Source organism: Ylistrum balloti, unplaced genomic scaffold (assembly GCF_031769215.1).
Source record: "Ylistrum balloti isolate Yb309-2 unplaced genomic scaffold, AGI_CSIRO_Ybal_v1 Utg369936, whole genome shotgun sequence".
NCBI classification, from domain to species: Eukaryota; Metazoa; Mollusca; class Bivalvia; order Pectinida; family Pectinidae; genus Ylistrum; species Ylistrum balloti.
Window position 1 is genome coordinate 112609 of NW_026782046.1, and position 72089 is coordinate 184697.

Genomic DNA, 72089 nt, shown 5'->3' on the forward strand with positions numbered 1-72089 from the left:
TTCCTATGTATTGTGTTTCGTGATTTAGAGAGTAAACTGTGAATTGTTTCGGTTTACGACGTACAGAACTACATATGTAAATCTAAACAATGCCCGATGTGGTGTATATAATTGTCATTGATTTTTTACATTCCTGAGTACCTAAGCATTGTTACCCTATCAAGGTATTTCAGTCGGAGAGTATAATGGTAAATTGTTAATCAATGAAATATTGGACAACAGAAAATATTTTGCATACTTTATCACGGACGAATCCATCAAAACAATGGCAAGACACATCTGTTTTCTAATGAAGTCCAATATACATTATTGATCAATGCACAAATTATAAAGTGACGTCCGCTTTTATCGATTTCTTACCCAAGAACATCTCGATTTACTGTCTGGATGGCCGACAGCAGTGGGTGTTGGTGTATATTTTTATAGTTGGAGATCCATTTTCATTGTTTGGATTTAAAGGGCCTTATAACGACACCACAAATTTGCATTCTGTTCGTTTCTTTTTACAACCTGGTTTTATTTTCAACCAAAATATAAAGGTATTTCTGTATAGGAGATACCGAATACAGTGCGAAATGAATGTTTTTTCTTTGTACCACATGGCTTCGTAATATTAGGACAAGTTATGCCGATGTAAATCAGCTAAATATGATACTGTATGATTAAATATAGAAACGTATGTGAAAAGTATTGGATGACTCCTTCCTGGTTATGGAGGCACTGAAGCCGTTATCATACGTTGTGTAACGCAATTTACAACATTTGAAAAAACCCATGTAATATAATATAACCGCCTGTAGAAGACATTATGATTGTCTAGTGGTGTTTCTGGAAAGAGCAGGACTTCCTTTAACAATGTATAACACAAGTATCATGAATAAAAGATATTCTAGTATATATCTAAAAAAAAACAACGTCAGCATAGGATAGAACAGGTTCGTCCTTCCGTCTGTACATAAGTAATATATGGTTGGAGTCAGGATTGTTCCTTTGAATGAATGTCTGTTATAAATGATGGGATTCGTGGTATTTAGACTTCGCAATGAAGGACGACCCCATCAATATACAGGAAAGATGACTTATTTCGTCAAAAAGACATGACACTTGAACTTTAATGCATTACTGTCAGATTTAAATGCTTTACAAATTTCGAAACATGGGTCACATCCGACATTGGTTTAGAAATTCCATATTCATGCGCAATTGTTTCGTCCACATTAGCGCTACATAATTCAAAGAGGTATTGATTTGATAATTTGAAGGGGCGAGACGGGGTGGGGAAGGGGTGTTGGGTGGAAATGGAGAGGGGGTTAGTTGAAAAATATTAAGCATTAAAAAGAGGAATCGATGAAAAGCAAGTGCTGTGAAACATCAAAAACATCAAAGTGACGATCGAGCGATGCAAAAACAAATCGATGTAGGTGTGCGTGAGAGCAACTGTTGAAGTAACTAACATGCAAGATCATTTATAATATATGTATCTAGGACCCTAGACCTAGGATATTCGTGTATGTATCACAACCTAGGTAGAATTACCTGAGTATGGCCAATGAACTATGGGTTGTTTCTTGTCTGGTCAACAACCTCCAAATAACCGTTTTAAATGATTTCTCATTCACTTTCTCCTAATGTAAATGAATGATTCAATTACTTCAGTCTTTTGAAAAAAATAACAAATAAGTTTTTCAGTTCTTAGATTTTCCGTATTTATTGCAAAAAAGAGGCAAAATAGTAGTCAGCCACACTGGACAGGTTGTGACCATTTTCTCATCAATCATAATTTACAAAATATTGGAATTTCTCTGACGCTTAACGCACAAATATTTATCCACACTTAACTTATGGAAACACATTAATCAAGTTCCTCCATCACACACACACACACATCCGTTGCACTTCTCCATTCATCAAACGATCTTCTGAACTATTGATAGCATACCAACATATCACATCTGCAGATACAAATCAGGATCAAATGCGGATTCCTGGCTCCGTTGATTACCTGATAACGAATACACATTTACTCAAGAAGGGGTATTTTTATCCAAGTATTCGATTTCGTGCAGTCTTCTCAAGTCACTTAATTCCTCATACTATCTCGTACAGCCTTACATGTCATATTACGTCATGACTATGTCATCAAACTGAAGGTCATGACCATGCCAAGTTGAAAAAATATATTTCATTGAATTCATATAAACAGTATAGTTCATCAATAAAATGTCAAACACTCATCAAAACAAACTCAATATTCACAAGCAACAAAGACATCAACAAATTCGCTTTTGCACATTTAAAGTAGAAATTAAATTGGAAACCCTTGTTACATTATCTATAATGTGCGGAATTTCGAACGTATTTTCTCATCCCTGACAGTCGTACATCTTCACTACATTTTCAATGTTCTAAGTGTATACGTCGCTACCATACTTTTGTACATAAAGTTAAATTTTGCATATTAATGAGATCATTTAAAATCATGGTCCATTTTTCAGGGAGACAAATAGTATCACATTTACAGGAGTAGTGGATATCACACGTGGCTTTCAACCTCACATATTTTTGAAATTTATACGATCCACGTGATGGCCACACAACAAGCACTTATAGCATATACACTGTATACAAGCTCGAAAGCAGAATACCAAATGCATGCCAGAATAAAGCTGAACAGATGTAAAAGTTTATCAAATTCTTCACCATTAATTGTTGGAATGATCAATATTATTCCCAAGTAAATTTTGACTAGCAAATTTTCCCAACACAAATTATCACAAATGGAAAAGTTTTCAATACATTCTGTCAGAATACTACTGGACAGTTTGGTCCTTGCACGAAAGGAGATTTAGTCTTTCTCGTATACACTATTTATCTCTTTACTTAACAACTAATTCATCTATTGCCAAAATACCAGCAAAGGTTCAAGACTTTGTGACAACTTTACCGGAACCGGAAGTAGACACAGACATACTGATATCACAATGACCATTCTCTTTCTGCCTCTGATATGTTTGACATACTTTTATATTTAGAGGAGACATTTTGGTCAAACACCATTTATAAATGATGTAAAAATATTGCAACAAGTTTATTATTTGTTTTCATTGCTAAACTCATTTTTTGATTTTGGCAAATGAGATCGCTACAAATCATACAAAGGTGATATACTTCCCTTAGAACTAATTGCTAGGGGATTGGAGCACGTGTCAGAAACACAACAAAGATCAAGGTCTTAACAATCTTCACTTGATTTCTGGCAAGAAAGTTTCGGAAGATCAACACATATCTCTTGACAATAGTGTATATAATTGTTATAATCTCCGAAAAATCTTTTTCTCGTAGTTTACAACGTAAGGGAAATACTGTTGTAGTGAAAGTTATTCAATAGGAATACAATATAAGGTACACACTATCTTCAACACAGAAAAAAATGTTTCTGTCGGTTTCCCTTATCCCAGTGATCCTCATGATTTTCACAGCAAAATGACAGATGACCGATTGATGTTTTTTCTCTTAGTTGCTTTGTCCACATAAATAATGAAAGACTTTCAAAGTCAACAGCTTCTCCAACATTTCTGATCTAACTCCACAATCATTCCTGAATTCTGTTCGAAAGAGAGGTAATATTCCATAAGCACAAGCAGAGTCATTCTATGCTTAAACAAAAGGAAATATGTTTTATCACAATTTCACGTCACATGGACGTCATATGGCCTAGCAGGCATTTAATGGCAGCCTTTGACGTCACAGTGACACTATACGTCACGGATGGAAATAGAAAGACACGTGGGTGATGTCGGACGCTTGCACTGAATAAATACTGTGTTATATCACATTTAAATGTCGGCCCCTTCAATATCGACCAGGTTTTTTAACATGGACTTAGCAAAAGCCATTCGTTCCACGATATCTCTACGGCAGCCATCCTGGATGATGTGAACCATGGGATAAGTGTTGGCAGTTCTGTCCTCGTCAATGTAAGTCACAAAGTAGTCGTTCTTCATATAGCTCATGATAATCTTCGTGTGGTCGTCGAAGAAATTCACCTGTGTACGGAAAATAAGATGATTTTGAAATGTGTGCGGTATCACAAGGATGCAAGATGAACAGAGGATTGTATGACAGACATACAACACTACGTTTACCATAGATCGATCATTTAAATGGGTCAACAATATGTGATACAAACTCTGATCTTAACCATTGAATAATCATTGCAAGATGTGAAGGTTGTTTGAAATGTTAAAACATCATAATTGAATATATCAATGCTAATAACTTGTGAGTACACGAGAAAGAAAATATTTTTTATTTGATGGCAAATTTTCTTATAGTTCTTGCTTAAAATTTCTGCCTTAATCAGATACAAGTTTCAATTAATGTACGATCGTGTTAAAATGGGACTTACCTGAAGGGTACCATCACTAAGATATAGCACAATAGCTTTTCCGGTCCGGAACCACTTTTTCAGGTAGGCAGTCCCTCCCCACACGTAATCATCCGAGTCTCTCGATGTCTCCACGTTACCACCCTGCAAAACGAGAAATTGGTATTATTTGAGATTTAAAAAAAGACCTTAATAATTTTCGCACAGCATTACTTCTCTAAGTGTTAGTGACAGTGTATTCAATCCAAAAAAGTAATATCCAAAAACGGATCGCTCCGGAATTAAGGTTGAATTAAATGCGAAATCATATAACCGTTGACTTGTCCAATTTGATGAAAACGTGAACTTTCATAGCCGCGAACACGATTTGTTTTACAGTAATTTCAAGCTCACTTATCAGAAACATAATGCTTATTATACATCTCTTACCTTCCAACAGGAAAGAGTGATGTAAAGATATCGACAAGTAACGATAAAGAAATGACATCAATGATTTTCCGACATGAATGTCTCTTTTTAGCTATTTTTGTATTCATTACTCTGTTTTATGGCGATGATGCAAGTAAGATATTTCCGAAAGCTAGTAAACAACTGCAAAATATGTCTGTAGTTTCATAACTGACCAAGGCATTTTCCTTTCCGCTTACCTGTATAAGATGCTCGTCCATGTACCTCGCAAAGTACAGTAACAGGGTAGTCTTTTTCTCCAGTTCCTCTGGCACGCACTCCACAGTGAATGTAGACAGTTTCCCAGTCATGTCGTAGTACTGGATTGCTCTGTAACATACAGAGGGATTCAAATCAGTCGCAGGTCGAAATGATTTTTATATTGCTTACATCTATCTACATCAACATTACCACATATTGATGTGGAAGACGTAGACACAATTTCAGTATCAACGATACTAGATGAGTTTTTGTTGAATTATTGGGCCAGTGCACCTCCCTGTCTAGATTTAGACATTTATTTCGATCACTAAGGAATTTATTCAGTCGCCTTTAATGTTTCGAGATTTAGGCTCTTAGCACTCAGAGGAGAACAGTTGTTTGATGCTGTTAACTTCATTGTTTGGCTCTACTGTATCTAATGCTAAGTAAGTATTAAATGTGCTATTTACTTGTGTGTCTATTGATTTATCAAATAAAATGCAAAACCTGCATAAATGTAGCAGAGTAACTCAATATAAAATATACATCCAAAGATCAAAATGACATAGTATATTTCAAAAATAGAGATGAGTAAATTTACTTCCGGTTTATTTTACTGCTGTTTAAGTGACATATAACTTTAATGATTTCATTACATCATTCGTTGTACACAGTTTGACTTGCTTTCTCGAAATTCAATATACACAAGTACCTCTTCATTGATTAATAATTTTAAAGGCCATTGCCTATTGTCCATAACTATATCTCAAGCTTAAAATTACACAATGTTTGCTTTTAATGTTTACAAAATATTTGTACCCAGTCAATAATGATCTCAAATACGTGTGGAAAACGACAGGTTTTATCGCTCGTTCATTCTAAAGCATGACTTTTACTACTGGTCTGAGTGACCGGTCAGGAAGAGACAGTCCGGTCATGTTTACACGGACCTTGTGTTGTCCAAGTGGCTTAAGTTGTTTGGTGATTGCGACAAGGGTCTTATATGTAATTACGTCCGCCATCTTGACTTGATAACCGGTACTTGTACTGTCGCGATAGGAGGTACGGAAAGAAGAGGGAACATTGTGGGCGGAAAACACTTCTTAATAACTGATGACAGTTTATCTATATAAGTTCCCACGACCATGCATGCTATCAAGTGTATGAAGAGGCACACATCGGGAACCCCATGACATAATATCTCGTAAGAGCAGATTTAGAAGGAAGTCACGGATAGAGACATATTGATATGATATCTGAGTCTGATTCAGGGTGCTAAGTATCATGCCTAGTCTTGTCTTGTTTGTGAGAGTATAATATCCGAGGTGTGTATAAACTACCGCAGGTAGGTCTGGGAATGTTGACAATGTTATTGGACGTTCATTGTTTGGGGTAGAGATAACATTATAGTACATAGTCCTCTCATGTCTACTAAGACGGGCTATTACATTGCATGCAATATCGTGGACGCCATACTCTAAGATTGACGCGAGGTCATATCGGTTCACAAGATTAGACGGAGTTTCGTGCATTGCATAATACAAACCATTCAAAGAATGCTTTTTGTAGTGTATATGCACGTAAAGATAATAAAATCTTAACTGTGCACTTCATGACGAAATCAGTTCGAACACCTACGAAGCATTTTTGAGGAGATTGTATGTGTAGTCGCCTTTCCTACTTAAAAGAAATATCTAATATTCCCAGACACAATCTGATCAGTGTAATCATCCATTTTATCACTTGAAGAACAATGGTCAAACAGGAATTCGGTGGCAAAGTAGAAATAAAAGCAAGCATCAGACAGACTAAGGATCATTGGGCTATCCCGATATTAAACTCTCGTAAAACCGCCAGCTTACAGCACACGTGTAGCAGAACAGTCGAGTACAATGCACTTTCGTAAAAGCACGGCTATGAAGTGTGTTTTAATTCCATGTATTATGGTTCAACTCTGTAAAAGTACAAACCTATTGTCCGATGCTGATAGTGTTGTGAGAATTATGAGATAAATGAATACCTTTCCTTAAATCTCTGGCTTCAATTAAAGTGCGAAATATTTGTTAGATTTTCGACACGAAGCACGTGCGTAAATGTCAGTGTACACCGCGGTAAGTTCAGTTGGAAGTATGCATTCCACACGGTTGAAAACGACAAAAGCTAATTACATTTTGTCACTCTCGATTAAAAAACTAATTAGGATCCAAATTCATATTTCACTTCGATATCAACATAAAGGAAACTTGGTAATTACCTTCCGTCTGGTGACATGACGATTCGTGACGTATCGTTGAAGAGCACGCCAATAGCATCGTTGGAAAGTTGGAATCCAAATCCATATTTATTGGAATAATCCACCCATTTTGTCACCCAGATGATGGTGGAGTCTCCTACGGCAAGGGGATTGTTTGTCACATCTACGAAGTATAACAATTCGAGTTATTTAAAAGTATCAACCAAGAGAAAAAATCTACAGAATAAGTTGAAAAGTTATTCAGCATTTCCTATATGAAAATATTCAACGTAACTTGTTAATATGATTGTTAGATGAGAAATGATAGGAGTGAGGTACCATCAGCAAATCACTAGATACACCAGACTTTTGTTATTGAACAGCAATTCAGAAACAACGGTAGTTCATGAATATTTTTAGAGAGCAGGTACCTTTTGGCATGTGTTCGAGGCATGTGTGGAGAACGTCCAGCAAATTAGCTGCCGTGCGAGGTTTTGGAGAAAGATCTGAAAATACGAACATGAAACATTGATGAAATAGAGAATGCCAATAAATTGCCACTGCAAGGTTACCTATGCAAAACAGGTGATGCACATAATTTGATATAAATATAACTCAACATTGACCCATCACCTACCTCGTTGTGGTGGTGAATCAGATCTGTCAGATCTATTCGACCTTTCTGAGACGAGTTCTCTGATTGGTGATTTGATTGGCGGGAAAGCAGCTGGAGAACCTCTATCACTACCCTGTTAACACAAGAACATTGATCATATGATTAATATGTCATATCAATGGAGAAAATGATTACTTCACAGTAAGCTGTAAGGTTTATTTTTTCATTTACTAGGCTTCGTGTTGAAATGGACAATGCTACTTGTGACAACAAATACAGCTAAAACGGTTAATTACCTCTGATGTTTTATCACTCTTGTCGGATCTTGCAGTGATTTCCACTTTTCTAAATGGAGACGTGACTCTTTCTATAGGATCTTGTTTATCTGGAACTGCATAGGATTTTGGTCTGAAAAAGTAATGGAATAGATCAATAGTCTGGTATTTAAAATGTATGATTCATACTTATATGACATAATATTGTAAAGAAACTCCAAAACCAATTAAAGATGGGCTATGAACACATATTTAAATGTAAGAAAAGAAATAAGAATTTGCGAAGATATACGGTTTTGATAAAGAATCAGTCATTAACAGCTGATGATTCTAGTTTATTGGAAATTCTAAAAGTCTGACATAATTTATTTAATTTTTCACGGGGATGCAAATGCTATGATTTTTTAAAGCTCAGGTCTTCTTGATTGTGCCGAGTATACATTAATATTCGTGTCTCAAGCCATTGTGAGGAAAGTGTATCTTACATATTGTTAAGTATAGACTCATGAAAATCGGTAAAGTTTCTGGGTTGACTTATATCAAATTGATTTTCCTAGTTCAACAGGAAGAAGATCGAAGATCGAACATGTATCTTTTATCTCCTGTTTATTGTTCCCGACATAAACCCCAACATACGATATTGTTAGGCGTCAATTGCAATCTCTATCAATCGGTCACGCGTGCTTATACAGGTAAAACCGTCCAGGTAGGTACTTTGTTTGGAACAAAGAAAACAAAGCCGACCATAAGGAATGTGCGGTGTTCACAGCAGATATATACAGCATATATCTCCCCGGTCTGGACACCTGCCGATAATGACATGTATGTTGTTATAATGTCTGAATATTTCATTAACTGAAGTGGTTTTGGTATTGACGAATAAATTCTTTCCCGGTGAAGAGAGCGAAAAGTCATTCAAGTGATATTAAGGTAAAAGAGGCAAACGGCTCTGGTCGATTATAAATACATTAATTGATATAAAACTACATATGTGATGGACTAAATTGCGATTTCTGTCACGTATCAATAGTTAGTTGTAGATACGTCACGTGATCTTTAACGGGTGTCAATCACAGGACAAAACAAAAACAAAGAAATGTAGATATGTCCACTAAACGTTAATCTAAATATAAAATTAATACAACGAAGGCATACACCAGTAATTAATTTCTGTTCATTTATATCCCAAATCCAATTGTTTTCTCCCTCGGTGATGTTAACAGTATATTTTGTACTAATGATATCCTTATGTCTGATTTTGAGAATACAACCCTATTTTTTCCACCATCCAATATCCTTCCACATAGCTGTTTTTCTTTACAATATACATTCGGGATAAATATCTAGCCATTAATCGAAGTTTATATCTACTAGTCATAATGACAAAGCAACTACATTGTGATGTCTACCCTCTCTACACAATTAGTAAGACTTTTTTATTCACTCAATACATAATCTTTTCTAAATATGGAGAAATCTGTTGCAGTGGAAAGAATCAAATTCATTAATGCATAAATCCAACACAAATTGATAATTATGAGTTTTGTCGCGTCATTCAACCAAAAGTCCATCTCATCATACGAAAACGGAAAATCAGTAATATTCCGATGTGATTGTATCGAGAAAGGACTAAATTAAAACATCTATATAAGTCTCACAAATTAGCAACGTTTCTGTAAAGACATTTTCATTGACAAGGGATTGAAACCCATTAGCCAACAGTGTAAAAGGGGAGTTATAATCAGATATAATTACAGAACCTTTTCACGTCTTACTCCTAAACAAATAGCAAAGTATAGTTGTATGACTAATAAAGATATATTTTACATTTATCAATCCGTGAAAGAAAGGAGTGGGTGCAAAAATGAATCAACAAATCTAAAACTGAGCCAAAGTATGTAGTAACAGACAAAACGTATAATTATTTACCTGTATAACGAATACACTAAATTCTAAAGCTAATGATATGTGTGTGTTTAGTATTAACCTAGGCGTTTTATGTACCTGTACAGGTATCAAGGTATATTCACAATCTGAGTTAGGATCCCACGCTTCATAAATACCTGGCATACTTCTAGCCACCCTGATTTATCGCTGTATATCAACTGTGGTACAATAATCTCCAAAACGTGCTATTTTTATATAGATATACATGTATATTATTTCTATCAAACAATTGGGTGTATGATAATGGGAATCTATCATATATACTAACTACATACCTGCTGATAATTCAGATAAAATTAGATCGAGTTAATATTTGATACCGTAATTTACATGTAGATGTGTATTCAAACTTCAATGCCAAATAGCTTTTAAGAATTAAATATGGTTTTAACCAAGTATGCTGGACCACCCTGCGCATTTCTCCACACGTCGTCAAAATTGTACCGACAGCTTTATTTTCTTTTCAACTTTGAAATTTGACCTGGTATTTAGTAAAACACCTTGACATAATGACATTAGCTCTCGGAGAATATCAAACAGGAACGATTAGAAACATTCCAATGCTATTTAAAATCATACAGACATATGCATATAGATATAATCACTATTGAAAACTATAACATTATTAGTGTTATAGTGAATATTTTCGACATTGCCTGAGGAAAGAAACGACTTTCGGTTTTATTTGTGCAAGGTAAATTCGTATATTCAAACATTTAATTCCTTTGACGGTTAAGGTGGCCAAATTTTATCCGATTACGCTTACCAGTTCAGAAACGATTATTCTATTGTGTGTTCACCGCAGTGCTCAAATATTCCAAATATGCTGACATTAACTCACTGCATTAACTTTCACATTATGACTGTCTCCGTGTGTTTTGTTTAAAGCTGTTTTTGAGTCACGAAGTAAGTGCCTAAATGTATGCAAACAACTATATTTGGTGCTTTATATGAACTTCAGCCCATCTAGCAGTCATGACCCGAGTTTAAATTATTTAAAATAAGTTAAATTTGAGTCAATTCTTCCTGAAAAAAATGACAAACGTGGGACTGTCACCGTAATCTCGCCTAACTTATCACTAAGTATTAACATATTAATGTTTAATAACGATGTCATTTACATTTATGACGTGCGTTCATTAATGTGTTTGATAAATTGATTACAATAATCATCTTAAGGAAATATTATGCTATCACAATCTATTTGGGATTTTCTTCCCGAAATGTTTTGGATATGTACACAATACCACGATTTCTTTTGATAGAAATTTTCTTTCAGAGGCGAATGTACAAACTTTCGCATGAAAATTAAATAAATAATTATAAGGAAAAATTCACAGACGTTATGATTTTATCATTACAGTATCAAAACGACTTCCTCTTGATAAGAATTGACATCGTGCTTTGATAACTTGTTCCCTGAAAACATTTTTTAAAAAAGTAACATTCCAAACATTTTCAAAATGTCAAGAAATAATTACCTGTTAAATTTTGTGTACACTGGGAATTTCGGTACAGAATTGCAACAAGAGGAAGGCAACGTCTTTGGCATGTAACCGGAAGTGAAGAAGTCGTCTGCTAGAAACTGGTCTAGACTGGGACGTAGCTCTGGTTCTGGTGTGAGACACTTTTGGATAAGATTTTTGGCAGGCCCGGATATTGTGCTGGGCAATACGTAAGAATTTCCGGTTATTCTCACGTAGGTTTCCTTTAGTGTTGATGTCTCAAATGGTGGACGTCCTACCAATAAGGCGTACCTATTGTTGAAATGTCAATGAAGTGAAGTGAGTAAAACAGAGAGCAACTACATTCGCGGCAAAATAAAAATAAACACGTATTGTAAACCCTGTCTGGTCGTTAATTGTATCACAATAATGTAGAACATACAATTGATATAACAAAATTTCTAAATGTGAATCAAATGGTTCTGTAAAATGTCATGGTTATTTTTACAGTTAATACAGTAATTCACTTATCCCAAGTCTGCTTAATAGGCGTTTTATGTACAACACACAAATGTATGTATCCTGGTCCTCAATCAAAAATATATAGTTTTTTTTTACAGAAAACTTACATAACACATCCGAGAGCCCAAACATCAGCTTCATAACTATGACCTCGTTTCTGAAGTACTTCAGGTGCAATGTAATTTGGGGTACCACATACCGTCCTGAAAAAAGGAATAAAACATAAAGCTATAATTTTCCGAAATTACATATTTGAATGATGCTTTCATTAATGTTGCAATGAGCATTGGGATATAGCAATATACACATATGCTGGTTTGTTCAAATGATTTATCTCATGTCATCTACAAAAGCAATGTTAAATGAATAACGTATAGCTCTGTTTAAACATTCACTTTTATTTTAAGGGTCATACATTTTCTTTTCTCCTTCGTAGCCGATCTTAGTCGCCAATCCAAAATCTGCAATTTTGAGTTCCATATTCTCGTTGAGAAGCATGTTCCCAAGCTTGAGATCCCTGTGTATGATGTTATGACTGTGAATGTACTTGACGCCCTCTACCAACTGTCGCATGTAGTATCGAACTTCGATTTCTGTGAGCATCTTCCGGTGTTTGAGCATGTGTACAAGCGACTGAAAGAATTATGGAATGATTTACATTAATTATCAATGGGAATTGCATTGCAATACATGTAAAAAGTTAATTGTCTTTTATAGCAATATCAGGAAAAACACTAGTTTAAAAGTACTCAAGAACAACTAAAATGATGTAAATTTATGCTCTGATTCAGAAAATGCAAAATTTATAAATTGTGATAAGAGTAAATTATGAATATTGTTTGAATTATTTCTAAATCAGGAGTCTCCTATGCATATGGCGGCCATTTAAACAATGTAGTTTAAGATTTGTTTTCTTCGAATTCAAGAAGATGAAGAACATATTTTGTTTTACATAGGTGTCATAAGTAACCTATTTGGAAGACTGATGGTTTTGATTGGCAACGGTAGCGAATCCTGTTTTGAGATAAGAATGGTATCATATTACTGCTAAGTGGCATACATCACGATTCGGTTCTACTCTTATCGAAGGGCAAGGAACTATCGACTTGTTCTGCTGACGCCACATAAAACTTCATTGAATATGACACGTTATATAAAATGTGGATGTACTTTTCGAGATTATCAGGAAATTGACGTGTATACGGTTCCTAATTTGCAGCCAAAATTGAAGATATCTTGAAATATATAGATATTTCTTTCACCCGAATGTTTGCAAATGTGCATGGATAGAAAAATCTAGATTTTCAAACTATTTATTGCAGTTAATGATATAGACAATGCCATATGCAATATATCTCATGTTATCATAAACCGAGCGTGTCGAGGGCATATTTTCTTTATTGTCTTTGTCCAACTGACAAACACTGCCATGTCCTTGTAGCAAAATTGTGATAAGCCATATTTATAAGTCCACTTTAGAAGCCAGGAGATGTTTGCTGACTCGTCATGTAAGCGTGTACGTGATGTATAGTCATGAGACTTCATATCTCGTCGTACTAAACACCGACCGGATGAGCTGAGGAATATCGACCTTTAGCAGATAACAGTTATCATACAAAAAGTCCTACACATACAAGTTTAAGTCCCTGGCCCCATCGTCTTCAAACTTAATTACCTCTATCGACAGTTAATCATAGCCGACCTTGGTTTTATAAGGATGATACGTGAGTTTCATATGGAAAATAAAATCTTTGATATAAAATATTATGTTTATCATCGGCTAGCATCCTGTTTTCAACCCTTTTCAACATTCCAAATAGAAATGGTAAAATGTGAACATCCACCAATAAATTGTTTTCGGTGTCTGTGAGATAAATCTATTTTATTGCTTTAAAATATGCAGCAATATGTCCGATCGCCAGGTTTGGGATATAACAAGGCGGTTACATGCAAGTTTATGTTTCTTTTTATGAAATATAACGCCTATTGGAGATTTTCAGTAATGTTTTAGAAGGCTTACACAATTAAAATGTATGTTCCGAACTCGATGTATAAAATCTAAAATTCAAATAAATACATATCCATGCACGAGATTCTCAGGCATATAAAGGAGAAGTCGGTTCATATCAAACATATGCCAAATGAACAAATACATAACTTGGCTTTCAGCATGGGAAATGTTTAATTTAGTTAATCGGAGGTATGAGATTGAATATCAGCCAATCTTCCTATCAAATTCCATAACGCGATTATAAAAACGTCAATGATATGAAATAAAGATTAAATTTTAATTTCATTTCTCTCATTATGACACATCCAACATTAACGTCCAAACATATTTAATCTTTTAAAACTATTATTGATAAATCAAGAATATTGACACATAATTTGTACATAATCTGCAATATTAAAATATTTCTTCGACATGTTTAAGTAGCTGTTTTAATGTGAAAATGGTTTTGTAATTTAACAATGCATATAGACATCTGTTGTAGGCACAGTATATGAGAAACATAACAGTTATGGAAAAAGGTATTATCAGACCAGCACTTTCCTTTTTATCGATGTGGGTATGACAAAATAACCAGGTAAAAACAATCGATCATGATTATTCATATCTTCGTCTAAAATTTCAACCAGGTAAAAAATCCAGGTGAAGAAAAATATCAACAGGTGCCAATACACGGTTCGGCGTGCACAGTTTAAACAAACAGCTGACATTTAATGTCCCCATATAGCAAGGTGTCCCCAACTAGGGTTCAATTTACATCTTGATAAGTCGCCGCATAAACTGCCACTTTAACTGAACACATTGCTTCCAAGTGTTAACGAGCCAGTCTAATTTGAAAAGCAAGGTCATATCCTATGTGTGGTAAGATCGGTTTCTTTTTTAAAATGTCAATAAACAAAAACATCATAGCCAATACTACCTAGGTATATTATCCACAGACACGCGATATCGATAGAGCCTCCGTGGGAATATTCTCAAATCGTGAAAGTCATTAAAGAACGTCATAATTACAATCTAAACAAACATTTTAAGACCTGTTACAGATATTCCCTATAAAAAATCTTAAAAGACTTTTCGGATTTTCGCATCAGTAGGTCCTTAATTATTTAATCCTACGTGAAGTTTAACTGATATTTTGGTTGTTATAAAATGTTTACGACTTTTATTTGCCACCTGGTATATGCAGTCATGTGCATAATGAGGGGTCTGACCTGAAATTCTCTGTCTAGAAAGGGCATCATATTCCCATCAATGTATCTTTTACCACCGACCCTTCCACATTTTCCTATCATTTTACCCAAATCGCTATGCGTAGAAAGTCATTTTTCGAATCTTATTCCTCAAATGTTATCCTATAACGCCATGCTTCACGCGTAAAAATGTATTTGGAATGTTTGGATGGACACTTTCAGTGTCGTATGCAGCCATTAGCTATGAATTATCATCATTCTATTTGTTCTTTACCGTGTACATACAGATGTACAATTCATAGGCTTGATTACTCTCACTATTTCAACTATTTTAGACACGCTGTTTAATCCCTGACCACAGAATTATGCTGACTTTATTTGCTTTCCGCTACATTGGATAATTGTGATTGAATCAGATTGCAACGTTCTCAAAATGTGACATAATCCGAGATTTCCATAAAAAGTATGAATATTTCTGGTTTTAAATCGGATTACTTGTCAGCAGCTGTCAAAATGTTTATATACTTACGCACAAATGAACATACTATTTCATGTATGGACTTCTTTTTGGGAAGTTAAAACTTGTTTAGGTTTTTGCGATATCATGATGATATCTTTATTTGCTATGTCTAAAATAACACTCGATTTTTGGTCCACGTCGTGTTAAAAACATAATTATAATACACACTATATATATATAATCATTATCATTTGCTGGAACATATCTTATGGACAAGAACTCAGCTGACCTTTCTACTGCAATTCTCAAGCACGAGGTACACAAACTCATCGTCTTCAAAGAAGCTATGGAATTCTACGACGTTCTGGTGTTTTAAGTTTCTTTGTAGCTCTACCTCTCGAATAATCTGAAATAAAACAAAAATAAATATAGACAAGTACTTCACATATGATAGGGGACGTGTCCCGAACCCGCCAATAAATCATTATTTCAGTCGTTATCGATATATATATATGGCCAGCCCAGGTGCCTTTGTGTACGAACTGTCAGAGCAGGCAATTTCCCTTCAATGATGGATAGCCTGACCTAGACAAAACCGTTTGCGTCGACCAAATGGCTGTTTCGTTCGATTTATGGGCATATATATTATGATTTTATTGGAGGATATAATTCGGGATGTTTGTATTTTCATAGAATATTTCCTGTAAATTCGGATCAAAGAGCAGTCGTGTATACGTTAGGGATATATTGAGAAAGTCTTAATTACTAAATAGTGAAGGAAGGTACAACATACATCATTTTGTTTTTTAAGTCTTCGATTTTCCAGACACATTTTTTTGTCTTCTATACAATTTACTATTACACTGTATGTTCGGTTGGTATATGTATTATCAATTTTGAATGATTTAACAATAACATTTAACCCACACTCTTTTATCAGCCACGTTTTACTTAACATGTCAAAGACAAACAAAAATGGCTTTCGATCTCAATCTGTCGAAATATGATCATACAGGCCGGTATAAAAGGACATTGCCCGATTGTCATATATAATTACTTGTACACAACATCAATATATCACTCTCTCTCTTTGTACCATAGCTAGTTTGACAAGTAATCTGAGATTTCTAAACGTTAGACCTTTTACACTCTCATAAAACATGCAGCTTTCTGCACCCATAGACCTTTACCTATAGAAAAATACACAGTCCCCCTCTCTCCCTACTTTGGCGACAACACACACGCAGATATACGGTAGAACTCATTACATCAAAGTCCAGAATTATAAATCTGTAAACCCGATGAGCACCATAACTGCAATTATCTAAATTGCCCCTGAAATGGGTTACAGTTTGTACAGGTTATGGCCGAGAAAAATTTTGCAGTTGAAAGGTGGTCTGTTTTTTTTTTTTTTTTTATAAAATATGGAATTCATTGGTTATAACATTGCAAAGACGTGACAATACAAATACAAGGCTGGATGAAAGGAACTTCACTCGCTGTTGTTGTTATTGATTCAAATACACTACACAATGATATCCTTTTACCTTTAGGTCACGTGAACAGATTACAAAACATGGCAACTACCCTTTGATCATAGAGCCGAATAAAATAACACTAAACTATGATACATAAATAATAGCAATGGGATGTACGTTATATTCCTCAAGGTACTTTTCATTCGGGGTAGACAAATTTTTGAGCTGGTCGATAAGGCCATTTCCGGTACAATCATTATAAATAATTATCTAATGGTTACACTAACGGGGCCGGTCGGATATGGATACCACGTGATCTATCATTTAACAACAGCTCGCTGCGTGTTGCAGTTTATAATGTCATTTTATATCGTTAAATCTTAAAAGAACGAATGATGAATACTGAAGACCTGTGTTTGAATCGGTTTATTTAAAGAATTAATGTCTGATGACATCATCTTAATACTTGAGTTAAAATTTCTTACGCTACATATTCCCATTAAAATGTATTGTAGGAGATTCCAATGGTTTTAAATTACATATAAGTTTTAGCGTTCCTTGTTTATAGATGTAAAAGAAGCATTTTTAGGTGTATTTACTTGTAGAAACTAGTGAAGTGGAACCCCTTTGTAACGCTTGTATATTTTTACACATGAACAATATGGTTCTTTGAAACAAGAAACATAAAAAGGCTTTTCTATTCAAAATGACGAAACACAAAATGGTTTTAGTGTTAGCAACTCTTTTCATTTCAAAAATGTTTCATTTCCTCTCCAGACAATCCTGTCTTATAGTCTGAGAAAGTGTGTTGAATTCGACACATATACAAGATAAAGGAGACAAGATCCATTTGGACGATTGACAAAAAAGTGACTCAAGATATCTAGCTAGCATATCCGTTTCGCGTAAGTGACAATTTCGCGAAGTGAATAGGCTGGCACATACAAATGACTTTTTTCAAGATGTTTTTTACTTTTCGTGTGTTTTCCATCTCCTTATCATGGTTAAAATAATTACATATCGCAATCTTTATTCTCGGGTTAACGTTTACTAGTTTGAAACAGTGTGTTTAAATGAGCTAACATATTTGCTAGATGTTATACACGGCGAAAACAACAGACATGTCTGTCGTTCGACACGTTTTGATTGGTGCATTTAACTCTCCGAGTTTTGATTGTTGTCTGGTACTGTTGATACGTCTTTGGCATGTCTTAATTATTTATACAGACAACATCTCACTTCATTTGAATCTGTTATGGATCACAACGGATAGGTTTAAAAAGATAAAACACTTTTCATTATTTCAATATCTGCGTTATCAAATTCACTAAAGTTTTATAGAATACAAGACTTTCACACATTATAACGTCCAACCTACTGAAACAGGTACATACACACATTAGGAACTAAAGAACTAGTGTCAATCCGCTTTGTGTTAGTCTACACTAATTCGTTAATCACATTTTAGCAATTTCTGTTCTTTAGAAATATCATTATGAAACCTTTACAGAGTCTAAATCAGCACACAAAGGTTGACTTCTTTTTGTATGTAATTTCATAGGTCTCGTTATAACATTAGGAGTGTTCGGCAGGTACCAGCCGTATTAAATCTAAGAGATTATTCCATAAAACTACCCTCATTTACTCGTAATACAGTCGTATATAACTGTATTACAACCTACCCTATTATCCATTTTTCAGTATGGCGTATTTTGTTACCGAAAAAAATCATATATATGAGTCTATGAATCACAGAGACCACTTCAGATAAATTACATTTCATAAATAGTGATTTATCTTCCTTGTTAAATTACAGTCGAATAAAATAGTAGCGATACCTTAAACTCCCATAGGCTAACTATAAACCGATGTCACGTCGGCATTAAAATGCTCCAGACAATTATTATACCTTTGTAGTTGAAACTGTTTTATTGGCTAGCTCGTCCTTGGTACAGGGGCTTGGTCATAAAGGCATTGAACTCTCAATACTGGACATAGACTACAACAATAGACTTCTTGCTCAGAGGGACAAATTGAAATATAACAGAAGGAAACGATGAATTACACTGATTATCCGGAGCTCATAAAATCTTGACGACAATAGGTGAAGGCATTGGGATCTACACGTCGGAACAATTCTTAAAACCGCCCTATCTTTCTTCTGGGTGTCTTGTGACAGGCGGTTAAAGGCGTTTTGTGTTGAAATCAAAGTGTCATTTACTTGGACCTTTAGAAAGTGATGAGTCGCACAAAATCTGAATGTTTTGTTCAGGGCTTTTGGACTGTTTTTTCCTCCCTCCCCCCTCCCTCTCTATCTCTCTCTCGCCCTCTCTCTCTCTCGCCCTCTCTCTCTCTCGCCCTCTCTCTCTCTCTCTCTCTCTCGCCCTCTCTCTCTCTCGCCCTCTCTCTCTCTCGCCCTCTCTCTCTCTCTCTCTCTCTCTCTCTCTCTCTCTCTCTCTCTCTCTCTCTCTCTCTCTCTCTCTCTCTCTCTCTCTCAATTATAGGGTAGGGTGTTAAGATTGTTCGATATGGCCGAGAGTGATCATGTTTTGATATTATCACTCTGTCAAGTAAATCTACACGAATGCAGTAGTTTCACCTGTTATCTCTGATTAAACAGAGTGTAACCAATCATTTGACGTGTGTCATCGCTACAAACATTGATCGTTATATAGTTAAAGCACCGAACAGAAAATCTAACGTAACAAAACTATCTTTAAATCTCAACAGATTATCATTCGAACAGTTTATGTATACGTTTAATGAGAAGATTTCCCCGTTTTCCCACAGTTATTTAAATGTTCAATTTAGCATGACATGCGCCTGACGTGAAAACAATCCAATTAGTCTGTGGAAGACATTGGACACATCTCGCCATCGATAGGAAACTCTTTCGTGGAGACAGTATGCGCGAAAGATTAAAAATACGTATCGATGACTCATATCATATGTTAATATCGCCCAGGTGAAGTTTCACAAAATTCATTACGAAGCCTGGTCAAAGTCGTAATGACCAGAGCCGTTGGCTATTTTCTTCTGATCGGTAGCTATTGTATAACCATCTTCCTTTAGATGTCGCTGGTCTTGTGATATCTGAGTAAAACGCCATGAATTCATTTCCTCGCTTCAACAGGTGATCTGTATTATTTGTATTTAAAGCATGATGGCAATTTCATGAATGCCCGATACTTTCTTTTCACGAAGCATATTCTCGATCACCAGCGAAGATTTTATCATTTCCGGTCTAGCACGGACGAATGAGCCCAAGACACCCTTATGATATGTTTGGCTGTCTGGACGGCCATGGTTGACTGATCACAAATTGGACCAAATTACATGTGGTGTTACACGTGAAATTGACTTATGGGCATCGTACCAGCGGTGTTTTATTTGATCTAGGTAAAAGTATACAGATGAAACTACTAAAATAACATAAATAACAGAGTGATCGACCCATAATTTAATACCGTGTGTTGTATAATGGTCGAAGTGTAAGGAACAGAAATGTATAGTCGACATTTTTGACTCGTGTTGTTGTATAAATGCCAACATATATATGGGTTCAGAGGGGGGCATAGGGATGAACTGGTTTATCAGCAGATATGCGATCTTTAGCTACGTGCCTCTTTTGTTCATCTTTTCAACACTCTGACAGATCGAACATTGTCTAGATCATATCGAACATTATAACGTACAGACATTATATAAAAAATAACCTTCTTTTGAAATAACGGTGAAACTGGTGCGTTTTTTTCCCGATACAGAAACCAGTTTACGTGCCATCGATTTTAATCTATGAACGGTATTATATACGATTACACACCGCGTCTAACTCGACACTTCCTAAAGTGAGTCATACCCAAAGCTCAGCTGAAAGGCGACCTAGTCCACCCTGATTACTTTGGCCTATATCTCAAACATTTCCTCTCGAGTGTTTCAATATTTCAAAAGGTGGTGATAGTAAATGACTGATTTGAAAAGGCCGGAAATGCGCTATTCTCTTTTTTATGTTCAAAGAACCAGTGGGTCAATTTGTTAGCTTAACAAGATTTTAGCAAAATGTCTTTTTTCATACGTCTAGCATTCTAAGATTAGAAAAAATAGATCCAATTTTACATTTGAATTTGAAATAGCTACTGAGCTATTAAGTCTTCTTGTAAATATATTCTATGTTATCAGTTTAAGAGATAAACAGTGAGATCGAGGTGTGCATTCAATTGATTTTGAAAAATATATTACTAAAGATCGATTTAAGTTTAGACAACATTGCATTTTGTAGAAGTCAATGACTTGTCATGATAAGTTTCAATGTAGATTTCCATATTCATGAACCACATCCACAAAAAAGTCTCGATCTTTAGAGTTTTAGTTACCAGTTTTCCATATTTTACCTGCGTCGGGAGCTATAATGTGACATAACAACCGAGCACGGCCGGTAACCAATGCCCGACGTAATGTTCTACAATGTTTAAGCATCAAAATAGTGCCGCAAGATTGTGAGGAACACGACCAATTTACATTAACATTACACATGGGTGTTTTTTAATCCTGGGGTTATCTAGGGAACAAGTGGGGAGAATTAAGTCTGTCTGGGGCTAGGTCAATATACTGTGCACCTGGGTAAAATCTTTCTGCGTATCAAATTAAAGCCAGATTTAGGCGACGTTCATTTGAAGATACTTCATATTGACAAGATATTACCTTCAATTAATCATTTACCTGATAAAAATGTGGTAATTTATTTATTCTGTGTAAATATGTACATGTATTTCATTAAATATCAGTCGTCACTGCAAGGTCAAAGACAAGGTAGTCTTATTTTTTATGGGTTGTCTTTATTTCGTTATAATCACAAGTCGAATTTAGATCAATTAATCACAATTAACATGTCTGTCAGACTTCTTTTCGTCGCGATTGAGAATGGCGGTAATTGTCAATACACTATTGTTAATACACTAAGTGATAATTACCTTCTGTTTCTGATGTGGCTTTGCTATTCTGGTCTTAGAAACAATTTTCCCTGCATAAATTTTATTTGTGTTTAAATCCAGCAATTCGTAGCACCGTGCGAATCCACCCTGAAAATATAAACAAATATGAAAAAATCAATATTAATTAACAAATTAAAAAATTAACAAATATTGATAGCATCAACATATTTCTCGGTCGAGAGAATCTTTATTCAACTTATTCAACTTATATGCTTCATTCAATTCTTCTTCGGCGTTTCATCTTCAAAGTACTGCATTAAGTTTGGCATAGATCCATGTATTTGATAGAGACGAGGAGGGATTGTTGGGACTGTACTAAAAGCAGTGAATAAAACGATCAAAATTAGATTCGTTTGTTTCTATTTTTAGTAATCGTATGGAATAAACAAACATATAAATATATTTCGTGTTTAAACTTAGACAGATAAGATAAAACTCATATTTTCAGACTCTGATCTTGTGTAAACATTGCATTACGCATGCGTGTCATTTAACATGCTGAAGCTATCGCCTCTCCTCGTTTATGTCTCTGTCGGGCGGTTTTATGTCGTTTACCGATGGTTTTGATCGATAAGGATTTAATTATGATATAATCCTATTGTATCTGTAATGGCTTTGGACAGTGGTATAACAAAACGAAAATAACCAGGTAGATTGTATTATAAATGAAAAACAAAGGTAAGACTGGTTCATTTCAACACACTGCACACAACCAATCAACCAGTGGCATAGGACACAAACACAGTGCAAACACAACATGTGGGTCACTGCGTGTAATCTTTCCGTCAATATTTTTACCGACAAAACTTCAGAATTTGAATGCTCTAGATGTAAAGAAAAAACAATATGTATGAAGATTCACACTTATTAAAATTTCTACACTACGTTTTTCAGTTTTCACTTTATACAATTCAATCATAATTCATTATAATAAGAGTAAATATGTTGATTACTGGAAATGAACTAATATTGATGAGAACTCTGTAGTAGATTTTCTATTTACTTCAAACCATTAAAATAAACCAATGCCAGACACGAATTCAATACCACAATATTCAATTCCCAAGTGAAGAGATTTCAAAGAGTAGTTCCGAGATTAACAAAAGCTGTATCGGCCTTCATTGATTGCCTTCAGTGATAGGAACATGAAAATTACTCCTTTAATGTGTTTGGGCTTTAATTCAATTTGTCTTGACTTTTAAATTTCAGAAACTGAGAAACTGTGAGAAATTTGAGGTTTGGGTATCGAGCCTGAACGAATCCACATTCCTTTGTCGTCACGTCAACAGTATCGTGTCCAGTACGATTCCAAAGATCCTGAAACATGAACCGAGCAATCGTTCATCAATCGATGAACCGATTTCTAATTAATTGTAGCCCTGACTGGTTTCAGACAAGGGATATAAGTATGCATATATAAGTATATAGACCATTTGTGCCACCACCTGATCAGGCTCAAGTAGCAATAGGAATGTAGTACATGCCAATTTACAATATTAATGACCCTCGTAACAATGCATGCTACCAATGGTTTTAGATCAACTCGGCGGCCATCTTTGTGTCGCGTGCAAATCATCTATTAAAGGTATACTTTGGGGTCAGTTCGGTCGAAGGCCACACAAACAGATATGAAACTAACATTCAGAACCAAGTCAGGACCAGACTTAACCGAAATGCTGAAATCAGCAATCATGGTTATGGAATTTAAGCAGAGACAATAGATATTTTGATGTTCGATGTGCGGGGTCAGCCTTAGGCCTCATATTCATTTGTACCGTACCCACAAAATATTTCACTACATCGCACTGGTAACAGGTCTTGAAAACAATGAAAGGTTTAATCAAGCATCAAACGAGAGATATCTTGCAAAGCAGATGTGATACAAGGTAAAAAAAAAGATTAGATTCGTCATGTAGAAGGAAATCGGTACTCATTCATGACCACAGTGCACAAAGTTCTATAAAAAACGTACAATAAGTGTCATTTTTTATGATCCATTGACAGAGTGTCATCAAAACAATGCAGTGTAACGCAGATTACTGAATTGAAGGAAATAGCATTTTAACTACTCAAACCAAACATATGTTGCCACACGGAAAAATGCATCTTATTATTTTTTTGCTTTAATTACGAAGCGCTTGGGTTAACACCGCGTTTGACAGGAACCGAAATTCTCGCAATGTTCAAATATCTGATTGTGCATTCTCGTAATATAATCCATTCGAGCAGACGTGTTTGCTGTAAATAAAAATGGGCTAGTCGGTACTAACTCTTTACAAAGTCCCAGGTAGTCGCGTGAACAGAATAGCACCTGTATTCCTTTGAATGTACACTTCAATTACTAAGTAAGTTCCAAGTGGTACTAATGTAAAAGAAATCTCAACTCGGGATTCAGAGGTCTACATAATTTTCTCTACATTGTCAATCTTACAATGGGGACAGTCGTAAACAGTTCATACTAACAACGTATAGATCATATCATAATTTACTTAAATTGTCTGGCATTTTTGTGCGCCAGCTCAACACTGTTTGTACAGTAAATGAAATACAAAATCTGCTTTTTTCAAATGACGAATGGGCTTTTATGATAATTCATACAAGGATTACTTTCTCACGCTCCTAAATGAAGGTCATACACAAGGGGTTGGCGAAGTGAGTTCGGAAGGCATTACTTTAGAGGGGGTTTCATCACGAGACAAACACATACCACGAGACAACAGGCGGCGAAACAACTGTACGGATATTGTTACAAAAACTTACTATTATAACATGTGCTTCAGAGTTACAACAAAATCTGAATCAATCTAAAAAATGTTCACACGCCCATGTGGAACCAATTTACCCCCATATACAGTCCCAGCGGGACCTTGGGTAGTTCTGCTTGATGTAAGGCGAGTAAAAAGTGTCACATTAACAGCACCAGCAACAACAAACACATTTCGTCATATCTTCAAATAAAACACACTATCTTGAAATTGGATATTTCCATCCGAACACTTTGTTGGCCTGATAGCACTCTCCAATATAGAGACCATGTGGATATAATAGAAATAATAAATGTCTTATTTCGGTTTTACGTTTTGCACCAGTTGTAAATAATACTTTGTTTACATGTACATGTATCATTCGTGGGTGAGCTCGTTTCAGCACTGGACGTGTAAAGTGTTATATAGATATTTATTTATAAAACTTCCCCTCTCCTCCCAGACACCGGAATCCGAGACTGGAGGACCGGGACTATGTAAATACTTCAGCCCAATAACAACCTGCTGAGAAAGCAGATGGGTTCAGCAGACGTTTTTCACATGAATTATATTTTATACAAAATGACGGTTGGGAGAGCACTTCATTGGATTAAAGCGTCATTCTTTAAAGTTTGACAATAAAGTTACGTTTTTCCCATTCATATTGACTTGCCTTAGCCAGTAGCTGCAATTAACGCTCATATTTCCTTTTTTATGTTTGTTTTAAATTGTAGATACTTCTCACACATTTATATATAAAAAGAACATCACAAATCTTTTTCTTTTAATCGCTTCAACTCGGCTCATTTCACAAAGATCTTTGAGACATATGGGTGGGTATATTGCTCAGTTACATCGTATAGAAGAACAGCTCTGCCATATTTTTGAGATACATATCATCGAGAAGTATAATATTACACGGTACTGCTCTATTTCAAGATGACGGTGATAATGATATATAGAACATAAACATTACATGCTTTCAAGTTATATTTCTCATCGTTTGAATCACGTGGCCAGCCCCGTTTCAGCATGCAGAGGTCGTACTTCTATTTCTTCATGTCAGACGTGCACATCCATTTATCCTGAAACTCAAAGTCACGTGGACTCTTGGGTGCAATTGATAGATGTAGGGTCTTGCAGGCCCCGGCCTAACTTCCTCAAGCTATGAACATCACAGGAAACATTAGGGCGAAATAGACGTCCTTTGAAAAGGATGTGTGCAATTTTATTTCCGTTTCAGGTGTTTTATAACACAGGTTTTGCTTGCCAAATAGAATCAAATATTCTTTAAACGAATGGAAATGAAAGCAATAATTGAATGAAAAAAAAAAAAACAACAGAATAATGTAATAAATAAATTTAAATGAGCTGGAATCATTGGATATGTCGTTTTGTCAATACTTGTTAATACAATATTCGATGTCCAGGTGAATCGTTCTTTTCGATGAGAGGTAATCATAGATAAGTATTCCATCAATACATTTATCAATGACGCGAATAAATGCGTTTATTGACATTTGGCCATACAAACCAATACACATTCCAGCAGCTTTCCTCTCTATATATTTAGTATCTATTTTGGTCAAGCATTTCCGAACTGACCACCTTTTGACCACCGGGGCTTCCTGTTATAATGATAAAGACATTAATATACCAGACGTGTGTCGTGATAGCAAGCAGACGACACACGCTTCAGGCGGACTCTTAACCATGCAAATTTACTTATATGTAACGCATGTATGTATATATTGATGTTCATGTGACCTTGTATGGTGTGCGATAAGACATCAAAGGTATCATTAAAATACCAACCAGGTAAAAGAGATATTTCAAATATTCACATTGTCAAGTACTGGTTTGACATTTCAGGAATCTAAATCTATGCATTTTTAAAATTAGCTCTGACGAAATTCTGCCCGGGGCTGTCACAAGATGGCGGACAATCCATCTCATGTGTGTCAGTCTCGCGATCATGACTGCCTGTAAGGAGGGCTGGGCCAACTGACGTCTAGACATCATCAGGAGACTTTTATAGCGAAGTATCAGACGTCAACAGAACTAGAAATACCTTTTTCCAGTCAATAACCAAGATTAACCATAAAATGTGTTCGAAAAATATGACAAATATTTGTTTATGGCAAAAAACACTTACAGAAACGACATTGGCGTATTGTATCTGGTCTCAGACATAAGCTCCGAAGCCTTATATTAAAAGAAGTTCTTAAAGTTTTAAAAAAATCCATTTCAATGACAATGAGACATCGCGTGGTGTTGCCCAGCTCAGCTCTATTGCATACATATTGACACAACAGTCATTTGGTAGGCAGGTGACGCCAGTGGAGGATCAAACAACCTGTCGATAACGCCAAACCACATTAAATAATCGCGACTTATATTCCCGTTCAATAACTATTTGATTAAAAAATGCATCTCGTGTGTCGTTGGGAGCATGGCGCCACGTTTCGCTTTTTCGAGCACACGTGTAAGAAACGAATATGAAAAGAAGTGGGTTTACGACACCACATGGTATCTATTCCATATCGTGATATGGAAGCTGGTTTCGTAATATGCTTAACTGTAGGTCTCTCATTGTTTCCTGGTGACGTGACACCGGAGAATGTGGTCTTGAAATAGCTCTCAATGCCTAACATTAATTGAGAAACGCCCTTGTGTTCTCACTTTTAAGCTAGGCGGGGTACCAAGTTCAACCTGAAAGCTTTAACCTTATTCAAACATAAATCATTTGAAATTCAAATTGTTAATTATACCATCAATACTGTAAAGCGCGCAGAAAAATTCTGATGTAATATGAATTCTTCAATTACCGTTCACCAAGGAAGTTTTATTTAATTGTTAAAACTACGTCTACCTGAAAACGCGAGTCTCGACACTTCAAATGGCAATATATTTTGAAAACTAAAATAAAAAATAAAAACAATGTTTCATTCCCCCCTCCACCCATCTACAATCTACAATTTCACGAAGGCACAGAACGACAATTAGTTTTGCAACGTTTGCAGTTTTTGTTATAATTCTCCCCGAACTTGTCCAAACATATTGTTACGACCACCGCAGATGATCCCAGTCAATCGAAGTGAATGAACTTCGTGGACCTCCTATTTACAAAGGTTTCTGTCCAGGTCAACGATTTTCAGATCTACGATATTTAATTCTTGATTGAGAATTCAAGCCATGAAAATCAATGATATATCATGATATCGCAGGTGTATGCTCCTCCGAACGTCCATTCTTCGCTGGCCGTGCATGAGGTGGTACGCAGGGAATTAACATGATTAGAAGACTAGATACCGGAGGTATGCTATCTCGTCACCATACTACCTGGGTTGATTACCGAGCATTAGATAAGGCCGCTTACGGATTCCACTTTGATTAGGGCCGCATAGGTGTCGGCAAAGGATCCAGATCCTCTTGGTGTTTGGATGGAAGCATATTTGGACCAGTTTCATATCAAAGATTATGACGTGTTACTTAAAGTGACGAGACAGGTTCAGTCGGAAGTATCTAGCTTCTGTTTCGTCTCCTTGCCCTTTAATTAGATTCCTTCTGACATTTAAAACATGTACAGCAGGCGTCTGACCAGTGAGGACACATTTCCCACTTAACCTGATACAAAAAATAGGATATATTGTGTCATTGAACGTTAAATTGCTTCACTACAGCGGAATTCGTCTGTCGAATCTAATGAAACCATGACTATACACTAGCACTAACAAATTAACAAAGATCCTCGCATGGTTGATCACCTGAAGAAATAAAGGATTTCTGGATAAGGGGTGAGATGATTAATCAAATGACAATGTCTAAGCTCTGCGGTAATTACGTCATAAACCACACAATTGAATACCTGACGACGTGACAATATAAAATAAACAGTTAAACATAAATGACGTTTATTCGATTCCCACGAAAGAAAAAAACCCACTTAACCTCAATGGAATTTGTGAATCAACCTAATTTTGAAAATTCAAAGTTCATACTGTATCGGTATCTCCTTATGGAAATATTTGTGGGTTTGCAGTAGTCTTTTGGCGAAATAATGAGAACCTTATATGATATAGTTTAAACATATCTGGTGAAAGAATTAATACAATGTCTAGAAAATCTTACATCAGAGTATTCCATATAAGGCAGTTTTTGCACATGTTCCTCTGTGCCTTGTATCTAATACCTGTTTAGATGGAATCATTCAAATAATTTGTTAATATGAGTGTCCCACAAAGCTTAACTCGAGAGTATTACTTCCGGTTAAGTACGATATTCCTTAAAACAAATTCTAGAAAAGGGTTGACATGACACTTAAATATTTACCTAACAGTTCACATATTTGTTTAAACACAATACATAGAACAGTTTGTTGTTCGTAATTTAATTCCTATCTCTACAAGCAGGTCCTGGGGAATCGGATTATAAGGGCGAGCACTTGTTTCCGTCGTCCATGTTTATGTACATGACGAGCCCCGTTCCAAATTCATCCGCTTAGTGAGAGCAGATTATATGAATACTCTTCTGACACAAGAGAATTTGCTTTAGAAATAGACTGTGTGTGAAAATTCAATCAAATGTAACATTCCATTAAACAGAATAGTACGAAACTAAATAACAGTACTTAGTACGCTGTCATAAGCGGTTTAACTACACGATACAGAGTCACGGATTCGGTATTTCAAGATATTTCAACAATACATATACATCGACTAATTTTGGCAGTTTTTCCAGTTCTTAGTCTGTATTAATTCACTTCAATAGTGACTGTAATCTAAATAAACACCGAAGAAAACAAACATATCAAAGAATAGTTAAATAAAACTCTTGACAATTTCCTGCCCTGATGGATAACAGTACAGACACGTTATCTGTAGACCTGATTAAGGAATTAATCTCCTGGTACATGTATAATGCGGGTAAATGGACATTAAAAACAACATCTAAAGCGGCTCTAATTGAGAAATCTACACTGGCCATGATCCTCAGCAGCTTTAAATGTCAACAAGTTTCTTCCGTAACCCGGATTGCGGACAGGGATTCGCGTGAGAACGAATTGAAATGTTAATTGTATGTGTTAGCTCGGCAAGTAGTCCTACAGCATTATGATGTCTTTTTACACATCATTTTCCAAGGCAACAATAGTGTCGTCTGCTTTTAATCTTGCATTTCCGGCTTCTTACTTTCAGAAAAATTTCAGAAAGAAAAGAATGCCGTGGGCTTTAAACCTTAAAAAGACTTCAAGCTTACCATAGACGTGCAGTGAACTAGAAAGCTACATGTCTGTAGTATGATTGTAAATAAGCAGGATTCGATTATCTAAACAGCAGTGCTTTTCCACGGTATCATTTTCTTAACTACTGTCTGGCCTTTCAAATTCACTATGCGAATTCAACACATCCATTTGTTTGCTGGCATTTGTCCATTGTCATGGATTTGAAAGGAACCATAGATTTGAATACGAGACTGTACTTTTACATTGGTTTACATTAAATACAAGAAATATTCTGTAATCATTCAGAAAAACAAGAACAAAAAACAAACAAACAAAACAAATAAACGGGTCCCAAATAACTATAGATGTGAAAATGACGAGAACGTTGACAGAAGGTATCTCCGGTCGAAATCTGATCTCAGGTAAGTTTACGTTAAAATGATGTTTTACAATAACGTGCTGTTGTTTTACTATCAGCGATCTTCTGCCGGAGGTTGTACAAGATGCATTCATTAAAACCAATGTTAAAAGCATCACTTTGCGTGCTTTAAGGAGGAATCTTACTTGAATTCACATTATGTTACACAGCTTTCTCGAAGCTCGGGGACAGTTGGTTACTTATTAAGTTTTTAGAAAGGCTGAGACATCCGGGGGTCTCTGATATTGATATATAAAACCTGATATCCTGTCGAGTAGGAAAACACAGCTAATGAAAAACAAAGGCATTTTGATAATAAAATGATGTGTTTCTTAGAAGGATTTTACAAATGCATGAAATACAAATTCATAATTAGGCACAGTAAAGCCAAATAATTAAGTAAGCTGCATATCACAAATATATCATCCCTCCTTCAGGGGCTCATCAGTGGCAAGGAGGCGAATTGATATTGGTCGAAATAAAGATATAAATCCATAAAGGGAGGGAAGGGGGGGGGGGTAAACTAGCCTCCGGAATTCAATCAACAGAAGTTGTGCTTTGGTAACATGACCTATATTCTAAAGATATGTGTGCAACAGGCTGCAATACAGGGACGTCAATGACAGAGAAACACTTTTTTATCAATTACTATCATGTACTATGATTGGTGTAATCGAGGAAGGAATGTACTCAATATGATTATTTTAATCCTGTTTAACTCTCTGCGAACACTCTTTGTTATACATTTCTCTTTATAATATAAATGCCATATTTGTTTTCAGTTATCAACCAAATTAAATGCCCGTGAAAAGTCATCCTCCATCTTAACGTGTTACCGACACATATAAACAACTGACGAAGTAAGAGCTTGCGAGCCCGTACAAATGTCCAAAAGGTGTGAAATGACAGACCTGTTTGTATGTCTACTTACAGGTTATTTGACAAGTAAATAGAAAAGTTGTAACACTCCCAACCATGGTCACTCAACCAGATCGTAAGAGATGGTTGAGCACAGCACCTTCCTCGAAACGTCACACATACTTAGAATGTTCCCACGACCTCTTCTCGTATGTAAATATGTCTTTCATTCATGCGATATGAAAAGACATTTACGTATCCAGGTCAGCTGAGATAACTAAATACCCACGCATAAAACGAAATAGAAATCTTAATATCTAAAGCAGTCGAGAAAAACGTTTATAAACATATGGCAATTATGTTTATGACTAGTATCATTGGATGATGGGATAGGATCATTTAATTGTACGATATGTCGCGGGGCTTCTAATGTACTTTAAAACGAATTTAGATCTGTCGATATCACATGGAAGATAAATTGAAAAAAAAAATGCGTGTCGACAAGTACAGGAATACTGCTGGAGAAAAAAATCAATCAATTTATGTTCTTATCTTATTTTGAAAGTAAATGTCAGACCTGAAGTCTATTTCTGTGGTACATCTTCAACTCGCGTGTACTAGTATTGCTTGCGTGCTTGAAGTAATAACTCCACTAGCAATTTTTAACTATAAAGATATAGATATAGCTACTTTAATAAAAACTGTTTACATTTTATATCGAAATAATGATATTTAGAGATGGATTACTGGTGTTCTACAAACAGGTATTCTTTGGTCTGGATCACGAAGCCATGACGAGTTGAAGAACACCAACGTCGACAAAAAAATGACGAGACACCTCCACAAAAATCCTCACACATTGTGTATTGGGATAATCAAACAATTACTCATGGTTCAAATAGTCTTATTTTAGGCACAAAGCTTCTCTCCAGGGCATATCTAGATGCGCCCCGAATGGTTCAAATCACCGAGTGGTGTCCCGAACGGATCAATGAGCAGGACACAAATTAATGCTTGTCCGTCTCAAATCGATCAGATTCTCGCCTGACAAGATTTTAAAATAATTGTTAATCGAGTATAATATACCATATCTAGACCAGACAGTTGAAGTCAGATCAGTGCCTGTATGTGTTTGTTTTACAGAGCAAACACCGACAATAGACGTCATATCGATATCTGAAGTTTTACCTATCGCCATGAAATTTGACATGGATAAGATCGTTAGAATAAATGTATATATATAATTTATGTTATTGACATATGTGCTCGGCTGTACATATATCCTATCAGATAATTCTCTCTAAACAATCCCTTATTCAAATAACAAATATTGACACAATATATACCATTGTGAAGCCAAATGGTCATCTGTTTATGACGTATATGGCAACAAGTCAGGGTGACCACACTCTCGTGTACAGTCGATAGCCCAAACAATCGAATACTGTTCATATGAATATGTCATATAATAATCGTATTTGTTTAAAAATGAATGTTCACAAACGAGTATGATATAACTACCATAATTCAAACTGACATAAAAGCTTTGTTTGCTTACACAATTAAATCATAGGAACCGGAAGTAGATAGGCTGACACCGGAAGCAGACTTCGTGATGATAAACCACAAAATCACGAGCATTTAATATGTATCAATGGAGGTATTCATAAATAAAAACCACCAAAATATATGACTAAATTAGATACTCCAGCATATTTCATTGTTTACTATAACCCCGAGGTCGATGTAGGGTAATAACCTCTCTGATCTCTAGAACTGGAGAGTCATCTAGACGGCGTCACAGTCCCATATTCACAATGACCTACAGAAGATTTTTACACAATACAAATAAGTTCTCACCGATCGCTACAACAAAACTAGGGTTAAAATTTCTCTCGATCACTAGTTATAATGACTCATTTCCTCAACTCTCCGTAGAATATCTATTTGTGCCGCTACATTGAATCTAAGAGAATAATGAAGTGGGTTAAGAGACGTTTTTCTTTGTTATTTTTTTTTCTTGCGTGGAAGTTTCATTACAAGAATTATTTTCCCTGAGTGATTTGTTCTTTATTTAAGATCGCAGTATGTGAGAATATTGGTCAATGACATGATCTTATTCTCGCTGACTTTTACAATCTTACATATTGAAGTCTGCATAGCATTTGCAAAACTAGAATAAAATATAAATAATATGCATTGAATATGTATGCCTTCACACCATCAGCTACATATGTTATCAATGATTTAACTCTTTAGCATATACAACATATTTTACCTGAATTGTATATTAATACGCTGGCCGAGACAACAAAGTGACGTTTATTCGATATTTCAAAAATAAATGGCATCCGGTTTTTTTTCTGCCTAGAGCGTTTCCTGTACCGGTAAATTACTGGAAGCGAGAAGAAGCTTTCAACGAAAGTAAACATACGGCAAACGAGATTTGGCGTGAAAGGTTTTTAGCAATGGAGTGTAGTCAAAATGCCTTTGATAATTTCAATTTGGAAAAAGTTTCAACAGGTACATTGACTTTAATGGGACCCAATTTAGGATATCGATAAGCGTTAGAGCGGTCAAGTAGTTACCAAAAAACACTAACAATACTACAAACACCCGTCAAATGGGATTAATTCTACTTTATTTGAACATGGTAGCAGAAAACCAGTCAACATTAAGATCCTGATTACTCGGGGCTTATCGGCCGTGGATGTTAATTATAAGGAATTAAGATTGTCGAGCTTTCTAAGTGGGTTTACAATGAATAGGGACGATACGTTTATCGAGTCTGGTCCTTTGAAGTGTTTCACGTTTGTAACTAAGGCAAAGATGTACCCAATAACAAGTGTATTAACTTATCACAGAAAGAAATCTGACGATATTTCGTTTATATTAACTATTCTAATCTTCTTAAAAGTTATAAACGAGTTTATATATACACTTGAAGACATATTTCCTTCATGAATATTATCAATTAAATTTTGAGGTCGTTACGTTCACTCTATCTTGTCTATTTATGAGACGGTATAATATTTTCTCTACAAAATATTCTTAAAGCCAAGATGGATAATTTTTATAGTTTCTACTTATAAAAAGAAAGACTATTAAGGTGTCGGTGCATTTTTTCACGCATGAAGACGGTCGAAAACACAAACATCTGTCGGATAATATACGGATCTCCTGTTTTTGATCGGCATATAGTGTTATCAAATAAAGATATTATGTCTAGTTCAGCAGATAAGGTAAAAATCGATATTACATTTAAAACCAATGCATGACAGTACATAGGCTTTCGACATTATGTTGAAAATTGTCGGCTGTTACATACAGTTAAACAGTTAAAATTGGAATATCGCAAGTATTTTACCGCACGCAACAGCTGGACCCTAAAGCTCTACGAAGCAGAAAGTCCTCGTTCATTTGCTCTCTAGATTTAAAAAAAAAGAATTTCTGTTTTTTGGTCTTTAGTCAAAAGTCATTATGCTATCACGGTATCTTTGGTTTTCCGGACAACAATTACCATAGATTGTAGATCAATATGTTTTTACGTGGTATTGTCGTTATATAATTTAAATAAACATATATTCTTTCTTTATCAAATCTTACACAATTCAAACGGAGGATTGTGTTGTGATAAAGCATTGCTTTGTGATGTCTAGACGAGTCCAATACAATTTCCTATCGAATTTCATCAATCTCGTTCTGCAAAATTGGTTTTACATACCAAAGCATTACGTACATATTGTAAATGTCATTTTTTCATTGTTCTGTTTAAGATAGATGTCTGGAAGATGAACCAGACAATTAAAATACTTCCATAAATCACAAAACGACTATCCAATCAATCTAAAACCCCGTCAACTAAATTGAGTTTGGATGTCTACCTCAGCGAAAATGTCCAACAAGAGTAATGAAACTTATAAGTATATACATAAACAACTGTCCAGCCCTCCGGACAATCTTCACACCACTTGGACTAAAGATGACCGTTACATCGACGGATCCATTAGCGGGCAATATTTAGCCCGAAAAGTGGACAAGTCAATTTACCTATTGAAATAAAAACATGCCGACACAATGGACTATCTCAGGTATTACAGCCACCAGGCAGCTGGACACTGTCCGGTAATCAACCATCCGGTCACCGACCACTCAAGGAGGTGCCAGCCATCCGAACAGTGACCAATATTACGTCACAACGACTACTAGGACGCTCATGGCGAAAGGAAATAAGGGACGCATTGGCTCTTTATCTGTATGGGTAAAACGCTTTGGCTAGGAAAAGGGTGTTACAACAAGTGAAAGTGGAATTGATTATTTGTATGTAAAGTAAACCAAAGAACTTTCAGTATTTATATCATCATGTGTACACACTCTCAACGAAAATGTGAAAAGGAAAACACATCAGGTACGCCCGTTTAGCAAATCTCGTTTAGTAAATCTAAATATCATGCTCATTAAATTCTACCACAAAAATGTTCTTTTAAATGTATGCCTTTATACCGTGTATGCGTGTTCAAACATCATCGACGAGTCCATTTTAATCGAACATTCGGGTGGTTTCATTACCATGTTTCGAAATCACATTGACAAATAAGACTCCCTTATACAGCCACTGCTATTAAGTCGTTCTGTTCTATTATTCAAACAACTTTGTTAATTTTAGACTGGCGTTTATGGCAAACGAGATGGTTATCAACGTGAAAGAAACTTAACATTATATACTTCATATGGATAGAAAAGATTAAATCCTTATCGATAGCTTTCCTGACATATCGTATTTGTTTTTTTTTTTCAATGTCTAGCTGTGCTCTTGGATATAAAATTATAAATTAAGAGAAAAAACAGACATGCGCATTGTCTGCGAGCCAGTTAACTGACGATATGTTTGCAACACATATAAGAATTTTAAGACTACAGTTAAAACAGAATGTAGAATTAGAACATCCTTGTACTTTAGTCTTAGCATTAAAAGGAAGTTTAGATTTCGCAATTTGGGTATCATTTATGTCGTTTATAAAAAAAGGTAGAAGCAAACAAACTTTATCAAACAGCTATTTGGTTCCATAAATATTTACATCGAAATGTGTTACCTGTTAATGACATACCATATCGAAAAATAAGCTGCATTTAAAGATACTGATCTACACAAAGCTAGGTATAGCTTTCCCAACATTCATCCGCTACCTAATCAGATACGTCACTTCCTGTGATTAACATGGCAGTAATGGAGGGTGTCTAATAAACAGAAGGCGAAATAAGACACAGGAAGGAAGCATGTGATGATCGAGTGTGACGGGCCGCGTCCATAAATTTCTCGCCTAAGAAAATGACACCGGGCATTTCGTCATTGTAGGCCGGAGGCTCTCCGTACACATGTAACGATGGTTGTCATAACAGGGCTTACTCAGCCATAAATATAGACCCGCGTGCTAGACGAGAAAGATGGACAAAGAAGGAAACATCACTAAGTTTCAACTTGTCAGGAAAATCCCGCCGATATTTCTCAGCACTAATTATAGATCACAAACTTCCTTCAGATATTACTCAGCGCTAAATATAGAAATACTGTGTAAAGATAGCTATCATATTTTGGGGTATTTTATAATAATATTGTAATAGGTCCCATGCAAGGATATTATGCAACTGTATTTCTTTTTTGCGCTTTCAAAATTAGATCTAGGAATACCCTATCAAAGGCGAAATATCACAACTAGGTTAAAAACACCATTTCTTAACATCTTGAAATACATAAAATAGTCCTTAACTTACAGTGTTAAAATAATGATTTTTTTTTTGTGAATCACCATGATCTGTTTCCCCAGAGAGTGTTTATCTGCACGGCTATCTTCCCCTCTGAGTGTTTATCTGGTTGGCTATCACCGCATCTAAGTACTTTAGCCAGGCACAGCGGCCCACTTCCTCTACACTCTGATAACAGTAGTTCTGGGAGTCAACCGCCAGGAGATAAAGACTTCGTATGGCATTGCCAGCTAGGCATTCGATTAAACCATTTTTGAATTGTAAGAAATGTGATATCGGCACTCCGTGTCCTACTTACTACTCATATCTACAAATGTTTAAAACATCTTTCCGGGTTGCCCTGATTCAGAATCTTTTCTTTCTTGACCTTTCTACGTAAATATTTAGAGAAATATTATCCACCTTTGCCAATAATCTCGCCATAAATCTTGAAAATGTCTGCATTTATCAAAGCTACATTCGAAATCTTGTCAGAACTGGATATTGGTAAAAAAACAATAAGTCTAATTGCATGTTTTGAGGATAGTTGAGAAGTGTTGCCGATTAGTATGAGGTATTTGAGTTGGCTCCAATGCTTTCATTTACATGTCTACAGAATTTCAAGAAACTTGATTACGACTCTTGAATCAAACATATATACAGAGGTATATATTATCCAAAACATGCCGACTCTGCGAAACTCTCTGTTTGACCTATAAATCTATATGTTTGGTAAATTGCTTTCAATGTAGTGTAACGGGATATAGTTTAATACTCATTAATAATGAAAGAGCCATTCATTCAAATCCGTCAAGTGGTGCTCTGCCAACGTCATCACCCCATACCGATCGAGATGCTGAGTCAGAAATGCACAAGTAATCCCTACTAATTTAAGCTGGAAACAAAAAATGAGCCACGAGAACTTACATCGGCATATGTATGTCATAGAATGGTTGTATTTTTTTAATCAAAATCTCGTTTTACTTGTATACCCAGAGAGAAAAACACGAGGCTGGGCGTGGCGGAACAGAAAATTTCATACAAAGAAGCTAAATCAGTCTGGCGCTTTCCGAGTGTTTAATTTGTTAATGTCGAAAATGTCGCCATGAAAACCACCCCATTTTAAATTCCGTTTTGAGGATTTGCAACACCAAAAAATGCTTTGATACTCATTCGAAAAATGAATTATTTGGAAAAGTTTAAAAGATGCCAAGAGAGAATATATAGCACGTAACTTCAAGTAATTTTCTATAACATCTACAATGTACTTTGCTACCATTTCAAGTCACATTATAAGGCAAAACCAATGACAAACTATTGTATAACGTGTATATACATCTCAAACGAATATTTACATAATATCCACGGGTAACATGTAATTTATGAGAATCTTTGGAGTTCTTTGAAGTCATTTCATCGAGGATTTGAAAATTCCCATGGAGGACGCCATGTTGACGCCTATTTCCGGCCGGCGTTTTGACAAATCTATCCCAAACCACTATTCCGCTTAGTCCAGTAAAAGGGGCAAAGTTGTCTTTATATTTTGTATCATTATTATACATGACATGTCATGCTTCAAAGCCAACCGGTACCATAAATAACCACAAACGAGTTAAGTATATTGCCAAAAATAACCGCAATGTCCATCTATCTCTATGGGGTTATGAATCAAGATTTCCAAATCTTTGGGGTTCACAGCAACAATTTCACGCTTCGGTGGTTGCACATGTTGAATCCAGGATGCATGAATCCTTTGCCTACTTAAAGAGTTAGGATCTTGTCTATACCGTTTACTTTATCCGGTACTTTCCCAGTGTAGATTATAGGAGTGTTCAGCTTGTCTTTCTGACTCGTTCATTAAGTAAATGAAACCACGCGTTGAAATTAACTCTTATCATGACTCATTGATTTAAAGCGAGTTAAAAAAAAACATTTTTCATGTCTCGAAACGCAAACATCATTATAAACGAAAATGCTATCTGATTTTAATTCTAAATAAACTAATTTCTAAGTAAATAAAGGCGTCGACCAGATTTTGAAATCGATGTTTGTGACTGACAACCATTTCAAAGAATATTCCCATTGCAAAGAATATACCTATAGGTTTACACCATATTTTCTCTGGTGATTGCATAACTCAGCAAAACTGCTGTTTCTGAATGACTACATTGTCTGTAAGCTGTGAAAGCATCAGCTATTCTCTTTAGATCAATCACAAACATATTTGGACTTTTAGTCGATATTTGTTATGTGACAAGAATATGATATTTGAGCAAAACATGTCACAAAGAAATACGAATTAATTCACTTTTAAAACTTTTTTTTAACAATTGCCACTTCTGCAGCGTATATATTATTGTATGACAACTCTTGAGTTCAGGACTAATGTTATAGGCTCTCGCGAGATCGAGTACGGGTGGGCGACAATGACCTAAAACCCGTTAAATACACGAGATTTTGGAGAGTTATTCATGACAACGTGTTGTCTCCGTCCGGGAAAGTAGTGACACTGTGATGCACCCCACAATGCACATTGTTCCGAGAGGGTTATTTGACAGTTAACAAACAGTAAAACAGGGCGAGGAAATTGGGTTTTAAAATAAAGTCACAAGTGTCCAAAGCTCTTTCAGCTTAATTTGAAAATTTCGAAATTTATGTTTCTTAAAATAACGACAAATTGAAAGCTCTATAGCTAAATTTTGTATTTCTTCTGACGCATTTTGTCATACACGAAGTGTTTTTATCGTAACCTTAAGCAGATATATAATTTGTAATAATGTAAGTTTTACACATCAAGTTGGCCAGTTTCTGAACATCTCCGTTGTAAAAGGACCCAGACAGACTTGGATTAAATGCTTCTCCGTTTTAATGGATCAACTCTGTGAAGGATTTGACTCATAAAAATCCTGAGAATGTTCGACTAATTAGCCGAAAGTGTGTTAGTCGAAAAGAGTGAAAAGTTAAAATATTGAAAAATTGGTAGTTCACACTCACCTTTCCCAATAATCGTCCACGTAGGTATGTTGTGTCGGACGTGGAATCATATATTATACAATTTGGATCGAAGTGATTCACGTTTATTTTGCTGTTTGTATCTTCTGTAGTTCTATGTTGTCTCATCTCGACTTGCGTCCCTCTGTTTTCCTTCACATGTGGAAAATGAGGATAGCTGAAGTTTGGTCCTGTTGAAAATTTCGGTTGTAAAACATCCACCGACATCGCTGTCTTATATTAACATGAATAAACACTCACTTCTGAACTAGAAAAGAATTCAGGAATGCTCACCCCAGTATAGATCCACATATACACACATTAAAAAATCTGTCGAAAAGAGAATATTTTTTATCATGTACTAAAGACGGTTTATATCTTAAAACAATCAAACTATGTCTACCAAAGCTAGATCTATGTATGGACGGCGGTGAGAATTTTATCTCCTCTCTTGAAACCTACATCTGTTCATTGGCTTTAGCTTAGAGTCAATCGTGGCAATACACTTCTCTGATCCCCCGATGTGATAGGGGTCCTCTGTGCATGTACTTTGCCCGTAGCAGTGGTAGCTAATAGCAGGTCGTTCGGTCGTCCGTATCAATTATGCACGCGAGACCTTTCCAGCATCTGTACGCAACCTGCAACATATAGAATGTATTGTAAATCCGTTGTCGTTCTTATCAAACGTATAGAGATGACTATTAGGGGTTGGTAGTAGGGGTAAAAGGAGGCGAAGGTGAGGAGGAGTCGGGGGGGGGGGGGGTACACAATGTTGTTAGCACCTTTTTTACGATTCAGAAATCAACGAGGAGAAAAATGAATGAAAAGATAATTGAATGAATAAGGAAGGGAAAAATAAGGGATTTATACATATCATAACACCTTTCGGATATTTCATAAGTTTTAAAGCGATGTTCACGACATCGATCGTGTAGGGAAAGAGGAAGGGGGGGGGGGAGAAGGCAAGTGAGTTGTCTTTACATTATATACTGTTATCAATTGCGAGAGATCTAGTACAGAGGTAAGTAGAGCGTACAGCTTTAAGTCAAGAATATCAAAAGAGCATCGATCTCGCGAGTCGTGGGAGAAGAGAACCGTCAAACACTCTAAAAATTATCTGTAAACAAAAACTTACTGATAAAATATAAATACGTCAGTGATTAAAATCTCTCGGGAGAAGAAAGTAATATCACTCCCTACTAACCCTCGGTCACATATTATGTCGATACACATCCATCTTAACAGGAGGGGGCTTCTCGGGAGGGAAAAGGGTACATGATCTCTCGGGTGATGGTCATGATAAAACCTGGCGGGAGGGGATCAGTGGCCAAGAGGTGTGTGGTGAGGGGATGCCCTGAAGATATATAGGTTATAACTGATAAACTGATAGAGGCATTTAGATCTAACATGTACATCTATCATCACTTCCCATTACAGCGGGCTTCTGGTCACGGTGTGTACATTCACTGGGCCTGGACATGGCTTTAAATCACTCTTGCTTCTTTGGATTCCATCGAAATTTCTTTTTAAGTATCTATTAATAATTTACATATGTGAACTGTATCTGTATTAATTAACAGCAGCATTTAAGACAATAAAATTGACGTAGTCGACATATCTCTGCGGAAAGACGTGATAGAACAAGTTAATGTTGGGTAGAGGGGAATGTTATACTATTGAAAATCATATAATGTTTACGAACATATAATCAAATTACTTAAAACATTAATACAGAGAACTAATTAAAATATAATTAACAACTATTTATTTTAGATTAGACATACATCCATCAGCAATCAGTATGCAGACGTATTAATTATGACAGATAATCCGAGCAGTCCTTAATGGTCATACGATACGTGTTAACTTGTCGATATGTTTTTCGTGGAGTACATGATATACATACAGATTTAGATATGTTCGCTTAATATTCTACAATCATGAAATGGTAATTTTTTGATAAAGAGGAATGTTAATGTATTGTTATGATACTCGACCCCTTGACGCTGTCGAACCTGGCCATGGCGATACGGACACTATAAAAAGTAGGCGTGCACCGTAAGAAAACACCTTTGTACGCCAGATTCAGTGTAATATACGTAATTTTCCTATGTTCGTTTATAACATACTTAGATATGTGTACACGGTTCAAAGTTGTACCTGTAATTCTACATGTACATGCTGGTCACGTTTGTACACAGGTGTGTATTGATTATTTGTATATATAAAGGTACATGTATATAGCAAACCATTGTATATTATCTTATAACTAATATCTTCACCAACACACGGGTTACGTCCTGGACAACTTGTCAAGAATGGTTTACACACAGTTTACAAAAAAAACCCACAATGTAAGTCCCATTAAGTGAATACTGACCGTCTATAACACTGCACTACATTACCTATACCGTCTAAGACAGGCACACCTGGATTTACCTGTCAAAGCCAACCATTGACAACCAATAACTACATGTATAGATAACTCACCTGCTGTAATGGTGAACACCTGAGAGCTATGTCACATTACCAACAAACGTTGGACATATATATTCCTTATTACTGTACACACAAACACACACACGTCCTTCCCACGGCCCGGTCTAGCCTTCTCTGACACTACGTTTCACACTCCAAGTGCAGGGTTTTTCATTTCTTTGTAAGGCAGAACTAGAGCCGAGCGATTTGTTAAAGAACTTTTGTCAAACCGTGTCAGCTGATCGTAGCCAGCCCCAAGTGTGTGTGATGTCATGCTACTTCATGGGCGGAGCTTAGTTAAAAATAGACTGGAATCTAGGTGTTGAAAGCTCCGCCCACTTCGAACTATGTCTCGTCTGTACAGGTATAGCATTATACATAAATTAGCTGTTGTAGCAAGGTATAATGCAGTTATCAGTATATAATCTACTTACCAGCTTGGTGGAAAATAGCAATACAAGCAGTATACACTATTAAAAATACCATGAAAATCCCATAAATGTTTGCAACCCGCAATATATTTGATACATGTGCAGGCGATACGAAGTTTGACGAATTGTGATTATATTGCAAAAACTTATTCCATATAAGGTAATATTCGGGAAACCGAAATTTAATCATCATTTGAATATGTATTTTTTACAATGACATAAATACACAGACTACTTTATGAATTTCATATAATTTCATGATAGATAGAGATTGGTTTCAAAGATATTCGTTCAGTAACATCAATTAACAAAATGTATCTTTTAAGATACATATGTAACATTTTTGCGATTGATTGACAGGAAAATACCTTACAACCACTGACGTAAAGTCATGTACATTTAGTAAGCTTCTATTTTTGTCATTGACTGGGGACTTTCGTTTTTTTTTTTTTTTTGCAATCAGACTAATGCAAGATTTTGTTATTATAATTATATATAAGCCTGTGTTAACACTCGATTTTTTATGTGAAATGTGTCCAGAAATAGCTGTGAATTGTGTGTTATTCTATAGACTTAATGATTTTATTATAATTGTTTTATTCGTCGTTTCTGGTGTATAGGTAAGAGTTCTGGCACTCTTTTTAAAATAAGATGACCACTCTGTCGATTTAATCCGTAATCATAATATATGGCTTAATTATCATATCATCTGCCACGAGTCACTAAGATCATGAAAAATTACACATTGTTATCTTGTCAGAAATACACCCTTAGGTCGCAGACAAAATATACCCGTGTCAGATGTTCCTTCATGAAAAAAAAAGTTATTATCAAAGTCGTATTTTTTCCAAAAATGGCATATGACATCATTATCGCTTTTTAGTTTTCTTTTAACCATGTATGTTTCGTCTCCCTCAATGTAACACCATAAAACATTTAGAGTGCCAAAACCCCTTTACAACAGCAAGACACTCTATAACGCCAGAACCCTTTATGAGCTAAACTCCTTTACAACACCACAAATAATAACATTTTTTGAAAGCCAAGGCATCTTGATAACGCAAATATTCCACAAAACAAATGGTTACAGAATAAGAAGAATTTTTCTGTCTTTATACAAAAACACAATTAAAACTTCTTGTGGGTCCTTTTCTAATATCTATTGTTTACACCTTTCTTCAATGATTCCCCAGCTCTATCTTCAAACTCCTTTTTACACTGTCAACATTTCGTTTCTCAACAATAATTATATAAATAGAGATTCTGTCTGTATCAACACGGAAACGAAATATTTTGATCAGTTACTTGGTGAAGTTGTTTATATGAATTCATATGGTATGGACATACTACATATATATTTCTTAGAGGCCATGGTGGTAAGGAAATCACATTAAACACGTATAGACTTTTCTTAGCCTTGTTCGATGGTCGTTATCACGATATAAACAACACTCTTGTAATAATTACATGTAAACCGAAAATAAAAAAGAAACTCAATATGTCTGACACTATCAAATTTGATTATTTTTTTATCGAATAATAAAAAAATGTAGATTTTGCTGTAGTATTCCTTCATATCACTCAGACAGGAAATACCAATGTATAAAAAAGGTTATTTTTAGTTTCTAACTTTTATCAACATAAGTTGGCTTAGATAAACATATACAGATAAGACATAGCTAGCAAAACTTCGACCTTGAGGTCACTCTGGCACGTTCTGCTCTTCGGGTTATCAAAGGTTAGACATGCCGGCTGGACCACTTTTTATTTTGGGCCAAAAACATGTAGCACAAAGATTATCCGTTTTTTATAAGCAAAGAAAAACACAATCCGATATAATTGAATTCTTTCTAACCAACACTATGGTAAGTGCCAAGACGTAATCAAGCAGGTTAATTAGGACATGCAGGTGTTGTACTCCAAAAAAACAGGTGATAAGTATTTATGAAGGTAAAAACTAGTACGAAAGGAAAACACGAGGAGTAGGACATGTATATACACAAAATTTGCTAACCACCAAATTTATTACAAAACGCAAATAGATGTTTACAAATCTGACTACGAAATGGAAAAATCTTCCTGGTTGTCTCTTATAATATATATGATGGCGTTTTTAACATTGAAGATAGTGAATTGAATGAATCACTGAACATTTTCAACAAATACGGGATAGCACCTGTGCTCGTAAATGTAAATGTTTGACAATGTATTTAATTCATTAATTTAATAATGTTCATCTTATTAATCTATTTAATAGAACTTACTTTAAAAGAGAGAGAGAGAGAGAGAGAGAGAGAGAGAGAGAGAGAGAGAGAGAGAGAGAGAGAGAGAGAGAGAGAGAGATGCACTGTTATACCATTTAGCACCTCAAACATTATTCTGATGAAAGGAAATCATGTCCCATTTGATTATCTATAAAGTCATTTGCATGATTACATTATCTGATCAAATCACTTTATCCTAACTTAAAGGTGTTTGTTTTTAATTAAATGAATTCAAATCCTAACTAATGTGTGTAAACTTTTTTCAGATTGTGCGAAACTCGCACCTGCATTGAACACTAATGGATGTACTATCTAGATAATATTCTTTAATATATTGTTATTAACGTCTCAACTCATTTACACATAAAATGTACAATTTACATAAAATAAAACGATTTTCACCTGAAAATTTACACGGCGCGCATACAAGCGGTTAATTAAATACTTAATTACCTATAATAACAAAGCCACAGGGAATATTTTTGTATTACGTATAGTGGTGTTGGGAAAGTCACAGATGCCATCAGGTATATTTCTCACCTGTCATTCAAAGATCTCCGCAAGATCAAGTAATACTTCGTTTCCTTATTGTAGTAAGGTGCCAAATCGGACCGACCTTGGGTAAATATTATCTTTGTAGAAAATTGGACTAGGTGGGTGACAACTGTTAGTTTGATGTAACAAGATGAAATAGAATCAGCCATGTCATCTGACCAGTTTGACACAAATAATTATCTACACGCGAAACCCGATGATTGAGTTGAATTGGCAACAGATTTCGAGATTAATTTGTATACCTACTTTTATTTCTTACGATACATTAAACACGTGTTATCTATAAAATATCTTATCCTATGTATCGATCATTCGGTGTAATTACGATAGCCCGGGGATGTTGAAACTCTAACTACATACAACTTTTCAGGATATATATATATATATTTGTCAGAGTTAAAATATACACACATATATATAGGGAAGTAAAACGACTCTCTGTAAATGAATTAATTTACTGAAAAACGGAAAGATTATACGTGGCATATGAATCATACAACTTTCCCCTGTCATATTTTTTTTCTTCTATTTTTTTTTTATTTTTAAAATATATCCGATTACTGAAAGAATTAATTGTACACAAACAACTTTAAAACTACCATTAATTAATTAATTCACTCATGCATTCGTTCTTTTGAAGAGGTCTATTAATGCTCACATGTATATGACTTACGACGTAGGCTAAAAATATACCATTTGTACAGGAATGTGAAGTATTCACATGAATTGCATTTGTACAGGAATGTGAAGTATTTACATGAATTACATTTGTACAGGAATGTGAAGTATTCACATGAATTGCATTTGTACAGGAATGTGAAGTATTCACATGAATTACATTTGTACAGGAATGTGAAGTATTCACATGAATTGCATTTGTACAGGAATGTGAAGTATTTACATGAATTACATTTGTACAGGAATGTGACAGAAAAACACACTACAGTATTGTAATAAGTAATATATATAACCAGTGATGTGTACAAAATGATGTAAATAATTATGAAATTTTACAAAGTTAAATATTTAAGATAGAATAAACCCTAACTATTAACGATAGAATCAACATTCCCAAACAATTACACATGCTATTAGCAAATAAGACATTTGATAAGATACACCGTACTGTAAGATTACGTCATTTGTGTTCAAATGCATGGAATTTTAAACAGTTCACTGAGAAAACTTCAGTACTTACCCAGAAATATGATTTAGCGACGATAAACGCACCTGCTTCTTTACTGTTGAAAAAATTCTTAACACTAATATTCCGTTGCTCAAGGAAGACAACTCCAATACTAAAAAAAACACGTGTGGGTGAGATCAGCTACAATCTATATATACGACCTTCTGCAATATGAAATCAGTAGGCCGTGAAATATATTCAAGTGTTTTACGTCACTAAATCTCCCCCCTAATACACAAGTACCGCATAGATACAAAGTCGTGTAGTAATGTAATTATAATTCAAAGATTAATACATATACAAGAAAGATATATTTTGTAGACTTCTAGAATAAAATGTTTTCTCATTTTTTCTATGTTATAGAGTTTGTCTTTCTGAAATATCAGGTTATATTTTTTCTTCGATCGGGTTAACTAGGAAAAATATTGAGGATTTATATTTTTGTTGTAGTAAAGTCAGTACAGGTTAACTGGGGTCTTGAAAGTGGTCATTAGTAGCATAGTCTATCTTACACTGCTTCTATAATTAATCTTGTCGTAACAAGTCAATATGTCATAAGGCGGGGAAAAACAATAGGTTATTTATATTGACGCTATATGTGTTAGTCGTAAACATCACATGAAACAATCAAAATTACCATGGACACATGAGGACATGTTTACTCACCGGTAAACAAAAAATAAAATATCTATTTAAAATCATGACTTAATTAGCATGTATCTAGGACAAGCAGTCTAAAATATTTCAATCTTATATGTGATATAAAGATTTATTGGTAAAATAATATATATATATTATTGTAAAAAAAACATTTGATTTGTATATATAAATATTTATATTGACACCGTCGTAGGCTTTCAAAGTCAAACTCATGTGGCAAGTATTGTGGATGATGTGTATTATTTATTGTAAAATCTAATTTGATTTGTTCTGATTTAGATAATTTCAAAATTATTAAAATTGTTGGAGAGTAGCATAGAGATGCTTGTTTACTGATTTTATCATTCCATGGACATCCAGTGTTATTTTGAAGAGGGCCTCCTTTGAGTGTCTGGTAGTTACTCGTCGAATAGAATACGAGAGTACCGTCACATGTCATCAAAGCAATTGGAGTAAAGGTCCTTGCCCAAGGACGATTTCTCTTCACCCAGGGTGGTCCGTTTATAAGTATTTACATAGCGAAGAAATCGTATGCATGTCAACAAATCACTGAGGTATTGTCATCTGATTGAAAACAGAAGAATTACTTAAAGAGATATTTATAGTTTTAGTGTTTAAAAATGCACGTTTAACAACACACAGTATACTATACATATATTCCATATCTATATATACATACATTTACAATATTTAAAGATTACCGATATCTATGAATCATCTTGCTGATTTTCAAAATAAAAAGTTTTGAATTGTGAATCGAAAATTGGAAAAAAAATCTGCGCCCAAATTATGTTGTGGTATTATACCAAGTTGTAAAAACATGTACTGTAAGCTCTTTCCTCAGAAACTGTACTGCATTATGAAAAAGTGTATAATTTCACAAGGAAAGATAATTATTACTCAAAAAATAAAGGACAGAGAAACAGGAAGAAAGTACAAGGAAATTATACATTACCTTACACATATCCGATATGATTTCCGATGAATGTCACGGGGTTGACACTTTTCCTGTCAGACAAGTATAGAAGGAGGAAACGAAAAGTGACAAGTATCGGTAAGATAGGACAAACATTCAGGCGTTCTAACTAAAATGTTTTACAGTTTTAGATATATTTTGTGTTATCAGATATTTTGCATAAACTGGAAAAAGTACAATATATATTTGATAAAATAATACGGTCTTCAACCTTAATGGGAGTTAAATGAAGTTACAAAGTAAAACTTAAATAGAGAAGGTTATTAAGTGCAGCAATATTGTTGTCTATTTGAAAGTATTTCTAAACGAAAAAGGCTTTCAAGCGAGGTTATTATATCTCAGATTTTAAATGGCCAATCCCAGATATATTCGCATTTCAATGTCAAATTTATTTGAACTTTCAGAAATATATAAAACAAAAAGTTCCTTTATTTTTTTCTTTTTCTTCCTTCTCCTGCTAACATCGCCGTTCTCCTCCTGACATCGCTCGTCTCCTGTCCTCCTCCTGTTTCTTCATCGTCGTCGTCGCCCCCTCCGCCACATCATTTTTTGATATTCTCCTGCTTGTCGTTTTATGCATTGACTCTGGATAATCTTTGTTATACATATTTAAGTAAGAACATTTAATTAACACAGATATATGATATGTATTTTTTATCAGATATTCATGCCCACCATGATTTTTCCAGTGCAAATCAATCTTACTTTCAGTTTTACTTCATTATTGAAAGTGACAGAGTTATTGTTTAAATGACAGGTATCAGTTGTGTCACTGCGTGATGCATGATTGTCATACCTATATTGTTATGTAGGTATATTAGTCTACATTGAAATGTTTCTGTAAGTAATATATGGTGATGAATGAATAGCTCTCTTTACAAAAAAAGGTCATTAAAAGATATATGTTTCATTACTGTAAATATACCTTCTTTTCAGAAGAGTTCTACACGAAACCGGCTTTATGTGCATTGAAGGTTGACTTGGCGATAAAAAAATAAAATAAAATCCAGTAAGATCGATCTATTAATAAACGTCACGAATTATGAATGTCTTGTAAACGAATAACACTTAAATGCATAAAAAATTCTCGAAAAACAAGCTAATTTCCGTTTTTTACGTTTAATTATAAGAGATTAGCTGTAAATGTTTACAGGGATCCAGTAAGCAAGAATAGAATCAGCTGTTTTTCAAGATTGTATTGCGATTCCGTCAGTTTCAAATGTACGCATTTCTTTTCTTTTAATTGGTAAAAATATGTTTAGAACTTTTTTCAATTATTCGAAAATGTTGAAGTCTAATCGAAGCTATAAAAACAAGATCAAACGTTTAGACTGTTATATCCTCAAATGTTTTAAGAACTATCAAACTATTTCATATCAATTCAGTGTTACATTGAAATACATTGTCTTACAGAAATAATTTTAGAAGGCTAAACCTATTATTCAAGTTGTTTTTCAGGAGTTTCCGCGCAAATGGTTCCTTTTTCAACGATTTGTCAATTTTAGATTAAGATTTATATTTTCCATATTGATATTCATATTTTAGTTTTTCTAATTTGACTTCATTTCCAACAGTGAAAATTGTTTGAAAATGTTGGCTGTAAAATATAAATTGATAAGAACTTATTACTGTTACAATATTGACAATCCATTAACAGAAGCGATGGATCCTTATAGAGAAAGAATCATATCGAAGTTTTAAGAAACTTTTGTATCTTCCTTTGATTAGATCCAGACAATCTAGATACTGGTTTGAAAAAAAAAACAAGAAAATATCAACATGTCAACACAATCCGAAGCCAAGTGGTAGAGCAAGAGAATTTACATCTTCAGCTGAAGATGCGAGGTTTGTGGTTGGATACCGACATGCTGTGTGGCTTGTGCTTCTCTGCAGATCAAGGACTGTTATCTGGTGCCGTGTCAATAGGCAAGATATCATGCGCTTTATCCTAACTGCTATGGATAACATGCCACCGTGTACCTGGAATTATGACAATCACCAACTGTGTGACTACAACAAACACTACCTTAAACAACCCTGACTGTTGGGCTCTGCCGATCAAATGAAAGAAAGCTATAATAGGGAGGATATCTTTTTAAAAGAAATGGATGAAATGTAGCTGTGGATGTGTTGAAACTAACCCAACATATTTAGTAGACTGCAGACAGTCTAGAAACTCACTATATCCCCTAAACGTATGGACACTATTACTAATGATAAATTTTACATCCCAGTTAGGTAACAGACAATCAATATCCTACATGTAACAGACACTGTATCACCCAGAGGTTATGGACACTATCTTCCATTCAAATGATGGAAACTGTTGTGTTGTTACTTGGTTCGAACAGCCAAGAGAGCTTATGTCGTGGTGCGACATCTATCGTCCGTCCTTATAGATAATTTCTTCTCAGTAATCAAAAGGACAAGAATGATGATAATTAAATGGAAAGTTTCGTGGAGGTTTTTGCGAAAAGAATTGACCTAGTCACATATAAATTGTCACATTTGTTAAATTTGTTTAAAAAATCCAAACAAGTTTTTCTTGTTAACCATATTCTTAACATAATGATACATGTTTTTAGACTTTAAGTTTGCTGAAAAAAATAACATTGACCCATATTCAAGGTCACAGGGATCAAGTGTGTTAGAATTCATAGACTTCTTCGTGAAATGTAATGTACTAGTAAAGTGAAAGTTATCCTGCTATACTTTTGATAAGAAATGTAACACCACACATTGACAGATGTATTCTAAAGAATTTGAATTTGATTTGGAATCGTGATGACAAAATTGGTACGGCCGTGAATAGTATTCATGATGTATGCTTGGTGGTTTGTAACACAGATGTGAAGTTTCAACTATCAACTAAAGTGTGTAAAGGCACCACGAAAGTAAATTTAATATACTTATGTGTTAATATACTAGTATATAGAAATTAATCGATTATATCATTGTAAAGATACAAGTATTACGACGATAGTATTTGATATACTTTTTGTAGACTTGGCGGTCTATGTTAATTTTGAACAAAGATGAGGACAGGTGTTGAGATAACAAATACGAATTGTCACATACTTATCATATTGCTATTCCGTGGAATTTGACATTAATGTGGAACACTTTTGAGTAATGTTTGTAGTACAGTTGTAGTGTTTTATTACGCATGCTTCAAGAAAATGATAAATAATTTATACTAAATAATATATTTCCTTCAATACATATATATCATTTTAATAGGACGCTTTTATTTCGATTCATTTACAAAATAAAAACGAAATATTAATAATCAAATGTTTACATATATATAATTTATGATATATTCAAATTCGGATTTCACGACATTTCGTTCACAAGAGGATGGTGAGACTATATTTAACCACGTTGTGGCAATCCCTTTACGGTAATGGCTTCCGCCAGAAAACACTAAAGATTAATATGCTGTAAAATCATATATTTTTGCGGGGCTCAATTTTCGTGGTTTTTGAAAATTTAATACTATTTTGTGGTCACTTGATTCCGTAAACATTTCATCTGTTTATACTTATTTTTAAAACTTCACGAGCATATAAATTTGTGGATTAAGAGTATCAACGAAATCAATGAAACTTACAGAGAAATACCGACATGTCAACAGAATCTTTAGAAAGTACAGGGACCGTGTTCAAAAAGAAAGTGTCTTGTTTTATCGGCGACACCCGACATGTAAATATTTGTGTATACACGTAAGTGATGTCACATTCCTAAATGAGGAAATGGTCAACAGCACCGAAACTACTTTGCATACTACTGAACAAGTCCAAAGTCTATAACACAAGGAAATATGATCTATCTCGATGCAATTACGGTGATGAGGAGGATGGATGATTTTTTTTCATTTATAAGATATCTCTTGACTGAAGTGGTATAAACCTGTCTAGCTCCTTCCATCTGTTGGTCGGGACTTGTTTTCTTGTGAGTGTTGTTGAACTCATAGTTCAAAGTTTATTGACATATTTTTCTGCAGTGAAATATTTCATCAAAGTTGTCTACTAAATCATGTATAATTCCAGCACTATCAATCTAAAGATTAATTTTTATCTTCCTGAAAGTGCGATGTTTAACAAAATAGATATAATTGAAATTAACATCCAGATAATGGTATCAGCGATGGCTAGTACGAAATAAAACGAATTGATAATGCAAAAGTTCATCTGTTAAAACGGGACTCAATTCCTGTTTTAAATGATAAATGGCGGTGTACAACGCGATGAACACGGATGTCTTGACCGAAATGTATATGTTGATAAGGATGGGAGTTCAATGTTCGCAGAAGTAAGAAGATAATTTATATCACGATATCTTGTATGATAGCTACATAGTTTTAGGAAATTTGGTCACCTTTCTTCCCAATACCACGATTTTCGTATGTTGTATACATTGTTCTCATTTGAGAATATGACATTACTTACTACTTGGATTGATAAAACTTTGAATTTGTGTGATGATCGTTAGTTTGTGTAGTGGTTAAACGTGTACTTAACTTTTTCTCATTTGAAAATGTGATATTAGTTTTTGGATTGACCACGATTACATGGCGGGTGTCGTCGATGAAGCAGAAGACGCTTACTCTTCTGGAACATCTTGTCTCTTGGTAATTTTCCAGGAGTCCCCGTGTAAATCTTTCTTTTGTTCATATTTTACACTTGATTCATTGATTTTGGAGTTAAGGATTCTGAATGAGTTTGAAATTTTGAGTTTGGATTATGATGAAGTTCACATGTTAGTATTTTCATGTTGGTTTTGGAACAGTATGAACCGCCGGAATCTTTACTCGTTATATCGGATGGTTCGACCACGTGCGGATGATTGCTCAATATCTTGTATGTAAAATAACGATGCTGATAGACATTCTTACATAATGTAGAAAGCCTAGCCAATAGAGGTCTTTGCACATGCATTTTACAGAGTATACGCATTAGACATCCAAGTAACATATCTAACTCCCAAGACAATGCGTTATAAGTTAATAGCTTGTTCACGTCTATTTTACAGACGAATTACACATTAGATATAACAAAATTACTCTGTTTAGTATTATGTATCGAACTGTTCGGCGATTCTCTACTTCGTATCTTAAGTGATTGATATTAGGTCAAAAGGATCCAGACTCTGCTTCTGAGCTACAGTCCCGAATATAAGCCGTAACCATGTAACTATAAATATACTTCTGTGGTGTAAGACCAAATACGAGAAACGACATTATGTTATATAACTTAGAAGGTTCTTGAAATCGTTCTGCATTCGTGTTCAGAGACGTTTATTGACACGATGTGTAGATATCAGATCTTCGACCTTCGGTTTCAACGAGTCATTCTGAATCCATACCGCAAAGTTGGAATTTCGAGGAGTTTCCTGTTTGTTATTTTCGAGGATTTAATAAAATAAAATTTGAATTGATAAAGAAACACCTCAAGAAACTCATCGTTTTTATGCGTTTCCTGTAAAAATACACATTTATGTTTTAACATTTGCAAAATCACGAATCATTTGGGACCATTAACCTCATAGTTCGTTAGTTAAATTTCGGCACTAAATTAGTATGTTTTTCACGTAGTCATCGCCTAATCTATTTCAACAATTTAGGCCCTAAGATCAACGAGGATTGAATTTATACATAAAGGTTGAAGACAATTCGTCGGAGCCTGCATGTCATGCGTCTAGTAAATCGAGCAGTGGTTGGGCTGAGAATAAACACCACCTTTCTTTGTTTTAAATCATAAAAAGAAAATTAATGAACTTCATATCTATTTTTTTTGACATTTATTGTGACTAATACGGATTTTCTGCAGTATCATCGACCATAGGCTTTTGGTACTTGACATCACTAACGAATCCTACAAGGACGAAGCAGCTCTTTGATGCAGTTTACTTAATTATTGGGTTATACATTATTTAATTCTAAACTTGTATCGACAGCTAATTTTTACTTTCATACTTTTGCTGTAATGTAGAAGATCAAGAAGGTATGAACGTTTTAAACATGTTTAGAAATCTCGTTCAAAACTATATATGATAATCAATGCGCTGCAATCGACAAAGCACATTTAACTGACTATAAAGCCAAGGTAGATTTGTTGTTTGTTAAGATGCTGTAAAATAAAGGTGCAGACATCACGAACTGAAATATTGCGAATCTTAAATTGTATTAACGGGATTAAGAACGCAATGACGATTTAGTCTCTACGTGGCATCAATGACTTATTAAATTATTAATGTCACCGTTTTTGTTGGTTATTTAAAGTCAAATGGTATTTATGTCATTCACATCTTCCTAATGTCATCCACGTCGTTTTTTCCCCGCACAAACAGTTTAATCTACTCGGAACACTTTGCGTAGAGACCACGACACTATTGGAATCCAACAAGAGCTGTTCCTAATGGTGGAAAGATTTAAGGTGACGGGGTATTCCATATGAAGGCCGGTGTAATCTCCGCGATGAAGTTAGAGACTTTATGAATGTTTAATGTATTATGGTGCGTCGGACTATTCATCGTGTATTGACCAGGCTCCTATACTAAAGATTTGTCACCTTAATGACAAATACTATAAAACATTTAAACTTCAAAATCTACCTTAAAATTTCTAACAAATAGGTTGGTGATTTCTTCTTTACTCATTGTATATGTCTCTTAAATTACAGAGGTTAATTTTGTTTCAATTTACTAAAGTATGAAAGATATGATTCCCTTTATTATCTTCAATAAAGATAACAGTACTTTGCTGGATTTGGTTGTAGTATGTAACACGCTTACAGACAACCGTGGGACTACCAAAGCCTGCCATATCATTGTCACACACATTTCATAATCCATCGGTATCAGGATGATCTCTCTAAAGGCCGATTACGTGATACATGTCCATATGTTACCGTGGAAGGGCGTGCGTGCTGATGATATCACAGATAACTAGGTGTTACATCCAGTCAGAACTGGAACACCAGCTCAAAATGATTTATATAGATGTTACATCAAAGGAGATATTATGCATTAGATTAATGTTATGGATATATGACATATTTTGAAAAACTTTGTGATAAAGTACACGCATTTGTATCTAAGACTGTCATAGATACATACTTTTCATACAATGAAAACTGTTTCATTCAGATAACTTAATGCTAGAACTTTGTTTGATTAGGAAATAAAACCATATCAATGTTAGGTGATTCAGAAAAGATTTGTTCTGAACTCAAAGAAACTCGAAAAAAATAAAACGCCTTACAGACGCTTTATCGAACGTGTTGAAACATCATTTTGGGGCATACATACATTATGGAAAAATGTGAATAAAAAACAGCATTAGGTAGGTCAAGTCGTATTTATTGTCAATATGAAGGTAAACTGGATGACAGATGAATAGAACGTCCATCCGCTAACCACATTGCATTCATATTGACGACAGACATTTTATTTATGTTACATTTAAGATAATATCCTATATTATCCGTTCAATTCAATCTAGTTATAATTTTCACTTCTATACTTATTTCCTGGAGATTTTCCCCAGAGTTCATAATCATCACCTGATGTACGTAAAGCTATAATGTGTTCAATCTAAGGCGACGTGCAAAGCGTTGACGTAGCGTACGTTAACATTGGGCCAAAATGATGTCATATTATTGTCTTGTGTTATTGAATCTATCTTCACTCGTGTGAATGCAGTTCAGATTAAAACAGGATGAAGATGAGATCACAAAACACAATATAAAGATAGTAATATATGTTTTATCAATTTGTGATGTTTAAGACAATATCGTCAACAGTTTACCAAGCTGCGAACAAAAAAAACTTTCCGTTACTACCATGATGGTGACATGGTAAAGAGGAAAATAGCTAGGTATTCAATAATTCAGATATCCCCCATTAAACTCACTTGTAAGGAATTGTAATATTTTACAAAGAAAATAATATCAAGTGTTACAGAATTGTTGTATTCGGCCTCTTTATCCACGGTACACGCTTTTTTTGTGCATTATCAAATATACTGCCATTGCATATATACCATTATTCAGTAGCATTTACCACCTGCATCTGTTTCGTCATTCACTGATGCTGCAGAGGGGCTCTAATGTTCAAAAGTGAAAACTAGGGTTATGACAACAAAACCTAAATGTACCAATTTATAAATGTTTTATAAACGTCTTGAAATTCCGTTACATTTGTCAGTATAAACTAAGATAACAAATTTGGTATGTTTGAGTTTACAAATGATATTCCGAATTTATTCAAATGTTCGTGTGATCGACATGGCATTGAATTAATTTCCTTCATGTTGTAAGATCGCTGACAGGTTGATAGTTGATTCTATAATCCTTAGTGTGTTTAGATGAGAATTAAATTATAGACATTGCCAAAACACACCTATACATTGATTTATAATGATCCTGTTTATACAATTTTGGAAGTTCCAGTTTTGTTAAAGTCTATGCTGAAGCGTCGCAGTAAATTGAACACGTGGCTCACATCCACGAGATGTCGTGTGAAAGATATTATTGAATGTGATACTTCATTCAATGCTGTATTTGCGTGATGTCGAAAACACATTAAATCGATATAAAACTGATTTTGACACTTTGGTCTGAAGGTTTGTTTTGTCCATATGGAACATGCACTTTACTATCTAACCCACATCATTTCCTATCTCAACATATACACATACGTGATAAACACAATGCAAACGTATATCTAAGTATATTTTTATGCCTTTATTACCAATCCGAAGCCTTTATTGATGGTTTTATATGCCGATATTCACCGACTTAAAATGTTAAACATCTGAAATTGTTCTATTGCCAGAATAAAAGTCTAAAGTTTAAATGTCTGCGAGTCTGAGCTGCACACGCCGATAATTCTGTTTGCCTTGTGTTCTATTATGGCCTGCTGACACCTTACATTTTTGCTGAGATTTTCCCATCACCATGCGTGATTATCCCGTTATGATTACACATGCAAACGACATAAATAATAGAACAGCTTCTCCCTTCTCCGACGTCCTTTTACCGAACGCGTTGTCAATTCGACAATGGTTTGCGGAATACGTCTCTATGTTTATCTTTCAACATATATACAATTTGGATGGAAAACTGTACACCCACGTGTAACAAAATAGCCATTGCAGAATTAGATGACTAGGGAACATGAAATTGATAATGATATATAGAAAATTTATTAATAAAAAAATCTGTTTTTTTTTTTTTTTTTTTGTGGTGAAGCTAACAATTTTTTTCATGTAGAAACATGCTTGACCAAGCGAGCTACATAAAGAAACATGCTTGGCGGAGCCGGTCTAGGGTTTTTCCCTACTTCAGATGGTGGAAGTTCTCATTCAGGACTCTGTAAGGCCTGAATGTACTCATTTAATGCTGAAATACACACAAAAAGAATGTTTAATATTCTTGTCCTTAGTCGTCCATTGAGTCGTCCCTGAGATTCCTCTCATCCGTCAGTTCTCACAAAGACCACGGGCTGACCAATGTCCATCGAGAGGAAATTAAGTGGACAAGGCCATGGAGAGGGCGGTGCCAGTATATTTGTCAGCACCAAAAACATTTTCACCTGAGTGGCACCATAATGACAAAGGTCAATCCGTGTCTGCTGTCAACCGAACATTATCTCTCCATTTGTGTGCCGTGGCTAGTGTTGTAGCTTAAGGTAGCCCGGTAAGGCAACTGGTTGTATGCTTTGACATGTCACAATTGTTCGGCAAATGTTAATGCTATACAGAACTTGCACGATGTTCACAATGAAAATAGAGCTATAACGGTTCTTTACCAGCGTGAGAACAATCATGATAGTAACAGCGGGGCATAAGAAAATTCGTATCTAATTTCTATCCCTAATCCACTGTGATATTTTCATATGAAAAATAATTCTGTTTCATCAAATGGAAATGTCATTATAGAAAAAAGGTCTTATAATGGCATTTGGTATAAAATGAATATGATATATTAATTTTTAAATGGATCTTCACAATGATCGATTTCCCGTGGAAACATTTACTATTCGAAAATAAAATACTTTGGTGAATGTTCTATTCACTTTATTGAAATTACTTAAAGATCGATAAAGAAAGAAATCGGTATATAATTCCACTATTAGTAAGAGTCTTCACATCGCGTCATATATATAGCGAATCAACGTTTCAGGGGATACCTAATTCTATACTTCAGTATATCCGCTCTAATGACTTTCAATTGAAAATGGACTTAAATGCCTTAATTAGATATAAAATGTATTTAATTTTCACAATAAGAAACCTCATTCTGAATACATAAATAATACTGAAATTTGATCTTTTGCTGAACCACGAGAGAGACGCTTTGTCTATTAAATCTCAATTATTATAAGCCTTCCTATAGTGCTTTTCTTTGCGATTTGTAGTCTGTAATGAACAATTAGGGGGTACCTATATGGTAAAATATATGCTCATCCTTCTAGAACAACCACATAAACATCTGGCTTTTATTGAAATTAATAGTGTCTTTCTATTATCATCTCACATACAACTGTCATTTCGTATACAAGCATATACAGTATATACTTGCCTATTTACTGGACCTGAAGAAGTGATAAGACACTTTCCTTCAGTTCATATCGCTGTCATCTCCTTATATAGAAAATGCAACAAATGTGCTATGATTTAGAAAATGGAGTTTAAACAAGATGGAGGTCGACGATGAATCAGCAGACCAAAAACATATTTAAAATCAGATTTTTGTTTTCTTACGGTGGTAAGTAAAGCAAAGTTTATCATAAAGTCGAACCCTCATTATCTCGAACACGGTGAGACCATCGAGGAAACTTCGAGATAACCCCATTTTCGATTTAAGAGAGAGACGACATGCTTCGAATTAAACAGGGTCTTTGTTATACGAGTTCGAGATTATGTTCTACTGTATTTATCAAAGACTAAAACGTTTGATAAAAACTATTTAGTAGTGTTGTTCTGCTTGATGTGTCATTAATGTATGAAGATATATACACTCAATCCTCATAATCTTGGAATTACTTTACGATGTGACGGTAATAACCAATATCTAACCCTATGGATCAGAGACTTTTGTCGGATACTCGTTAAATGAACCTGAGAACATATATTGACCGAGACGAAGTCAAAGTCAAAAGTCAATATAAAACCAGGGATATCTAAAACATAGAATTCATAGTAAACTTTTTGAAGTGATGACACGATTATATTGCAAAGAGAAAAGATTATTTGACAAATGCTACTTTGAAGAAAATATCTCCCTGCTTTCTCAGAAAAAAAACAAGTATGCTTATCATAAATCATCGACCAGCACGTGCTTTTGTTCCTTGCAATTACATAGTTAAAAAAAGAACTGTCATATTACGTGATGCTTTCATAGATAAGAAAAAATTACGGCACGCCTGTAATTGGAAATAAAGTTGTCACCTTTTAACAAAACTGCTATAATACGTTGTAAAACGTCTAAAGTTGTCAGATTGAGCTATCGGTAATAAATGTACCTGAATTAAGCGTACATTACACCCGGATACAAAGTCACAATTAGTCAGACACCCAAACTGGAGAACAGGAATCAGTTTTAGATGTTTCTTATACTAAATGACCTGTATTTTATTCGGTCTATACGCTTGATAACAAAGATATGTTGAAGTATATAATGATATCAAATTAATTAACAGCAAAGATAAAAAAAACTAACAAAATCATTTGTCAACAATTTAATATCACTTGATACAGAAACATTAGGAAAATTTCCATTATAAATACTACATCGTAAAACATAATTCAAATAAGGTCAATGGCATATCTAGTTCTGAACATCGTCAATTTAAATGAAATGGCATACGTACGTCCATAAACACGTCGATAGCCTGATGTTTAAAGATAATCTGCTGTAATTGAACATTTAGAAAGAGGTACACATACCATTCTTACTTGCCTTTTCATATTGAGGATGACTTAGAACATTTCAACTAACTTGATATATATCTTAAAAATATATTTTCGAATGTCAGTATAGTAAGCTATTATTTCAACACCTTAAGATATTTACGTACAAAACTACTGCATACTTTAGGTTTGATAAGTTTAATTGTGTCTACCTCACAATCAGGGCACAAAGTACGGAAATCACAGATAATTGTTTCTCTAAGCAATTGTTCATCAAAGATATTTTAATAGCTTAACATATTCATGTATATCTCTGTTTTTTTATCTTTCGTGATCTGAAGCTCAATTTCTCGTGTTGACGTTTTGTTTAGTGAAGTTAAATGGTGTTTTTATAGCAATATTTCCCTAACCATTTTAATGATTGCAGGCAGTATCAAAATATATACAAGGTGAGTGACCTAGACTGTCACAACACCGTATTGTGACCAGAGGTGAATACCCAGTACGAAACCAGTCTGCGTACATCCTAGGGTCATAGGCCGTGGGAAAATCTTGAGTGACCCTCCCATATTGTGTGTTCTCTGTAAAACACCCCAAGACTTTCTCCTTCAGGTGATACAAGTAGGCCCTATTTTACCCTTATAAAGTAAATTAATTCACCAAGTAAAAGAGAGATGTGTAAAGAAATCGGATCTGGCTGGCCTCGTAAGATACAAACTCTGTGGCACGTTTAAAAGAGATGTAGTTTCACTATATTAAAGATTAGCATCGATTATGTGGCCTTTGATGGTGAAATATATACGCTTGAGTGGTTTGTATGTAAACATTAAAATCCATGTCCCTGACAATACCTAGTTTGGGGAATACGATAAACTGCAATCAGGTGAAAAGAGCGACAGTACTTGTCAAGGTTAAATAACAATATACAGGTATGAATAAGGCCATAGCACTTACGGGTGTAACAAAGAGAAGATCTGTCGAGTAAGTGTTAAATGTTTTGTTGAAATATAATAACACTTTAAGGAATATCTCAGCCATTTGTGAATATCATATGAAATTTGGCACATTGCTGTATTAAAGACTGTAGCAAACGGCTCTTAAATAGGAACAAGGTGTTGCATTTACAAATGAAAGAGCATGAACTGGGATGGGAGGAGTAACACAAAGCTGTTGAATGAAATGAAGTTACACTGAGCTCAAGAAACAAGAATATAGCACGAGAGCAAGCGCAACGAAAGGATTTCCAATAGCAAAAATATTTTACTGGGTTTAACTGGATTTACAATTAAGAAAACGTTTTGTAATTCACTGAAGTTGACACGGACAAAAGGAATTAAACTTGTTAACATAGTATCATCTACGTGTACATTCATGATCATATTTGGTTACTAAACAGTTTACTATTAAACGTTAATTAATGTGTTTAATTCTTTAGAAGTTCGACTGCCTAGTTTATTTCTTATTTTCCCTAAAGGGGAGTGGGAGACTTTGATTCTGCTTATTGTAGTTTTCATGTAACAGAATGTAAGGATTTCAAAAGAATATACATACTTCCACTTTTCAAAGTAAAACTATTTGACGAATATAACTTTTTCAGTTTCACAACGTTCTTTTCTTGTGGTAGGGACATATATCTTGCAATCTGCTTCCGTCTTCATGATTAACAAAAACACCCCCAAATCTCACTACAATGTCGTAAACAATTATAACCTTATTACTAACAAGTTTAACATTTGTTCAAAAATGTAATTTTTTTCTATGTAAACTAAAGTAAGACTAACTGAATCCCCAGGGGAAATGTGAGACCCGGGGGCCATGAATTTCACAATTTTAGTAAAGCACCTCTAGAGTAGTCCATTCTTTTAGAGTATTTGAGCCTACCACACATAATTGTTGAGTAAAAGAGTTTTAAGATTAAAATCAATCTGACTCCTTGTGACCCCGTCCCTCTGGCCCCTTAGGGTTCGGAAAATATGATTCATAAGTTTGGTTCACATTTAGCCATAAGAGGACAATGCAAAATTTCATCGAAATTAGTCTCGTGATTTCCATAAGTCGAAAATGTAAATCCCTTGACTGGCAAAGAAAAACTGACATGTGTTTATCCTTTTGTATATAGTATCATGTGTTAACATATTAATATATATTATATATTGACAGGCGAAATTAATTCCGATAATACATCACTATGCTTAAGATCCATAAAACTTAAAGACACGAATAAAGGGAGATAACTTATAAATCATAAGTAGCGATATGAAGTAAGCACGCGTTACTTCCCTTGAACCACTTACCGTTTATTGTTTAGGAAAGTTAGGAAAGACATAACTAAATAATACCAACGCTTGGTCAGAGCGTAACTTGATGTAACGTAGATAATTATGAAAAACACAAAGATGGTATCCCAATTCGTGATTTGCACTTAATATTTAAAAAACGCACATTTATGTGTGCTTTGAAGTAAGGCCTTGTGTGCATAAATACATCAATGTCCTTCCACAAGTATTTAAAGCGTAAAAAATCAATCAGAATTCGTAAGACGTCTATAATGTAGAGATCTGGGACTTGGTATCTCTTCCACACATCACAGTTCAGCAATACATATTTATGCTAGGCCCTGTAAAATATAACTACTGTATTTCACTCATAAGAGTTGGGCACTGTCTATCTACTTGTTTAAAACTAGGTGCATTTAGATTACAATTGAAAACAAGGAAAGTCAACTGAGATGTTTTAGCATACGGTATACCATCGATGTAGATGATTAAACCATCTATGTATATAGATTTGCGTCAGTTTTTACAAACCAATTCTCAAAATGTTGCTTCGTTCACTAGTACTCCTTAGCTTCAAGTTCTTATGACTGATGTTCACACGTTTGTGTTCAGTTTTTAAATCATCAATTGACGTTCTAAGTCTTCTAATCTAAGTTCATATTTAAAACATTGTGACCGACATATTTCTACGGGATACCCTGGGTTACGTCCCCTTAGCGTTTATCGAGTCGTTAGCACGAGAGCCTACAAGTAGAATGGACCAGTCATGAATGAGTTATTTTATCAAATTACTAATACCGAATTCGTGGGTACTAATTTACTCGGTGACCAGTAGGCAGGTTGATACAGGTATCTGTTATAGCCGACATAGAGGTTACACATCATAACACGTCGGACTTATTTCGAATTTGAATCACTAATAGTATAAATATTATTGTTCAACATCACAAACAAAGAATAACCACCTGGAAAAAGGCTTACTGCCGAGTTGTGAAAGACAATTGCCCTAGGGCGTTTAGCGATTATTACCCATGTCCACGACACGGGTAAATTTGATGAGGAACCAAGTGGTACATGGGCCATTTTCGGGTGGCGTAGACAAACGTCTGAAATATGAGCTGTGCACAGATGATAGCAATATTGTGAGAAAAGAACTACTAGGCGTTTATTGGAGGGGATATAAATAGCCATGGTACATAATTATTATAAAAATAATATATACGAACGGATACTATTGAGTGATAAGCCTATAGATAAATAGATGAAGAAAAATGTCAGATATTAAAATAAACTCCCGTGATTATTGATATTCACAAGCTGTGAACTATGTTTTGGTTATACAAGTAGCTTTGCCGCTATGTGGAGATGGCGTTTATATGTTATTATTCATTTTGTTAATCACATATGAAATCCTTTATTTCGAAGATATCAATTGTATTTTCATCAGAAAACTATATTACTATCTAATATATATAAACAGCAGTCCGTCTTAATGACTCTTTGATGCTGTGTTTACATGTACAGCGATGGGACTTGTATGAGTTAAACATGAGCTGTGCACAGATGATGGCAATATTGTGAGAAAATAATTACTCTGTGTTCATTGGAGGGAATATAAACAGCCATGGTATATAATGAATTGTCAATTTAGAAGATTTTATTGGAGTTACTCAGTATCTCTCTACATATACTGGACAAAATAAGTTAAGGATCATAAATTGTGACCATAATATCTTTAAATTCAAATCATGTATTGCCGGTAATTGCACTCGTAGTTTCTCCAATATGTACCTAAAGTCATGTCAAAGGTGAAAGCACGTGCATCTGAAGGTCTTGCCGTTCCGCTCTAGTTAACTATGGTGGTGTGAAAAACTGACTGGTCTATTACTACAGAGGAATCTTGCAGGTTTTGATTCTGTTACTTCTAAGCTAAAAAAAGTTGAATTTGGAAACATTTAATCAATTTGTAACGAAAACTTGAAAAACTAATCATGCGAAGACATTTAAATGATATGGAAGCCGCGCGAGCTATAGGGCTCCTTCAAGCTGGTCAAACTCAACGAAATGTGGCGGCACAGCTTCATGTTTCTCAGAGCGTGATTAGTAGGCTATGGAATCGCTATCAACAGACAAATAACGTCCGTCAACGCCCCAGATCTGGACGACCACGCTGTACGACAGCCCGACAGGACAGATTCATTTGCATCACGGCACGACGTCAGCGGTTTTTGAGTGCTCCTGTCTTGAATCTTCAGTTTCAGCGTGCTACAAATCTAAGGATTTCATCCCAGACAATGAGAAACAGACTCCATGCCTCTAATTTACGAGCTAGAAGACCAGCAGTCCGACCAATTTTATCCAGAGGTCATCGACAATCCAGACATCAATGGGCCACTCATCATTTGAATTGGCAATTACGTCATTGGAGAAATGTTATGTTCACAGATGAGTCTAGGTTTTGTGTTGACTTCCATGACGGTAGGAGGAGGGTATGGAGAACCCAAGGAGAGCGCTATGCAGACTGCTGTGTTGTCCAGCATGATCGCTTTGGTGGTGGGTCAGTGATGGTTTGGGCAGGGATCAGTGTTGACTTCCATACAGACCTCTACATCATAGACAATGGATCTTTAACAGCTGTTCGATACAGGGACGAGATTCTACACCCTATAGTAAGGCCCATTGCAGGAGTTGTTGGCCATGATTTTATTCTGATGGATGATAATGCTCGTCCTCACCGTGCTCGTGTGGTCAACGACTATCTTCAACGTGAAGCAATCGTTCGCATGGACTGGCCAAGTCGTTCTCCTGATCTGAACCCTATCGAGCATGCTTGGGACACCTTGCAACGCCGGGTTTCAGCTCGACCTAATCCGCCACAGAACCGCCAACAGCTTATGATTGCTCTGCAAGAGGAATGGCAGCGCATCCCACAGATCAGCCACCGACGACTAATAAGGAGCATGTGCAGACGTTGCAGGGCAGTTATTGATGTCAACGGAGGTCATACTGCCTATTAAACTGCCAATTGCAGTTTGATGAGTTTTCCTTGTCTACATGATTAACTTGCTCTACTTCCTCTTACACTTTGATTTCAAGGGTGCTGTTACTCAGGGTTATCTGCTCTTGGTAGCAATTACCACAAATGAATTTGTTTTGTGTAATTAAAGACTAAAATGAATGTTCTGTCATTAAAATTTAAAATATAATCATATTATTATTTGTATGTAAAACTGCACTGTTTCAAGTTTATGATCCTTAACTTATTTTGTTCAGTATATATAGGTATAAGTACAAATGTGTGTGCACGTGACTGTATCTTCATTAAAATGGGATATGAAATAAATTTCGAATGAGAAGATGTGTATAAACTTGCACAGCGCAACAATTGTCATTACGGCCACTGCCTATAGATTACTTCGTCCGATAGTTATTGATACGGAACTGATTATACAAATTAGATTTAGAAACATGAATATTGACTGAGAAATAGATTGATTCAAACATATTTTATTTGTATCAATATATATGGAGGGATTGGGCACAAGTTTTCAAACTTATATGAAGCCATTCCCTAATAGAAATTTTACAATTTTGTATACACAAGATGACATTGTTGCATTGTTACATTTTTATGCATGTGTGTGTGTGTGTGTGTGTGTGTGTGTGTGTGAGGGTGTGTGTGTGTGTGTGTGTGTGTGTGTGAGAGAGAGAGAGAGAGAGAGAGAGAGAGAGAGAGAGAGAGAGAGAGAGAGAGAGAGAGAGAGAGAGAGGAAGTTTTATTTAGGTGAATACAAGGTTTACAACACAATGATTAAGGGGAGAGCGATTGGAAATTCAAATCTATTTGAGTCAGGAATGTATTTCTGAGTGCCATATCATAACATTATTTTCTAGGGATAAATCACTGCCGCCATGTAGTAATAGTTGCAGGTTAAGCGGTATGAAATCATTTAGATTTCAGTACAATTCTGTTCTCGGTTCTACATCATTATTACAGGTGAAGAAGAAATGATGTGCATCGCCAGTAGGATGTCCATATAGACCGTAACGACAGTCAATTAGATGAGATTGGAATATATCGTTATTTAAAGTGCTACATTTACTTCTTAATCCTGCATGCAAAATATTTGAAACAATTGAAAAACAAAGCAAACAGACTACAAAGTAATTATCCGTGACTTGTACGTAATTACGTCCGTATACACCTTTCTCCGAAAATCTAATTGAATTTGATCGGAAAACCATATAACTGTCTAATATATCTACACAGCTGTCCGTCTTAATGACTCTTCGATACATGTACATTTATGACGTGTTGACCTGTACAGCAATGGGACTTAGAAAATTTCCGTGAAATGAAATTATGTGCCATTTTCACCTAAAAAATGACACAATTAATTTTTAATTCAGGTTTGTCAAAGTTATACCACTATGTTGGAAAGTTACTATACTTGATAGTTAGAGACATACATTTGGAGATGTTTTCATAATGTTGCTTTTATTTCACATTGAAGTTGTCAAAATAATCACATGGAGCGAGAAATCCGCGCATGCGCGACGCGGTATGTCCTCAATAGCTGCATATGTATTTTAAAAAAAACCCTGCGATTTCTACTCCAAAGTAGTCAGACGTCTTCGATAATATGTTATTGTTCATCAAAATCTTGTGATGAAGTTTTGAAAAAAGATATTATAGGTATCTGGTTAGTTAGTGGTCTTTCCGTGGAGACCAGGCTTAATAACTTATAGTATCACACTTAATTCACCAGTCATTGTAGACTACATGTAATATAAAACATGATGCAGCGAACTCAATATATCATATTATACAGACTCTGTAATCTTCCGCATTATTTTATTATACTATCCATAATGCAAATCATATTGAACATATCTACATTACCAAGCGCAAAAAGTTGAAATAAAAAAAAGTTTCCCAACATTTAATTACAAAATTGAAATTTTACATAATACGTTTTACAACATTATAATCAAAGTCCTAAAATAAATATCGTTAAATATAACCTTTCACAATATAAATTACAAGATTCACAATACGAGACAGGTCATACATTTATCAAAATTTAGATTAAAGATAATATTACAACACTGACGCATCTTCTACCCACAGCTCACTCACTTATATATTACAGAGCCAAAATATCACAACGTTCCGTTTCCTTAATTGTATACTCACTCAAATTTGAAATATGTTTATAATAGGTACTTTGTTTATTTCATATCATACCTTTTTACAATATGAATTTCAGCAATAGGTTGATTGAAATTAGTTTTATCATAACCATGACAACAAAAGAACGTAATGCTTAATGATTACAAATTGTTTAGAAATAAATGAAATCCTCTCAAAGTGAAAGGTCGAAGATAGTTTATCTGATATCAGGTTTAGATATAAATACCTTAAAAGAGTTGATCTAATATGCTTTTAACATAATAAGGAATTTTATCGTACATTAACTTGAGATAAGTTATAGATTTTACAACACCTGTAGCTAATGAGACACATATACCTGTTTATGAGTCATGAAAATTATATTTTTCTGTGTATATGTTATCGGATTGGATGTTTTCCACGCCATTATTTGTATTCCAATATTCGTGCTCCAATTTTTTCAGTATGTGCCGAATTGCTACAGCTTGGTAAATAATGTCCAATAAGAGATATAGGGCCACTCCAGTTATAAATCCAAGTATCAGAGGAAGCATCCTATAACATACAACATATCATATATTCCTGAAATCATCAAGGATCAATGAAAAAATGATAAGAGAGATATTGAGTTTTGTATAAACGACACAATTTCAAATGTCTTTCAACTCAAATTTGAATTGGATACTTATACAATAGAGTCAAATAATGAACCATGTCGTATCATACGTGTTCCATCCTTCTAGGACTCGTCAATGATGTTACATCATACGTGTTCCATCCTTCTAGGACTCGTCAATGATGTTACATCATACGTGTTCCATCCTTCTAGGACTCGTCAATGATGTTACATCATACGTGTTCCATCCTTCTAGGACTCGTCAATGATGTTACATCATACGTGTTCCATCCTTCTAGGACTCGTCAATGATGTTACATCACACGTGTTCCATCCTTCTAGGACTCGTCAATGATGTTACATCACACGTGTTCCATCCTTCTAGGACTCGTCTATGATGTTACATCACACGTGTTCCATCCTTCTAGGACTCGTCAATGATGTTACATCACACGTGTTCCATCCTTCTAGGACTCGTCAATGATGTTACATCATACGTGTTCCATCCTTCTAGGACTCGTCAATGATGTTACATCATACGTGTTCCATCCAATGATGTTACATCATACGTGTTCCATCCTTCTAGGACTCGTCAATGATGTTACATCATACGTGTTCCATCCTTCTAGGACTCGTCAATGATGTTAAGGAACTAGATCTTGGAATCGGAATTTTCATGTATCTGATAACTTTAAAAGAACGTCAAAGGATGTCAATTTATGAACTATCTTTCATTATCTGCATTATAAAATTTAAATACTTTTTTAAAGTTTTTGTAAAACGTAAGTTTCCTCGGCATTCTTAAAATTTTAGCACGTGTCAATAATTTCTGTCTTTGGCATCAACCAGTTTAGATTCTCCTCAGGCACCGCCTATCTTTCCACGTTGTAGGTCCTTAACATCACTGACGAGTCCTTTAAGGATGGAACAGCTGTTTAAACGAGTTAAGTTTATTTGACAATACTGTATCTAATCATAAATTATTCAGTTATTTTTTCTCAGTTCTTTAATATTAGAACCAATGATACTTAATACAAATGCAATTATATGTCCCGATCGCAAAACAAAATAGTAGTGTTTTAAAAGAATCCCTTTGATTGTAACCAAGGTCATGTATATGGATCAACAGTCTTTTACAAAGAAAGCTGATAAATCTGTGTAGTTAATTCGTGTCCAGTTATCATGGAGACATAAAATACATCTTTTAATGCACTGATCTCTTCGAGTCATGTCTTTTTGTTTTTAAATATATGAATAAATAAATCAATATATAGACAGAATTCACGCTCTTTAACTTACGTGCATCATCTCTTTTATAGATTTACTAGCACTTACATAAATAACAGTAAAGTTTAAAGAGAGTTTTCTATAGTTAGAATGTCTTCATATTAACTTAATACAGAGAGTGGCCGACTCAGAAATACTGTGCGAAATGCCCCTGCTGTTTAGAGTTTAAATACAGTACTATACATTCTACATCTATTCATATGATATTGTGACTTACACTATACTTATATGTATACATTCTTATATAAGTTAATGTTGTCATATTTCCTAATTGTTTCATTATATCTAATTTGTAATTCATGCAAAAGTTTGATCATTAAGGGTGTGTGCTCTCAACAGTATTGTATCATTAATGATATAGATTATGTTGTATATAATAAATATAATTGGCCGAAAGGTCAAATGAATAAATAATTTGAATCTGACTTTAATTTGAACTGTGTATACCTATTACATGCATAAGTATTGTTTCCTCATTATTCAGCGTGGATCTTTAACATAACTTTGAATTTTTCAGACACATCCATTTTTGTTTTAAATTTGATTTTTTTAACATATCCGATGATAGATTACGTCACCAATATATCTTTCACATATAATTCGTCTATTGGTGCCAAAGCTACCAAAAGTTGAGAGATAGCTAAATTGCTGGTGCAATATTCTTTAACACTTAGGGAGCAGAAGGACCTAAAAGTCAGTATCAATCGAGTCTGAAAGAAACTATAATAAAGCAGGTAACTGAAAATTTGTGTTCAGTTGATTACTCGATACACTTACACTGGCCTTATCCTTGTACCAATAATCAGATAGAGTATGGAATGCAACTTTTACCTAATATGAGCCTGTAATACGGAAATCATGTTCATCACATCTACCGGGCAAGTCACTGTAATGCGAATAGGTACATAGCTTGTGATTTACGATTAAAAAACTGAAACCAAAATACATAGTTATCAATACTTCAACCATTACACTAACCCTGACCTGATATCTTTTGTTTAGCAAATGTCACAAAGGTTAAAACCAAAGATTTCTTATATTTGATAAGTCGTTCAAAAATTGGTTCCTGTCAATATCATCTTGTTGTGCTATTGTTCATGGAAATATCCACTGCATTATGCCCTAATTTAATTTAATTTACATAACATAGCATATGATTAATATGATTGTGTTGGGGGTTGATATATAGACCTTATCCAAAGGTTATAGGTAACTATTTTTAGGCAATTATTTTATGCTTTTATATTAGTTTTAAAATGCCATTCGAGAATGGAATTTGCTTACAGATTATTTCATTTAACAGATTCTGTAGATATAATTACCTGTAACAGCTCTGATGGAATATATAAGGAATAAGTGGTATCACCTGGTTTTGAGTTGAAGGCAGTTATCCTGTGACCCTGCAAAGACAGTTTGGTTTGAAATTAGTTATTTCACTGACCACGAATTATCGCCGTTTCCCATTACATATTGGAAAGCAGCAGACAAAATACATGGTATATTAATAACTAAACATTATAACAGTTATTATAAATATAATAAAATGTCGTATACGAATGGAAAAACGTATAATAAAAAAAAGATTCCTTGAAAACTGATTTGGTTATTTGTGCGTCGAAGGGTGACCCTTTTCAATAGAATGAATCAAGATGATTTAAGTTTTATTAAAACCATTGATGAATATCAGAATCAGTAGGAATGACATTCGGAACTAAGGGCGACATTCGAAACTAAGGGCGACATTTGGAACTAAGGGCGACATTTGAACTTTGAAAAAAGTGTGTTATAAAAGACAATATAGACAATAATGAAATACTGTGTTATCTGTTGTCATATTTCAACATTCTTTAAAATATCTTAGAATGTAAACAAATACAAAAATATAAGATTATAAAAAAGTAAATGTTTATCAAACGTTAGTGTCAAATGAAGTCGGGGACATATTGTTTTCGCTCCGATTCTTCTTTGTCTGGTCCTATTTCCATGAAGATTGGCTTATATGTGTGGTTTTTACACCATAAACACAACGATGACGTTCGTTTTCCGATTGGACAAGACGACCACCAAACATCAACTTCTGAATGGTTGAAGTT

At 34.8% G+C, this 72089-nt stretch overlaps 1 protein-coding gene across 1 annotated transcript; it reads right to left on the reverse strand.

Annotated features, from left to right (window-relative positions):
- Positions 1-1681: 1681 nt before the first annotated feature.
- On the reverse strand, positions 1682-42748 carry LOC132547141 (serine/threonine-protein kinase PLK1-like). The gene is made up of 14 exons (XM_060210895.1): positions 42668-42748; positions 40181-40815; positions 22183-22290; positions 16024-16140; positions 12489-12706; positions 12181-12276; positions 11588-11863; positions 8181-8292; positions 7906-8017; positions 7700-7774; positions 7290-7452; positions 5035-5164; positions 4409-4531; positions 1682-4046 (listed from the first exon to the last, which is right to left on the reverse strand). The coding sequence occupies exons 2-14, from the start codon at positions 40403-40405 to the stop codon at positions 3837-3839; spliced, it is 1965 nt and encodes a 654-aa protein (XP_060066878.1). The 5' UTR covers positions 40406-40815; positions 42668-42748; the 3' UTR covers positions 1682-3836.
- Between the last annotated feature and the right edge of the window lie 29341 nt (positions 42749-72089).

What these genes read in the sequence shown, in the direction of transcription:
- LOC132547141 (XM_060210895.1), bottom strand. Translation starts at nt 40,405, where the DNA reads ATGTCGGTGGATGTTTTACAACCGAAATTTTCAACAGGACCAAACTTC. An exon ending in AGCCACATCAGAAACAGAAG is followed by an intron (nt 16,141 to 22,182) that starts GTAATTATCACT and finishes GTTTTATTTCAG; the next exon opens with ATTATTCGAGAGGTAGAGCT. An exon ending in AGAGTGATAAAACATCAGAG is followed by an intron (nt 8,018 to 8,180) that starts GTAATTAACCGT and finishes TTGTGTTAACAG; the next exon opens with GGTAGTGATAGAGGTTCTCC.